This window comes from Gossypium hirsutum, chromosome A08 (genome assembly GCF_007990345.1).
Source record: "Gossypium hirsutum isolate 1008001.06 chromosome A08, Gossypium_hirsutum_v2.1, whole genome shotgun sequence".
NCBI lineage: Eukaryota > Viridiplantae > Streptophyta > Magnoliopsida > Malvales > Malvaceae > Gossypium > Gossypium hirsutum.
Window position 1 is genome coordinate 114743353 of NC_053431.1, and position 71061 is coordinate 114814413.

At 33.1% G+C, this 71061-nt stretch overlaps 6 protein-coding genes across 7 annotated transcripts; 4 read left to right on the plus strand and 2 right to left on the minus strand.

The window, feature by feature from the left end:
• Nucleotides 1-15610: 15610 nt before the first annotated feature.
• LOC107934060 (transcription factor WER) lies at nt 15611-16496 on the plus strand. Its single transcript, XM_016866407.2, has 2 exons — nt 15611-15897; nt 15976-16496. Exons 1-2 carry the CDS (start codon nt 15666-15668, stop codon nt 16434-16436), a joined length of 693 nt encoding a protein of 230 aa, XP_016721896.2. The 5' UTR covers nt 15611-15665; the 3' UTR covers nt 16437-16496.
• A 140-nt stretch (nt 16497-16636) lies between these two features.
• Nucleotides 16637-19722, minus strand: LOC107934080 (probable glycosyltransferase At5g03795). The gene is made up of 5 exons (XM_041074847.1): nt 19112-19722; nt 18596-19026; nt 18370-18509; nt 17936-18284; nt 16637-17709 (listed from the first exon to the last, which is right to left on the minus strand). The coding sequence occupies exons 1-5, from the start codon at nt 19176-19178 to the stop codon at nt 17023-17025; spliced, it is 1674 nt and encodes a 557-aa protein (XP_040930781.1). The 5' UTR covers nt 19179-19722; the 3' UTR covers nt 16637-17022.
• A 6548-nt stretch (nt 19723-26270) lies between these two features.
• On the plus strand, nt 26271-33336 carry LOC107934090 (E3 ubiquitin ligase PQT3-like). Its single transcript, XM_016866439.2, has 15 exons — nt 26271-27187; nt 27683-27779; nt 27980-28061; nt 28212-28378; nt 28475-28551; nt 29035-29091; nt 29165-29321; nt 29401-29549; nt 29653-29817; nt 29909-30205; nt 30618-30659; nt 30766-31015; nt 31208-31327; nt 31513-31588; nt 32573-33336. Exons 1-15 carry the CDS (start codon nt 27022-27024, stop codon nt 33185-33187), a joined length of 2517 nt encoding a protein of 838 aa, XP_016721928.1. The 5' UTR covers nt 26271-27021; the 3' UTR covers nt 33188-33336.
• A 10023-nt stretch (nt 33337-43359) lies between these two features.
• LOC107934091 (uncharacterized) lies at nt 43360-46814 on the plus strand. Its single transcript, XM_041074848.1, has 8 exons — nt 43360-43392; nt 43695-43747; nt 43971-44033; nt 44120-44420; nt 44821-44909; nt 45008-45232; nt 45579-45674; nt 46180-46814. Exons 3-8 carry the CDS (start codon nt 44004-44006, stop codon nt 46690-46692), a joined length of 1254 nt encoding a protein of 417 aa, XP_040930782.1. The 5' UTR covers nt 43360-43392; nt 43695-43747; nt 43971-44003; the 3' UTR covers nt 46693-46814.
• Nucleotides 46815-47458: 644 nt separating this feature from the next.
• LOC107934095 (formyltetrahydrofolate deformylase 2, mitochondrial) lies at nt 47459-50943 on the plus strand. Of its 2 annotated transcripts, XR_005899807.1 has the most exons (9): nt 47534-47847; nt 48016-48128; nt 48660-48810; nt 48881-48954; nt 49080-49239; nt 49494-49592; nt 49691-49777; nt 50043-50114; nt 50328-50461. XR_005899807.1 is itself a non-coding variant. In XM_016866444.2 (8 exons), the coding sequence occupies exons 1-8, from the start codon at nt 47707-47709 to the stop codon at nt 50472-50474; spliced, it is 972 nt and encodes a 323-aa protein (XP_016721933.1). In that variant the 5' UTR covers nt 47459-47706; the 3' UTR covers nt 50475-50943. The 2 variants fall into 2 exon arrangements, 1 of the variants encoding a protein (XP_016721933.1); XM_016866444.2 differs by lacking the exon at nt 50043-50114 and having other exon boundaries at nt 47459-47847; nt 50328-50943.
• Nucleotides 50944-51174: 231 nt separating this feature from the next.
• Nucleotides 51175-53475, minus strand: LOC107934093 (VAN3-binding protein). The gene is made up of 5 exons (XM_016866443.2): nt 52800-53475; nt 52326-52713; nt 51996-52222; nt 51843-51900; nt 51175-51545 (listed from the first exon to the last, which is right to left on the minus strand). Exons 1-5 carry the CDS (start codon nt 53061-53063, stop codon nt 51307-51309), a joined length of 1176 nt encoding a protein of 391 aa, XP_016721932.1. The 5' UTR covers nt 53064-53475; the 3' UTR covers nt 51175-51306.
• Nucleotides 53476-71061: the final 17586 nt, after the last annotated feature.

Consider the following 71061-nt stretch of genomic DNA (forward strand, 5'->3'; position numbering starts at 1 on the left):
AATTTAACTCCACCATTAATTACAGACTATTTAGATCGCCTACTAATACAAGTTATCTTTTTGCATTATAAATCAACCATGCAATATAATTTAGTATTAGTTAAACCGTAGATAATTAGGAACCAACATTTGTTTAATCATTTAACTTTATGTGCAAAAACTATTGAAAACAATCATACAAAGAATATTAAATTAATCAATTTTTAATTTACAATTGAGGAAATAACTACACTAATAACACAAATCCTAACAAGTGCTTGAGCAATCAAAGTAAACTATAAGTTGACGGAAGGTTTTAGTAAAATATCATTTAGCTAGCCTTGTATTGATGAGGTTGTAGGAAAAGTGATGTTGTAATTAATCTACTGTATACATATCAAATATAATTTTAGTTAGTGTTGTTAGACAATGAGCAACATCCTTTTGTAATAATTGTGGTGATAAGAGAATAAAATTGTGCCAGGTTGTTTCGCTTTTATAACTTAGTTGCAATTGTTGTGGTCTCATTAGGACAAGGCTTTGCCAAATAGTGAAAAAGGAACATGACTTGATCAAAGGCTTGAGACACAAGAGGGCCAATTAATTGATTAATAATGTTGCTTATTTGCTTTTGGAAATTTCTCAAAAGATATTATTCTAGGAATAATGTGAAATATGTTCTTTGTATATTTCCAAAAGTTTTTTTTTTTAACTCAAATTTTCCTTTGAGGAATGAATGAGTTAAAAGGTTGATTTAGTTCCCAAAGTTGTGCTATTTTATCACTTTAATATTTGAAGTTATTTCACTTTAATATTGAAGTTTTTTTTTTTAATTTGAAGTTGTGCCCACGCAAAATATTTTTTATGTAGAATAAATTTTAAATAAAAGTGGGAAATTTAAATAAAAAAATCTAAATTGGAAAAATAGAATCTTTTTACAAATTATAAAAAAAATTAGAAATTATAACGATGTACTTTTCTTTTTAAAGATACATAAAAAAGTCAAAATTAAAAATTTTAAGAAAATTTTTAATATTTTTAATTATTTTTAATTATTTTTAAAATACATGAAACATGACCTATTGCTAAATTAAAAGAATTCTTATAGTTTTTAGGGTTAAAATTATTTAAAAAATAATATAATTTTATAAATACATAAAATTAAAAAAAATTCACAAAAGTACTAGTTTGGACTTTAAGAAATCTATATTCGGTGTTTGTAGTTGTCTCTCATAACGATGTTATTTCCAATGTTCAAATATGTAATCTCTCTTAAAAATATAATATGTATTACTATTATACCAAACATTTATTGGTAATTTTAATTCATTTTAACATTTGCTTCATAAAATAGCCATTCTTTTTTATTAAACTTCATAAAAGTATTCTTTATTCTATATATATTTTGGAGTAGTAGATGGAGGTCACAAGGTTTGAACCAATACCAATTATGTGTCTGATAAGAGTTTTAACTATTACTCCATACAAGTCAAGACAATATTCTTATTTTATGGATAATGATACCAACAAATTTCTATGTTATTAAACTCATATATTCTCGGCTGAAACAACAAAATGGTACCTACACTATACTAGTTTTTCCAAATTGGTACCTAAACTTTTTTTTTGTCAGAACTGATACCTAAACTATTCAATTGTTACCCGTTTTACTCCAACTGTTAGTTCCATTAGAAAAAATAATTTTCGCCAATTACAACTTACCACATAGACTTCTATTTATTTTACCCTAACTGTTAATATAATAGTGTTGATTTTACCATATTTTCTTATATTTTCTTCTCATCAAACAATTTTTACCAAATTTTCTTACATTTTCTCATCAACCAAACAAACACACACATACACACACACACACACACAAAAAAAAAAATCGATTGCTTCCTTGTACAAAGCTTCCACCATTTTATCATCTTCAAGCTTCAACTGCTTCTACCATCTTCAAGCTTCCAGTCTTCTTCTTTCTTCACCCATTTCTTTCCTTATACAATGATGTGGAAAACCCAAAAAGATCTTTAATCAAAGAGAATGCATTAAAAAAAGAGTCAAATCTTCACTTTCATACAATGATAGAGAGATTCTTAAATCACAAAAAAACAAAGTATTTTTTGAAGAATGAAAAAGTAATTGAGATTAGTTTGCAGATTTGTTCAATTGAAATTTTTTAGCTCATTTTCTTTTGTTCTCTTTTTTATTTGCTTGAGCGCTAAAAGCATTGTTGTTTCTTTTGAATTAATTGTTTGTTGTTTTAAATCAATTATTTGCTTATTTGAATTGATTATTTTGTTGATTGACTCGATTCTTTATGTTGTTTGAATCAATTCTTTGTTGTTTAACTCGATCCAAATGCCAACACCATTTTAGTATCTGACCTTTTTAATTCCATTAACTTTTAGTAACAAAAATAACTTACAAAATGGAAACACCCTGATCTGCCACAAATCGATGTTTGACATTGAGAACTTTCAGTAACAGTGTTTAACATGGAAAAGTTTGATGGTGTCACAAATTTCAATCTGTGGCAAGTTTAGATGATGGCAATTCTAGTTTAGACCGACCTGAAAAAGATCGTTACCACGAAAAACCCTTAAAATCTAGATTAGACAGAATAGGAAGAGTTTGATGAAAAGGCTCAATCTGCAATCTAGTTATGTCTCGAATAGGGTATTGCAAGAGGTATTAATGGAGAAAACATCATTCGCCTTGTAGAAAAGGTTAGAAACTCTTTATGCGACTAAGTCTCTAGCTAACCGTTTAGTGTTAAAACAACGTCTATTTATGTTTCGCATGAACGAATGTGAGCTTCTTAGAGATCACATTAGTCAATTTATTACTGTTTTGAATGATTTAAAAAAAGTTAAGGTTAAGATTGACGATGAAGATCAAGTTATACTATTATTATGCTCTTTACCTTCTTCATACAAGTCTTTTAGAGAGACCCTGATTTATGATAAAGATAAATCCTCGTTCAAGGATGTGAAGGATCATTTGTTGAGTAAAGACAAACTTGACAATGAGTTTGGTTCGTATAGCAAGGCGGATGGCAAGCTTTTGCTTTGGTAGCATCAAAGAAGCAAGGCAAAAGGTGCCACTATTATAAGAAGTTAGATCACGTCAAAGCAGATTGTTATAAACTGCGAAATAAAAGGGTTGCTGAGAGTAACGAGGAAGATGTAGCTGGTGCTAATTTGGCCAACGAAAGTGATGGTGATTTCTTTTTAGTGTCAATGAGCGATAACTTTGAGCTTACGTTTGAGTGGATCCTAGATTCAAGGTGTTCTTTCCACATGTGCTCCAACAGAGAATAGTTCTCCACATACAATTTGGTTGAAGGTGGAGTTGTGCGCATGAGAAACGATTCATCTAGTAAGGTAATCGGTGTTGGTACTGTTAAAACTAGAATACACGATGGGACGATTAGGACACTCTCAGATGTCAAATATGTACCTAATTTACGAAAGAACCTCATCTCTTTGAGTATTTTAGACTCGAAAGGTTACAGAATCAACATCGAGTTGAGCAACATTAAGGTGTCTCATGGGGCTTTCATTTTATTAAAAAGTAAAAAGACCGACAGTCTTTATATTCTGGAATGTTCTATAGTAATCGGTAAAACCAGACGTCCCTAATTCATTAGGGAGTCGAAGTTAACTCGTTTGGAGCGAAGGTAACTTAGTCATAGGAGGGAAAAAGGTATGACCGTGATGGACATCGAAACTACCAAAAATAATTCCTACTAAAATAACTCTAAATAGTAGTAAAGAGTGGCAGTTGGGTAGAGTCCATAGGGATTAGATGTCATAATCAATTTTCGTGTTCACTCATGAACAGAATATTCATCGTGTCAAGGGTCGTGGCAAGAATCGTGCCCACAACTCCAAACGTACCTGCAAAAATAAACAAGTAAATCGGGGAGGTTTGAGAATGTTTAAGAAAGTAAATAATCTAATCAACTTAAATAAACAATTGATTAATATTGAAAATAAATGTAAATTAGAAATAAATTCAAAATTTTGCAAACAAAAAAAAAATAAGCCTTAGCCTTAAACTCGGTAAATTCCATGTTAAGAATCAATCCTCGAAAAATTAATCTTCTCCTCCAAACGATAAGTTGGTTATAGCAGTTAAGAACGTCCTAACCACCAATTCTTCCTCTCGTAGCTGGTCTCGGTACAACCTGCAAACCAACTCTTACCGATTATCTAACTGAGATACACATGTTCCCAATTCAAGATTCCGGCAACCTTACATTCTGAAGAACCCAACTCGAATTAACGGCTTCAACCACGTGGGTCGTTTATACCCGATCACTTCTTCCTTAATTTGTTCTTGAAAATTAGAATACAACACGGCTGACTCATTTTTCCAACTGTCAGCAAACACAACTTCAACCCAACGTGCACTTTTTGCTTGAAATCGAGTTAACCTTAAAGGATGAGTTGTCAATCCTGATACTTAGGAAAAATATGAATATCGATTGGAAGGATTTTTAGCACGAATACTTATCTCACGATTCCCGACCAGAAAGAACACCGGCCTAAAACTAAGATGGAATTTAGTAAAGTATGGAAGTGTTCATGATTTGTAAATTTTGGAATATGGGTAGATGAATATGGTAAAGAAAGGAAAAGAAAATTACTTGGAAAGCAATTGAACCAAATTTGGAAAGGCAATAAAAAATGCAAAGGAAAGTAGTAGAATCTCACGCCAATTTGAAAAAAAAAATAGAATAGTTCTATTCCAAATTGAAGTAAGAGTACAAAATTAATTGATTGTTTTCCAAAGAACACTAAGACCTTCTTTATATACATAAAATTTACTACTTTTGGCCTTAACTAATTTAATATAAAATCAAAATAAAATAAAAAATAAATAAAAATAAAATAGAAATTTCAATTTTTGGCTTTTTACAAAGTCAAAAATTCTAATGAGTCCTTGGCTTTCTCCATATTTTTTATTCGGCCTTATTTTGTTGATTTTGTTTTAATTTGGTCCTTTTCTACTCATTTTTGTCTCTTAGCATCCCAATTATATTCCTGACAAGATTAAAACATAAAAAGTACTAATTAGCAGGGATCAAGTCAGAAATATACCAAATTAAACACAAAATAACATGCAAATTAATATGTTATTATATCACCCCTCCTTAGCTCATACTTGTCCTCAAGCATATTACTGCTTCAAACACTAGAAATTATTCTACAATTTATTACAAATCGAGCCTTTTTTCCACATCCATAATCAATGCAAAAAACATAGGTAAAAATAAACAAATGCTCAGAATATATAGTTTAATCAACAAGTGTCATAAAATTGAAATATGTAAACTAAATAATTTCACTAAATTGAGTTTGAATCCAAAATTTGCAAGGCGTTATTAATTAAAAAAATTAGACATGGTCAAACCTTTTTATGCGAACTAGGATGATAACCGAAACACCCTATCCCGGTTACACAGTTCAAACAGTCTTTTTTTTAAAGGCTCGATTAGCAGAATGTTTGCAAGTTATCAAATTGTCACTTGAACCTTTTTACGCGAGATAAAATGGCAACCCATGCACCTTATCTCGGTTACTCAATTCAATCACGTTTTCGAATCTTTCACTCATAACTTGAGCCTTTATTTATTTATTCATTTTATTCATTTATTTATGTACAAGCAAATATTTTTTTCAAGCAATCAATTTATATGAAAAGTCTAGTTACATATATCAACCTTAAAACACAAATGTCGACTAATCTAGATACTTTGAACACTTTAATTCAAAATTTGCCCAATTGTCCAAATTGACTACGTAATGATATTATAGACTTAATGTCGAAATAAACTATCGAATAATTCTAGCATAAGATTGAACATATGCAAAAGAGAGACATGCAACCAAAATCATGCATACTTACTATTTCAACCCCTCCACTTAAACGATGCTTGTCCTCAAGCATGTGTCATATGAAATAAAAGTCAGTAGTCTAAAAAAGCGACAAGAAAATTTAAGAATACTCCTTATGTATCTTTTAACTATGTTGTTGGTATTTGGGGTAACGGCTTTGTAGGACATCAAGGATTGTGGAGTCTTGGTTTTCCATTGTTCCAAGTCAAGCTTCGATCCTACTTAAATGTGCCTCCTCAAATAGAGGTTGCTCCTCTTGCTTCCTAGCATTGTTGTGTGGACGTTGGTGAAAAACCATATTTCCACGAGTAGTCCGTGTACCTGGAGGAACAAAATAACACGTAGTAGGGGTACAGACAAGCAAACCCATAGAATCCAAGCAATATTTATCTAAGTTGTCCATTCTATATGCACATGTTAAAGATAAGAAATCAATTTCAGAGGGAAAAAATCGAGAGGTTAAATTCGTAATATATGAACCAAGTATTAGTGGACGATTACATCACAAAACGATATGAAAATTTCATGCAAACCAATATCCTAAATTAACTTTAAATCCAAAATGTATACACCACAAAAAAAATAGTTCAGTCTTAGCTAGAACAGATGACGAGTCATTTCTTCCTTAAAAAAATAGGTTCAAGCACCAATAAGTCTTTTGTGGTCTTCAGATTATAAAACTAATTAGAATAAGTTAAAACACAATAAACATCTTGAGCATCAAAGTTACTTGGAATATCTAACAGAGCAGTATGATAGGAATCGGATTGAACATTGTCAGGGTCGACGAAACCCATAGCAATGTTAAACTCAGCAAGTGACATCCGAAAGTCCTTACCAAGCAAACGAAAACAGATAATGCTATGTGTTTCAACAGTGCGTAAGGCATTAATATTGAAGCTAAATGTAGAGTAGAATTCATAAATCAACTCATAATATGCATTACAAGAAATATTAGCAAATGAATTCCAACCAATAGCATTAAAGTAGCCAATCATAGCATCGCGAATATTTAACATATCAAGAGTAGAGAGATTGATTTGCTTATAAATCGGGAGCAGACGTTGTCAGATGTTGTCATATCTTGCGCGATGATCCGAGGTTGAAAAGTCTAAAAATCCTCATAATTGACCTTCGGTAGGAATAGTGTTTGCACGACCTCGTCTATTGCGTTGACTGTCTCGTGATGGTCGAACATATTCGTCAGGTGAGTCGGGTAGACTTGAATTTCTAGCAGCTTCAGTACTGCTGTTTAGGGGTGTCGCTAACTCGCGAGTCAGTAGTCGACGGGCTCGAGTGGTAGACGATCGTGTTCGACGTTGGGAAACACACTCGTTCGCATTTGAGGGACATTCGACATTGTCGTTAGAAGTCCCGACTTCTTCCGAACAACCTGCATCAATGTTAGTAAAGGTTAATCAGGATGAGGGTTGAGAATCAACCTTTCGGGGGTAGCGGGGCTGCTGTTCGAGTGTTCTGTTTTGACCGGAGTCCGGCTTCGTCAATGATGAGTTCTCGCTGGGGCAGTTCTTTGGCGTAGAGGAGGTAGAGAAGGCTCAGAGTCGTCGTCAAGTATATCGACGACTGGAGGCGTCGAAAATCAGTGTCAATTTCGACTAAGTGAAGTCAGAATATTGTCGGCCATTTGGTTATGAGTTCGAACTATTGTTTCCGTGCAGACGTTATGAACAATCGGTTTTGCTCACTACGGTGGCGGCGATGACACAATTTGGGCTTATTTTTTAAAGAGTGACGCTGGAGATTTCAATTTCGGTGTCGATTAAGGTGGTGAGAGGGTGGTTTGAGTATTTTGTGATGGAGAAAATAAAGATAAAGAAATAAATGAGATGGGAGAGGAGGCATGGTGCCATGAAAATAAAGGTTTCGATAGGCTAAAGTGCAGCGCAAGGGTGAGGGACACCAACTGCAGTTGCTCGACGGTGAAGAAGGCCGACAAAAGGTGGTTTCAAGTGGAGGAAAGAGAAATAGAATAGTGGGTGGTTTACTCGTCGACGATGCTGGAGGTAGGACGACGACTGGTAGGGTGGCGACGGCACGGTAATGAAATGGTGACGTAAACAAAAAGCGGGGACGGGGACGGGGGCGTGGATTGGTTGTGGGGGTTAGGGTTTTGTTTTGAAGAAGAAAAAGATGAAGATGAAAAAAAATGGGTTTAAGGATTTTGGGGTTTATTGTTTGGACCTTACCCATTTCTTCTTTTATTTTTTTTTCATTTTGGGCCAACTCAACCGACCCAATTTTCATCATCATTTTTTCCATTCTTTCTTGGGGCCTCTTAGGCCATACGGCCTGATTCTCTCATTTCCCTTTTCCCTCTTTTTTTGTTTTTTTTTCTTTGGGCTTGTTTGGGCTTGAAGGGGTTTTAGGTATTGGATTTATTATGTGGGTATTTTGGTATTTGGGTAGGTGGATTTGGGTTGGGTAATAGGTATTGGATTTGGGTTTTGGGGTTTTATGAATGTTAGAGATATTGGTTTTTTTATTTGTAGGTAAATATTTGTCACCAATTAGCATGTCGTGCCGACGCCACCACCATTATCCGACTTTCAAAAAAAATTCCTAACCTCTATTACATTCTTGAAAACATCAAATTAAATGAATTTAATAAAAATTTATTTATTTATATCCTAAATCTTACTAAAACTCAAAATTAAATAAATGAAAATAAATTTGGGTTTCCTCCCAAAAAGCACTTTTGTTTAACATCGTTAGCTCGACAACCATAAATGTTATTTGTTTGGCTCATTGAGAATTGATTTTTCCATCTCGTGCACTTGGATGTTCTTGTAGAAAAGTTTCAACCTTTGCCCACTATCCTTGAAGCCTTTCCCAGATTCCCCTTTCATTAGTGGATTGATGTGTCTTTGAGCTTCTCCGTTCAAGTTTGCATTTTTCTCTGTTGGAATCCTTGTACATTTTGGAAAAGGTTTCAGATCTAATTTCGAAGCTTTCATGACAGCTTCACGTATCGGTTTTTAGATCATCAATAATTCCTCTTACTTAACATCAAGATCTACATTCCTGCAAGGTACAATTTGTAACTTATCATTGGGATGTCCCATATCCTCATAAACATTAAACCTAACCACTTCACCGTCAAATTTCATGGTGAATTTTCCACTCCAAACATCAATTTTCGTTCGCACCGTACTCAAGAATAGTCTCCAAAGAAGTATCTCAAACGAATTGGTTAAGTTATCATCCTCCATGTCGATAATGTAAAAGTTTGCGGGAAATATTAGCTCGTTTACCTTACAAGAACGTCCTCCAGCACTCCTTCCGGATGCACTACAGATCTATCTACAAGCTGAATAATTACACATGTTTCCTTCAAAGAACCCGCATTAAGTAGTTTATATATTGACAAAGGCATAACATTAATTGATACGCCTAAGTTACACATGACTTTTTTAATACCGACACTACCTATTTTGCAAGATATGGAAAACATACCTTGGTCTTTACATTTAGGTGGTATTTTTCTTTGTAAAACCTCGGAGACATTTTCTTCGACACTCATATTTTCATTGCCCAGGAGCTTCCTCTTATTTGTGCATAATTCTTTTAAAACTTTTGCATACCGTGGACTTTGTTTAATCGCATCAAGAAGAGGTATGTTGATTTCTACCTTTCGAAAGTTGTCGAGGATCTCCTTCTTTTCTCCCTCCTTCTTGCATTGGACTAGTCTTCCAGGAAACAGAAGTGGTACTGCAAATGATTTTTGTGGTATTGACTCTAGTAGAACCTTTGTGTCAAGTTTCTTTTTATCTCGACTAGCGTCGTAGGCACGACCCGTGCCAAGTACAGGCTCCAAAACCTTCCTACTCATCAACATCATAGCACTTACATTATGTTGAGGATTAGGCCCAATTTGGGACAGTAGCTTACCTTGAGACTCCAAACGACTAACCGTGAGCGCGAGCTTACTCACCTGCTTATCCAACTCTTGAAAATACATGCCAGTTTTCTGTTGAAATTTCTTAGTATTATTGGCTAGCCTTTTAACTATGGCTTCCAAAGATAACTTTAGGGGTGGTAACTGTTGATTCTGTAACGACCCGAACTTTAAAATTATAGGAAAAGTGTATTTTCGGGTCTCTGTTTCTAAAAAATAGATTAGAAAATATTTATTAAAAATAATTATGAAGTTAATTGAGTAATTAACTAGGCTTTAATTAAGTGAATCTAGCTTAATTAAGAGGAATTAGGAAAAATGACTAAATTGAATAAAAGATGAAAGTTGAATTGTAGATTAAAAGAAAGTAAATAAAAGAATAGAAAAGAGAATAGAAGGAGACGAAACAAAGAGCATGGGAAAGAAAGAAAGAAAAAGAGAAAAGAAAGATGAAAAGGGAAAATTGAAGTTTTAATAGCTAACGTTGTCTCGGGAAATCTCGGCTAAGCAAGGAAAAATGGCAAAGACAACGGGAGTTAGCTCGAGAAAATACGGTTTGTCTTTCTATAATCCGAACTTAATATTTAAAATGTTGGATTTATTATTTAATATATATGTAGTAGGTGTTTTGAGATGATTATTTGCATTGGATTGAATATTGATTATATTGAATTGATTTATGAATATATGTGAATGTTTGAATTGAAATGAATATTGATGTGGAAATTGAATAATAAATATTTGTTATATTGGAAAATATATGTAGTTGAAAGTGTGATGAAATTGATAGAAAAATGTGATTATTGTGAAATTGAATATTTATTACTGAAAAGTGAATGGAATTATATTAAATTGAAAATATATAGTTAATTAATTAAGATATGAATTAATTGAAAATTGAAAAGTGAATTAAATACCCTATTAACTAGTCGGGCTAGTCGGATATAGTTGGCATGCCATAGGATATGGAAGAGTACGGGTTTTGTCAGTTTACTGATCAGGAACTTATGTCCCGACTATTGTTACTGTTACTGTTACCGTTACTGTTACCAATTCGGCACTTTGTGTGTCGAATATTGTTCTGTTATTGTTTCGGATTTGTTCCGATGAGGCACTCTGTGTACCTTACTGTTACTGTTACTGTTCTAGATTTATTCTGATGAAGTACTCTGTGTATCGTACTGTTACTGTTATTGTTACTGCTACTGTTCTGGCTTCGGTCGATGAGGCAATATGTGCCATACTTGTGTGTTGGTTCGATCCGTGTATCCGTCTAGGTCCGAGTCATGTTAATAGGGGTAAATAAAGGAACTGGAAAGATCGACTGTTACTGAATAATTTAATTGTTACTATATATCTGATTTTTATTGAATAATTGACTGTTACTGGATAACCAATCAATTGATTGATACTGAATAACTGATTATTATTGAATAATTTATTGTTACTGAATAACTGACTATTACTAAATAAATAATTGTTCTGATTGACTGATCGTTAATAAATATTACTGATTGATTAATTGCTATTGAAAAATAATAAATGATTTTGAATTTAAAGTAGACCAAAACATTGGTTGGAAAGTGAATGTTTGAATGCTTATTGAGTTTGAAAAGTTCAATATATATAAATTAATATGTTTTATAATTGTTTAAGTGTTCAGATGATAGAAATACCACTGAGTATACCTATACTCAGCGTACGGTTTGTTTTCGTGCATAGGTTAAGTAAAGATAGAATGTTGAATCAGCATCTCAGGCCAATCCCGAATTCAATAAGGTAAAGTGTGTGAATTATTGGTAAAGGCATGTACCTAGGGTGTCTTATGTATGTGTCATTTTGAATTTTAAATGTAAGGATGAAATAAATAGATTTAGGTTTGGTTATGATATATAATAGAATTTGGTTAATTTGGTATGAAATTGATTTATTTGATGAAATTTGATATTTGAATAAAATTAAATATTGAATAATATGTAAATGTTTAAATTTGGAAAATTATGAGTGTATCTGGTTTTGTTGGTATTTATGTGTATATTAATTGTAAATGTCCGATAGGTCCAGTAATGCTCTGTAACTCTGTTCCGGGGACGGTTTAGTTACAGATTCGGAGACGGCTTTTGTTGTCACGGTTGATTGAACCGAGGATTCGGCCTATAATTTAAATTCAGGTGATCTTTCCACCCCACATTATACTAGTTCGAGTAGGGGTCATATCGTCTTTGGAGCGGTCCTGGAAAGTTTCCGACGACATTTGCTTGTTCTGTTGAATCCTCATGTAAAATCAAACATAAGTCCGTCGGATAGTCTGGCTTAGAGCAAATTTCGCACAACTGTGCTGGGCCCGTTTTATCTGCAAGAAAAGTTTGAACAACGTTAGTCAACTTATTAATTTTATCTTTTAGAGATAGAGAACTTAACCCATGAACCTGTCTCATAGGTTCCTTGGCCGGTCAGAATTGTTGAGAGTTAGCAGTCATTGTTGAAATTAACTCTCTTGCTCTTTGAGGCGTCATATTAACAAGTGCCCCTCACTTGCAGCATCTATCATTTTCATTTCCATCGGGAGCAAACCCTCATAAAAATACTACAAGAGTGATTGTTCAGTCAGTCCATGTTGTGGGCAACTTGCACACAACTTTTTATATTGCTCTCAGTAATCGTAAAGCGGTTCAATCTCATTCTGACAGACTCCTACGATGTCCTTCCTTAGTTCTGCTGCTTAAGCTGTAGGGAAGAACCTGTCAAGAAACAAAAAAGACATGTCAAACCATGTGTTGACAGATCTCGGAGGTAAATAAAATAGCCACTCTTTAGCAGAGTTAGCTAGTGAGAAAGGAAAAGCATGAAGTTTGATTTGGTTTTCAGTTACACCCTGAGGCTTCATGCTTGTGCACACCGTATGGAACTCTTTAAGGTGGGTGTGTGGATTTTCGTTCTGTAATCTATTGAAAGTGGGTAGTAAATAGATCAAACCCGACTTTAACTCGAACGGCGTTCCTCCTGCCGGATAGGTTATACATAAGGGTTGATGTTCATCCGGTGCCGCCGCAAGTTGGCATATCATCTGTTCAGCCATCTTGTTTGGTTCTTCGAACGAGAAAATTTCCTCAATGTATGATATGGTTTCGAATCTGGGATGTAGCCGTTTACCACGTAGTATAGCTTCTCTTCGCAATTGTCGGGCCAATTTTTCAATTTTTGGTTCAAACTGTAGAGTTCCCGGTTCTAATCTGGTCATAAGGTAAACAAACAAAAATTAGAATAATATCTCCAACCCCCGATAACAGCGCCAAAATTTTATGGGTGTCAAAACCACCAAAAATAATTCCTACTAAAATAACTCTAAAAAGTAGTAAATAGTGGTAGTAGGGTCGAGTCCACAAGGATTGGATGTCATAATCAACTTATGTGTTCACTTATGAACAAAATATTCGTCGTTTCAAGGGTAGTGCCAAGAGTCGTGCCCACGACTCCAAACGTACCTACAAAAATAAACAAGTAAATCGGGGAGGTTTGAGAATGTTTAAGAAAGTAAATAATCTAATCAGCTTAAATAAACAATTGATTAATATTGAAAATAAATGTAAATTGGAAATAAATTCAGAATTTTGCAAACAAAAATAATAAACCTTAGCCTTAGACTTGGTAAAGTTCGTGTTAAGAATCGATCCTCGAAAAATTAATCTTCTCCTCCAAACGATAAGCTGGTTATAGCAGTTAAGAACGTCCTAACCATCAATTCTTCCTCTTGTAGCTGGTCCCGGTATGACCTGCAAACCAACCATTACCAATTATCTAACCGAGATATACGTGTTTCTCGATTCAAGATTCCGGCAGCCTTGCGCTCTGAAGAACCCAACTTGAATTAACGGCCTTAACTGCATGGGTCGTTTAAACCTGATCACTTCTTCCTTGATTTGTACTTGGAGATCCGAATACAGCACGGCCGACTCGTTTCTCCAACTGTCAGCAAACACGACTTCAACCCAACATGCATTTTTTAACTTGAAATCGAGTTAACCTTAAGGGATGAGTTGTCAATCCCGATAATTAGGAAAAATATGAATACCGATTGGAATGATTTTTAGTACGAATACTTATCTCATGATTCCTGACCGGAAAGAACACCGGCCTAAAACTAAGATGGAATTTAGTAAAGCATGAAAGTGTACTTGGAGAGTAATCGAACCAAATTTGGAAAGGCAAGAAAAAATCAAAGGAAAGTAGCAAAATCTCACGCCAATTTGAAAAATAAAATATATAGTTCTATTCCAAATTGAAGTAGGAGTACAGAATTAATTGATTGTTTTCCAAAGAACACTAAGGCCCTATTTATATACATAGAATTTACTAGTTTTGGCTTTAACTAATTTAATATAAAATCAAAATAAAATAAAAAATAAAATAGAAATTTCTATTTTGGCTTTTTACAAAGTCAAAAATTCTAATGAGTCATTGGCTTTTTTCATATTTTTGATTCGGCATCATTTTGTTGATTTTGTTTTAATTTGGTCCTCTTCTGCTCATGCTCATTTCTATTTTTGGCTTTTTACAAAGTCAAAAATTCTAATGAGTCCTTGGCTTTCTCCATATTTTTTATTCGGCATCATTTTGTTGATTTTGTTTTAATTTGGTCCTTTTCTGCTCATTTTTATCTCTTAGCGTCCCAATTGCATTCCTGACAGGATTAAAACATAAAAAGTACTAATTAGTAGGGATCAAGTCAAAAATATACCGAATTAAACACAAAATAACATGCAAATTAATATGTTATCAGACCATTTCGTTGAAGAAATGTTCTCTTTTAAATACAAGTTTTGAAAAGTTAGGGCACTATGTTCGTGAAAATCAAACTCGAGTTAGTTTTGATTTGGCAGTGCACAAGTCGACTTGTTAATTCCCTGCACAGATTCGACTTGGTTAATTTCCTGCATAGTTCAAGATAGGCCTGTGGTGGACTTTAACAAAGATGGCATTGTAGAAATATGAGTCAATGTGGATATTTGTTAAGTATGTCTCATATTTCAATTAAATTTGAGAGATATTCTCCTAGTTAAACTCTGTTTATTTATTTCAATCGAACTCTAATTAATTTAGATTATTTTATTATTTAACCTATGAATTTAGCCTATAAATAGGCTCCTTTACAACCTTAGAAAAACCCATTAAAATATTAGAACTCATAACACATTTGGAGAATTTTGTATTTACGTTTTGAGGGTTCTTTATTTTCGAGTTTCGTGATTTAGTTTTTATCTCCATCTTTTGTACTCTTTGTTCGTTTGTCATTATAGTAAAATTATCTTTGCCAGTGGTTTTTTATCCTCTTTAGAGGGTTTTTTCACGTTAAATTTGTATATTTAATTTCTTAATTTCTTCCGTTATTTTTTTTTACTTGCTCGTTACTTAATCAAGTCAATCCCCAACAAATATTTTATTTATTTTTTAATAATAAAACAGCTTTTGAGCCGGCTGGGTCTAAAACGGGCCTGAACTTTAAAAAAATTGAAACTAAGCTTTAGCCCGGCCCAACCTATTAATTTTAACCAAAATTGTATTTGCATGTAGTTGTTGAGAATTGGGTTTTGGTCCGGCCTGTCCAAAACTGAAACATCGGTCAGCTTTACCAAGTGAATCCAACTTATTTTACCATAACTCTTTTTGTTTTCTTTTTCAGAATGAATCAGAGAATAAAACAAACTAAAAATTCCACAAGGGTTGGTACTGCCACGTTGACAAAGTCCAAACAGAACTGGTAGTTGAGAGCGTATATGTTAGGCTTGCCAAGAAGGGTAGATATCTAGGACTCACTCACTGACCATTCAATTCTCTGCTTCATTAACCGCCAAACTCTCTCCATGTTTTTATACTCATTCACTTCCCTTCCCTTGTTTCTCACTAATCATCTCTGTCTTCCCTTCTCACTCTTTGCCTCTTCTCACTGTTGGCTAATAATGGCTCCAAAGAAGGATGGAGTGAGCAAAAGGGTTTTTAACAAAGGTTCTTGGACAGCTGAGGAAGATAGAAGATTGGCTAAATATATTGAGATTCATGGCGCAAAGAGATGGAAAACAATCGCCATTAAATCAGGTAATTTACTTTCTGTTGAAGAGAAACTCCATTTTTTGGAGCATTGGAATTAACGGGTTATTTTGTTTTGATGTATAGGTTTGAATCGATGCGGCAAGAGTTGCAGGTTGAGATGGTTGAACTACTTGAGACCTAACATTAAGAGAGGCAACATATCAGATGAAGAAGAGGACTTAATTATTAGGCTTCATAAACTGCTGGGGAACAGGTGGTCTTTGATTGCTGGGAGACTTCCAGGGCGAACAGACAATGAAATTAAGAACTACTGGAATTCCCATTTGAGCAAGAAAATAATAAACCATGATGTCAGAACAGAACAAACTTCCTCCTCGGAACAAATTGTGCCTCACAAAGCATGGGAAACTGTCCAGATGGAAGAAGAAGAGGTAGTAAAAGGAAGTGATGAAATTGAAAACTCTGAATTCAGCATTGATGTGGACGAATTCTTTGACTTCACAACGGAAGGTTGCTTTAGTTTGGATTGGGTGAATAAGTTCCTTGAACTTGATGATCAACAGGATCCATTAGCAATGGTATAATAAGTTTGTAATTAACATGTTTCCTTGGATAAATAAATAAAGAGATGTTCTGAGTCTAAATTTCTAGGCTATAACCAAATGTTTCTTGGCCTAACTTTTGAAGCGAAGAAAAAAACAACAATTATTGGTGAGTAGATTTCTTGAATCAATTTTCAGTTGATTTGCTCCAAGAATTTTGAGACCAAAAGGGTTTTAAAAGGTCAACGTCAAATATAATTGGTCGAGGTACTTAGCTACTGAAATTCACATATTTATGTGGTGTTTGAACTTTATTTATGTCATGATTGAGTCGAAGATATTTCTATTTATACAGTTATTGATAATTTGTGTTTTACAAATTTTAACATGTTGGTATATTCATATCATGTCATATACACTCTGTATCAACAATACACATTCTGGCATAGCATCTGCCTTACTGTATCCAGCTCCAAACACTGATATCTGAACATGGGTGATGGGACCAGCTCCTTAGGCAATAAAAGCCTTCAAATAGTGTCAGCTGATGCCTTCTGCTTAGTCACTAGTTTTGGCCCTTTGGAGCTATCCATCTTTGTTGCAAAATGTTCCAATTTATCAAAGCTAGCTAGGACTGAGGAATTTGGATTTGGTTCAGCCTGTTATACCATATAGAATGGAGTATCATGTGGAACAGATCATATCTCATTGGATTTGGATTCCATAGAAAATGCTTCTGCACCATCTTCACATTCATTAACATTTGCAGGTACCTTTTCAATGGAATAGCCAAGAGAATTTCCTTTAGTTTCGGAATATCGATTTCAGCCACAGTCACAGAAAATGCATTCCACTCTAGGACTTCACTTAAAGGTAGGACAAAGTTGTCTGCAATAATCACTGGCACGCACTCGTAATATATAGCCTCCACAATCCGAGGGCTGTTCACTTCATATCCCATAGGGCATATACAATATTTACTCGATTTCATATGCCGAACATAACTCATGCTTTTAGAAACTCGACGCGATAAAGGACCATAGATTCTCATGTCTGCATCTTTGTTTAGCCAATGCTTGAGAAGTTTGGGACGGACCCTTCCATGCATTTTTCCAGCAAAGAAAGGAAGGATCGGGCGCTGCGAAACTCGGATCCCACCACCGATATTTCTAAGAGGTTTACTGGCAATTCTTATGGCAGTTTCTGGTAAAGAAACATCCTTTCCAGCAACGAAATTCTCTTTCAGGTCAGCATTGCATAGAGCTTTTATGGCGTTATCTTTTAGTTCCACATGCTCCGTGGTTATGAAAGGACCCTGCTAATGGTTAAGATGCAGGTTAGAGGAGATTTTGAAGTTCCACATGCATGTACATATATAAAAATGATCTGTTTGTTGAGGTCCAGTAAAGGTGGTCACTGTCTGCAAAACAAAGAACGGAGCACCACAGCTGGGGCTCGGTTCTTTGTTTTGCAGGCGCTCCGACTGCCCAAACAATGACCATGTTCAGTAGATGATTGAAGAAGAAAGCAGACAACTGTACCCAATCATGGCAAGCAACAAGAAAATGATCAGATCCATGTGTACGGTTCCAAAAGGGATACTTTGAGGCTATCATGTTCACATAGTCCCTTAGGAACTTTGAAAGTGGTCTGAGATTATGCGAGTTCCGGACATAAAGTGCCAACTCTAGCTGGCGTGAACTATATGGCAGATAAAATAAATGAGCCCTTTCTGGTTCTTTTGTAACAAATTCCCTGTTTGCCTCCATTAACTTCATAAACCATCCTTCAGAAGCATAAATACCATTTAAACGAGGTTGATGAAAAATGGGCTTCTTTCCATCACGGTAAATATAGACTTTAAGTATCATCTCCATCAACTCGTAGCTCCTAATAGTTTAAGACAAGAAATTTGAATTTCTATACATTATTACCATAAGAACACAGTTGCTGTTATGAAATGAATGTACCATACCTTTTGAAAATCGAAATATTTCGAAATACCGGAGCGTACAGATAAGAGTCATTGCCTACGTTCCCGACTAATGGTGCATGCTCGATTTCCCTTTTAGCATAAAGAAGAGCCTCATGAGATGATAATGACTGAAGGTATCTCTGAATCAGAAGTCATGACACTATAGTTTAGATTATCAATACCATCTGTTGATCATACTTTTATAAAACAGCTCTAAGATCTTCACCTGTAAGTGACGGGGCACCGATCTACGAGGGGGAGGATGTACAACCTTTAGTACATCAATCGTTTTCCTCCTGTTTTGCCTCATACGAAGAACTCTAGCGCTTTCTTTAGCTTCGATAGATGAATTCAGTGAAACAAAGGGAGCACTTGTAACCAGCTGAGATTTATCCAACCTTGCCTCTGTCAAGTTCTTGCTAAAATGCATGGTACCATTCGGAGATTCGGACCGGCTGTTCCGGTGATAAGCAAGTAAAAAGGTTGGGAGTATTATCCCAGCTATTGACATAACTGCACCGGCAAGAAACAACTTTCTCCAGTCGATTTTGCGCCATGCGAAACGCCGGATTAGTTCTTTAAACAGAGCTAGGGAAACATGCTTCAATTGTTTCCTTAGTTCATTGTATATGATGATTTCTTCAAACTTGCCTTGGCCTTAACAAAAACAGATCCCTCAAGATTGGTAATTTCAGCCATTTGGTTCCATGAGAAACATATACACTTGAATATTACAGCATACCTGAGTTTTGGATCAAAGCTGGACTTTGTTCCTGTCCCGTCGGATGCCTTTGATTTTCCGGCATCATCTAGGCTATCTTGTTAATGATACAGTCACCAACAAGAGGCAGCTAAAAGATAATATGAAGTATCAACGGTTCTAAGAAAAGCTTTTGAGAGGTAAATACAGTAGAAATGAATTTGTTGTTATAAACTGCATAAGAAAGTCTTACTTTTTACGTGGGGTTATAAAAACTTAACTGGAAGTTTATTTGTAAAAGCAACCTGAAATCTTAAAACAGGGGAAGAAAGATATACGTAGAAGAAAGAAAGGGAGAGAAGGAGAGATTGAGAGATTATGTACCTGAAAGAAGATATAAAGATTCTGGGAATTGAAGGAATGTGAACAAAGAAGAGAAAATATGGGAAAAAGTGTTTGCAAGAGAAAGAAATAAGTGAAAAAGACAGAGATTTTAATGCAGGGGAACAGCGAGAGAGACGGTAACTGTCTTGGTAGTTTGCTTATGCTATATATAGATATGGCTGACTTTCGTTTTAACTGTATGTTCTTTTTATTGTTTATCTTGTTTGGATTCCGATTATCTCTATCAACTTAGTGTCAGTTAATCGCAAATTAATTTTGTTGGAGAAATTATTAAAATATATTTTTAATAGAATTAATTAAAAAACTCAAAACATCTACTTTACCATTTTAGAGAAAATTTTATTTTAATTTTCATATAATTTTTACTATTTTTCAAAAAAAAATTCACTCAAGTTGTTATACCTTTACAAATTTTTTAGCCCCTAATTAAGCAAATGTCACAAGTTAAATGCTAATTGGGTTGGAGAAATAATTAATAGATAAAATAAATTATAATATTTTAATGTGTCATAGAAAAATCACAATATAAGCTTGAAAGTAATTAGACTATATTTACTATCTTCAATCAGATGTATTTCTATTTAAAATTTGTATTTAATATTTTATTTTAATTTCATATATATTACATATATGTTGTTATTATTAACTTAAAAACGCACGTTCCATTATTTAAGAAATGTTATTTTGATTATGTATAGATGTGAATTTAACATGTATATATTTGTAATAGAATTTATTGGATGAAATAAATACATGTATCAAATATTATTTTTATTGGATGAAATATATAGTTAGGACATTAGATTTTGGCCAGTTATAAGTAGAAGCCTTTTCACTGATTTCATGTTGATACATTTTAAATAAAGAGTTTTCTGTTGAAAAAAAGCAAGACAATGGTGGTAAATGCTTTTTTCACTCCGCTTTTGTCTGGACTTTTATAGTTATTATTTTACCTTTTATCATATTGTAGGTATCATTTTGTTATATATTTACACTAAAATTATAGATATTAGAAATTTATCGAATGCATATGCATGTAAAAATTATGTATTTAGAATATAAAAATGTGTTTAAAAATAAAATACAATTCCCACTACAATGGTGTTAAAAAAAGGTAAAATAACTCTTTTAGCCCTCTTTATTTACAATTTTGTGTCAATTTGGTCCTTACTCTTTAAAAGTACATAAATAATTTAAAAAATTATTTTTATATTTTCAATAAAATATAAAATTTGTGAAAAATTAGAAACTCTTTAAATTAAAAATATCCAAAATTTTAAAAAATTATATATTATTTTCTTAAACTTATCTATGCCAAGCCGTGGCCAAAGTCCAAAAAGAATTTCGAACCTGGACTCGTTTTCAGCCATATCCACCCAAAAGGTCCATTTCACTATTCAAAATTTAAATATATATATAATATATTTTATATTAATAATTTATGTATTTTATAATTAAATTCAATTTTAAAACTATTTTAATTATTTAAATTGAATTTGACCCGGCTCAGGACATAAACTTTCTCCAAGCCCAACCCAAATCGGATCAAGGTTGCCCAATCATGGACATGCCTATTAATTTACTCTATGAATTGTAATAATGCCTCTCTAAACTTTTAATTATTCGTTCGATCCATATTAGATAAAAGTAAATTAAGCTTTTTTTTTATTTCAATCATATTAATTATTATCAATAATATATTCCTGTAAATTTAATTATAAATTATATAAAATATTAGAATAAAATAATTATTAAATAATGATAAAAACTATGAATATGTTCAAACTAAATTTAATACAAATTTTTATATTCAAAATATACTATATTAAAAGAATTTTAAATAAAAAATCTTATTTTGGTAAAATACAAATGCAATAAATTAAATCTTGAAATTTTCATATAGTGTATTTTTAACAAAAATTTTATACAATATATTTAAATTTAATTCAAATAGATAATTTGTATTATTATTTAATTCAAATTCTTTTATATATAAAAATAATTAAAATTTATTTATTTATAATTCATGAAGTAAATAAATTTTAAATAATCTGAATAGATTCAGAGTTTGTATCATCAATGTAAAATTATTTTATACTAATATTTTATATACTTAATATTTTTGATATATAATTAATTTGATTAAAAAATAAAATAAAATAAAAACATTTAAGTTTGATTTAATATGGATTAAACAAATAGCTCAAATTTTGGAGAAACCTTATTACCATTCATAGAGTAAATTAATAAATTCGTCGATGCGCCCAATAGCCCGCCCGACCCGACCAAACTTAGGTCGAGTTTAGAAAAGGTTTGTTATGTTTCGGGCCAAACCAACCCGAATTCAATTTAAATAACAAAAATATTTTTAAATTTAAATTTAATTGTAAACCATATAATTAATATAAGGGTAAACTACATCCAATATCACTAAATTATTAGTAAGTTTAGCTTTGGCCACTTAACTTCGAAATGTTACAAAATGGTTATTAAGCTATTTGAAAGTTTTCTTTTAAGTCAGCAGGTTATTTAAAATCATTGTTGTATAGCTTTCTCTGTTTCACATTGCTTGCACCAATAGAAAGCTCTCATTTCTCTTCTTTTTTATAGTTCAATTTTTTTCATGAAGTGTCTTTGAATGTCATAAATTTGCAAATCAAAATCAAATAGCTTTCTTCTCAGATCTCTTACACTAACCTTTAAATCGACTTAGATCTAAGGTATGTTCTTCTATTCATCAATGGATACTGATCCATTGTACTAATCATTGAATTATTGATTGGAGCTTGCTAGCCAAACTTTTAAAAAAAAAAAAAAGTTATAGCCCAGTGACTTTGTAACAGCCTAATTTAGACCCTAATCGGAACGGTGGTTTCGGGACCATGAATCCGAGTTAGAAAAATATTTTAAAATTATTTTCTATGCTTACCATGTGTGAATTTATATATGTGAAACTTTCGTGTTTTAATTTTGTTGTTTGAGTGGCCGATTTAATAAAAGGGCTTAATTGCATAAAATGTAAAATTTGCATGCTAATTGTTAAAGTGCCTAATTGCTTTGTTCTTTTAATGTGGAGTACTTATAATGCAATTATACCATTGAAATTGGCATGGACACATTCGGTCACTAGTTAGTGGGTGGAAAAAATATTATAATAATATTAAAGTTATAATATAAGTAATAATATGTATATATTATAACATAAATTAAAAACAACCATGCATGTTCTTTATTATTGCCGAAACTAAAGAAAATAAGAAAGAAAAGAAAGCTTTAAGGGTTCGGCAACTTATTAAGCTCAATCAAGGTATGTAATTAGCTCGGTTTTTGATAATTTTTACGTTTTTGAGATCGTTGTTAAGTTATCTACAAGACCCATGCTAGAAATTCTGATTTTGATGAATGTTTTAAGTTATGCCATTGATGAATATTTGTGTTTTGAGATGTTTGATGATGAGATATTAAAAATATGTTTTAGATTATCATGTTTTGTATTGGAGTTTTTAATGATTTTGAGTAATTAGGACTAAATTGTGAAAATAATAAATTGAGGGACTAAAATGTGAAATAAATGAAATAAATGGACTAGTATGAGAATAAGGAATATTCGGCCTAACAATGTTGTTGTGAGATTTTGCATATTTTGTGTTTTATGTAATAGGGACTCAATTGTGAAAAATGTGAAATATCAGGGGTAAAATTGAAATTTGCCCATTTGTGTGTTTTTGGATGAATTTGGTTGAATATTTGATTTGATAAATTTAATTTATATTAATTTAGATCAAGAAAAGAGAAAATCGGATTTAGATCGGGGAAAAAGTAAAGTTGTTGACTAGCCGATCCGTACCGATTTTTCATAGTCCGAGGTAAGTCTTTAAGCAATTAAATATCATTTTTTTTATAACTTAGTTTAATATGCTGTTTGGAATCTATTGATTCATAAAAGAGCTAGTCGAATGTGTTTGAGCATAGAAATATTATATTTGAGTTTAATTCGACAGAGTTATATCATTTAAAAGTTTGTATGATCTATATGGAATATATGGAGTTTTTGTTATATGAATTGTGTCCGAGACAGCATTATAATAGGGATATTCGGGCTTTCAGCCTAGCAAGCTTTATGTTGGTGAATGTAATCGGGCTTTATGCCTAGCAGGTTATTGCCGGTGAATAATATCAGACTTTGAGTCTAGCAGGCCTTGTGCCGGTGTGTGATTCAGGCTTATGCCTAGCAGGTTTTATACCGGTGATTTATTTTCAAGCCTATGCTTATAAGATTACGAGTTGATGTGGAAATTGATCAAGTAAATTGAGCTAAATGATCTTGTATTTATTCGGCCACATAGGTATGTACATATGTGACGTTATATTGAATCTTGAATATTTGACCATGAAGGTATGCACAAAAGTGATATTATATTTGAATTTGTATATTCAGCCATATGAGTAAGTACTTAGGTGATGTTAAATTTGATCTTGCATATTTGGCCATATAGGTATGCACATTTGTGATATTATCTTTGATTCTCTATAATCGACTAAATGAGTGATGTTGGCTTATAAAGTTGAGTTTGATTCACGAGTATATATATATATATATATTTGAATGTAAACATATTTGAGATAATGTTATTTTGAGAATGAAAAGTTGAATAACATTATGCTAAATGTGAATTGTTGGCATTCGGCCAAGGTAACCCTTTTGTGTAAAAGTATAAGTTAGAAATAAATAAAAGAGATGATATGATCGAGATAATGTACAACATCAATGTTTTAATTTGGTTAATTTTTAATGTTTGATTATTATTTTTAATGTTAAAATTGCTTATGACTTATTAAGCTAAGTTAGCTTACTCTGTGTGTGTCTTTGTTATTCTGTTTTATAGATTTTGTTGTAAGTTACGAGCTCGGGGATCATCAGAAAAGTCATCCACGCTATCGCCAACCTTCGGTACTTTTAAAAGTCTATTTTCAAACTTATGGCATGTATAGGCTAATATGTATTTTGTTCGACCTTGAATATGTATAACTTTAGCCATGCGAAAATGGCTTAATTTTCATGATAGATTCGTTCATAATTGGATATGGTTTGAGCTTACTTTTAGTTGATGTGTTATAAATTATATGTGAATGAAGTATGTGATATATGTGGTATGTTTTAAAATGGTTAATTGATGTTAGTAAATTTGAAAGTGGATTGATGTAATGATCACTATATATATATAGATTTCATGATATAATTATTTGTTCGGTTTAGGTTTTTAGTTTGAGTAAAATATATTTGAATAATGAGTTTAGAAAATGTAATTTATATGATGTTTATACATGTTTTCATATGTGAATATATATTTGTTAATGAAAATGTGATTATTCGAAAGGTATAGATTCGGTTGAATTTTGAGGTATGATTTGTAAATGCAATATGATAAATAAAGTATGTTTATTATTTAATTAGTTATATGCTTAATATAATTATGAGTATGACTTATATGAATAAGTGAATGTTTGGAATTTTTTTTTTGTTCAGTAACGCCTCGTGACCCTAGTCCGGCGACGGGTACGGGTTAGGGGTGTTACAGACTTAAATAAAAACTTTCGAATAGTTCAATGATCATTTTGTAACTTTTTGAAGTTTAGTGATCAAAACATAAATTTACTAATAGTTTAGTGACATTAAGTGTAATTTACCATTTTTATAATATTTATTAATTTTTAAACAATGAAATAGGCTTATTGGATGAATTGGGTCGTGTAAAAAATGGGCTTGAGCTTGAAAATTTGTTTGGACCCAGGCCATGACTTGACTTGACCTAACTCATAGATAAGTCTTTTTTTTAATTTTTTTAATTTTTTTATATATTTTAAATTATTTTATTTTTAAGTTTTAATGAGTTTTTATTTTTTTACATTTTATTGAAAATACAAAAAAATAAATTTTAAAATTTTATGAAACCGTAAATATATTAAATATTTTAAATAATAAATAATATTTTTTAAACCGTAAATATGAATTGTATTAAAATTTAATCTTATTTGATTCTTTTAATAATATAAAAATTAATTAATTAATTAATTAAATTTATTTAATATTATTTGATTCTTTCAATAATTAATTCTTATATTATTAAACATACATATTTAGTTATTTATATTTAATAAAATAAATAAATAAGTATTAATTTAATAAATTATTTAATTTAATATTTTTATTTTAATAATAACAATGACAATTTTAAATTAAGCAATATTATTACTATATTATTGAAAAGTATTTGTACTAATATTTCAATAATAATTATATATTACAATTTATAAATATTTAAATGCTTTATAATATATAAAATATGAATATTTTAATTATATAAATTAAATTTTATTTAGATATTATTTATTATTAAATTTATATAAGATATTGATTATAAAATAAATTTTAATTGTTAAAATGAAATGCTAATATAATATTTTTAACAAATATATTTATATAATGTTTGCTTAATTAAAAATAACTTTTAAAAAATAATTTTAAGAAAATTTGTTAAAATAAAAAATAGAATCACCTACTTACTAGAAAATCAATCCATTTTCCTAAATCATTTTCCAAAAGCTATTTCCAATGAAATATATGTGGCCTAAATTAGAATAGAGGAATTAAATCCACACCAAGCACTAAGAACAGGGACTATTGGAAGAATTTCACCAAAATTATATTCAGACCAGCGGCTCGGGAGCACGTGCGGGGTTTATGGCGGCCCATCAAGCTGATTAGATAAATAAATATTTTAGAGGGTCCAGATTTTATGTGGAGCCTCGGACCAAATTCCCATTGCTTTATCTATCTTTGAAACCCTCCCCAAACCCAATCTCAATCCCAAACCCTAGAGCTGCATGATGATCGCTAATCCTTTCCGTCTCTCCAGTCTTTGATTGAGCTTCTCCAACATTTTTAATATTCCCTATTCGATTTTGGCTTTTCTGAATCTCAACCTTCGACGCTGCCGTGTTTTTCTTTGAAGATCGATCGGTGGTGGGATTGTCCGTCGAAGATTACTTTTGGGTCGAGTTTTAGAAGATCTGGATCAGCGGAGAATTGATTGTTTCGGACCCATTTTTCTAATAAAACAATCGAAGAGCTCGTGTGAATTTGACGAATGGCTATGGCCAAGTGGATTTTTAATAATTCCTTGTGATTTGCCCTGATATTTTTGGGAACTTCTGGATTCGCTTACAAATTCGAAAAAAGATAGGCGGTTTTTTGATAAAATTCTGGAGAAACTGTAAGGATAGATTTCTTGAAGAGAGAGCTTCGGATTTTGCATCGGCGAGGAATCACAAGTTTGGTTTGATTTCTTTTAGAATTAAGAAAAAAAAATAAAGAATTTTTGTACTGTTCAATTTGGTTTTTTCTTATTTCTTTTTTGAATATCAGGCCTATATAAATATTTTTTGGAAGGCCAATAAATAAGCTAATTACATTGTTTTTTATTAATTTAATTTTTGTTCATCATCATCATCATCATTATTACTATTAAGAGGAAAAGAAAGGAAAAATGGCTGTTTATTACAAGTTTAAGAGTGCAAGAGACTTTGATTCAATTGCCATGGATGGTCTATTTATAAGCGTTGGTACTTTGAAAGAAAAAATATTTGAATCAAAGCACTTGGGCAGGGGTACAGACTTCGACCTCGTTGTCACTAATGCCCAAACTAACGAAGGTTGGTCGTTGCTCTTTGGCAGCTTTGTTCAATTAAATGTTAATCTGTTTTAAGTAATTTTTTGGGAGCAAAGATGGCATTTAGTACTATGTTCTTAAGTACTTAGTGGTTTCTCGTCAGTGGTTAAGCTTTCAAATTTGGTTGTTATGTATCTTCGACTGGGTTTCCTCAATTTCAAGTAGAGTTTCTCTTGTGTAGATGGTTTTAACCATGACTAGCTTTCTGTATTTTTAGTGCGTGGAGGTGGGTTCTAAATTCAAAAGTCGGGTAGCAAACTGGTTACTTGAACCAAGTCAATAGAAAGAATTGTTTGTTTCCTGGAGGGAGTTTTGATTTTTGAAAAAATTTAGCATAGAAATGTCAATTTGGAGTTTAGCCAAATATATCTTTATGTTGGCCCACTTTGTTTCTTGAATGGATATTTAGTAATTGTTTGTCCGCCATGGATTAGTCTGTTTCTAGTGTTTTATAGACTTGTTCTCTTTTCAATTTCAGAATATCTTGATGAAGCAATGTTAATCCCAAAAAATACTTCTGTTTTAATTCGCCGGGTTCCTGGAAGGCCTCGCATGCCTATTGTTGCTGCTCAAGAGTATTATCTCAATCCCTTAGATACCTAACCAGTCAAATATTTAACTTTATTGTACTTGTTAAAAAAGCAAGTGTAAAAGATTCAATTTACTGCATGAACTGATATGTTGTGTGCTTAGATTTGTTCTGGCATGTACTGCCTGCTATTGTTAGACGAAATTCGATTATAGTTTTGAGTTTGGGCTATGTTATGTTTCTCAGGCCTAAGGTGGAAAATCAGACTAAAAATGCTCAACCTGAAAAGATAAACTTTCTGGATGCCGAGTCATCTGTCCCAAAATATGTAAGCTTTTTAATCCCAAAATATTCCTTGCAGAAGATTGGTTCGTCTTCACACTACTTGTGTTAACTGTTGTGTATTTGAGGAATGTTGTATTTATCAGCAGGAAAAAACAATAGAAACCTAATATCAACCTTCATTTTTTACATATAGACTGAAGACACTGAATGGGATGAATTTGGAAATGACTTATATTCAATCCCTGAAACGCTGCCAGTGCAGTCTAGCAATCCAGTTCATAATGCTCCCCCTTCTAATAAAGCTGATGAAGACAACAAGATTAAGGCTTTAATTGATACTCCTGCCTTGGACTGGCAGCGGTGAGATGATTTCGAATCTCTTTTTCTTTTCATTTCTTGTTTCTTAGTTTGATGTAATTTCCATTGGTTACAATTTTAATTTTTTTCGATCAACAGCCAAGGTGCAGATGGTTTTGGACCTGGAAGAGGCTTTGGAAGGGGTATGGGTGGAAGGATGGGTGGGCGTGGTTTTGGTGATTATCTTATTTCCTTTTTGTTTTTTTGCAGCATTTATCATGGTGGGTGGGTGTGTGAGTTTGTACATAGGATATTCTTTTTATGTTAATCTCTAGATAATTGACATTTGATATTTTTCTGTTCCTTAGTATTGTGGCATTAATGGGCCTCCGAGCTTTGTATGTGATATTAGTATTGTGATTTCTTATGATTTTGTGTCTATATATGTTGCATGTGAGTGTGGCGGCTTGTCCATAGTTCCGTAGGTGCGAGGTTCTTAGTGGTTTTTGCCCTTGTAAATTTATTGAAGTTTGCACCATCACTTTTTTGTTGCTCTTAACATATAATGATTTTTGTATAACATTCATTTTTGAAAGAACAGTGGCCCTTTATTCTCATTTTAGATAAGTGGGGTTTGTGGGACATTTCATTCATGTAATTGTACTTCTGAAATTGTATATGGAGTTGAAATTTTTTTTTGTTTCTATTGGTTCAACTAGGATTGGAACGCAAAACACCTCCTCCAGGTTATGTTTGTCACCGCTGTAAGGTGCCAGGTATGTTGATTGATAATACTTCTTTTCCTGGACATTTTAGCAAACTTGTGCTTATTAAGGAACTTTCATGTAGGGCATTTTATTCAGCACTGCCCCACAAATGGTGATCCAAACTATGATATCAAAAGGGTAAAGCCTCCTACTGGCATTCCAAAGTCGATGCTAATGGCAACTCCAGATGGCTCTTATGCATTGCCGAGCGGAGCAGTTGCAGTTTTGAAGCCCAATGAGTAACTGTTTTGGGTTTTGTCTATGCTTGTAGCAAATTCTTGTTTTGATGCTTGAAAACTAATTTTTTGTTTCTAACAGAGCTGCTTTTGAGAGAGAAATTGAGGGCTTACCTTCCACTCGTCCTGTTGGTGACCTTCCACCTGAACTTCATTGCCCATTGTGCAAGGAAGTAATGAAAGATGCTGTTCTAACTAGCAAATGTTGTTTTACTAGTTTTTGTGATAAATGTGAGTTTCATAGCTACTTATTCCATTTGTCTTGTGGTTCTTTTTTCCTGCTGATGCTTTTGGTTATGCATGTTGAAACTCACTTTAACAAAATATAACTCAGGTATAAGAGACCACATTATCTCAAAATTAATGTGTGTATGTGGGGCTTACAACATACTGGCCGATGATCTTCTGCCAAATAAGACCCTAAGAGATACAATTAATCGCATATTGGAGTCTGGTAACAGCAGTGCCGATAATGCTGGAAGCACTTTTCAAGTTCAAGGTTTGTAAGTCATCAACATTATGAAATGAATTTTTCAATGAGTTCTATCATGTAAGAATCATTATTGATTTGTCCTGTCTTTCAAATTTAGATATGGAATCTGCTCGATGTCCACAGCCAAAAATTCCATCTCCTACTGCATCTGCTGCATCAAAGGGAGAGCAGAAGCCAGTGTCTGCTAAGGAAGAATGTCCTGATGTGTACGACAAGGCTAATGAGGTTAAGGTAGCTATTCCTCAGCAGGTCTTGGAGAAAGTTAAGGTTGTTAAGGCTGCTGATGCATCTGAGGCTACACTGGAATCAATGAGTGTGAAGGAACCTGCATCACAAGGGAGTGCCCCACTTGCAGAGGAAGAAGTGCAACAAAAGGTGGCTTCTGGAGACGCAGGTAATTGTTATTTGTTTCTTAATTTTTTGATTATATTGGTTTGATCAGTTTGAAAGATAATCGTTATGAATATTGGTACTGATCCTCCCTAGAAAGTGGAGAGGTTTAAGATTCAAACCTGTGTTGGAAACGTTTGATGTGGGGCTATTCTGCTCCATTTATGCCTTAGTACCATCTCTCCTCTTGAAAGTTGTGGCCAGGATTTGTCCTTTATGAAAAGCATTTCTGGTGGGTCTATTAACATGCATTCTTCAGGCTGTAAATGTTTATGTGATCTTCTTTCATGTTTCATCTTGCACAAGTAGTTGGATGGATGTTTGTGTGTATCATAGAGAACATAGTATTCCTTCTCTTGTGGGAATCAGGAAATAAATAGATTTGAGTTTTAATTTTTGATGCTTTGCTTCTCCAGGGAAGAAAAAGAAAAAGAAGAAGGTCCGTTTGCTAGGAAATGGTAGGTCTACAGCCCCTTTTTTGTATTTGGTGATGTTGGAAGCTGCATTGAGTTTCATAAAATCATTAGGAATATTTAACCTGAATCTTATTCTTTTGTCCTCTAGAGTTGCAATGGAAAACCCCTCAGGATCTTGCAGCTGAGAACTATATGATGTCTATGGGTCCTTCAGCCTATAACCCTTACTGGTCTGGTATGCAGCCAGGAATGGATGGGTTTATGTGTCCTTATGCTGGTGCGATGCCTTATATGGGGGGCTATGGACTAGGTCCATTGGACATGCCATTTGGAGGTGTAATGCCTCCAGATCCTTTTGGCGCTCAAGGGTACATGTTTCCTCCTGTCCCACCTCAGAGGTACGAATAACTTTTGTTAAATAGCCTATATGGTATGTTTATACCAGTTGCAGTTTTCTTGCTTGATTGTATGCACAGCATTTTTCTCTGTTATGAAAGTACTATTGGGTTCAATATCAATGACCTTTATATGCAACTTGATACTATTTGGACATCCATGGTCTCAGTAGCGTTGTTTTAAATGCATTGTAGAGATCTTGCCGACTTCGGAATGGGTATGAATGTTGCCCCACCAATCAGGAGCAGAGAGGAATTCCAGGCTCGGCAAGCTGATTTGCGGAGGAGGCGTGAAAATGAGAGAGGAGGTGAAAGGTACTGAACATACTCTTAAGCTTACTAGGTACACTAATTGTTCACTTCAACTAACTTGGGAATAATTCCCTTCTCATTTTCTATTCCTGGTTTCATAGTGCATTTAAGTCTTGATACCTTGAAATGTGCTAGGTATAGGTTTAAATTCATAGGTTTCTTACCATTCATGGATTACCATGTTTCAGGGCTTTCTCCAGAGATCGGGAATTTGGTAGAGAAATGAGCAGCAGTGGTGAATTTTCTTCATTGAAACCAAAATCTGTATGTCTTCATTATTTCCCTAGCTTTTTGTTTTGTTTTGTTTTGTTTTTTTTCTGGTTATGCACATATGGTTCCACTTATTGACATGGGGAAGTCAATAGAAGAGCATAAAAATTGAAGCTTTTTGACAGTCATTTTCACTCTTGAGCTGTCTTAAAGTTTTGACATTTCTACTGGTACTTGTCTGTTTTCTTTCTCGCAAAGTTCTATGGTGGTTTACATTGAAAAAGGATAAGCGTATGGAGTTGCTCACTGTTTAAGCATTGTATTAGTGTCATTTTGCAGCCTTCTGATATTATGTTATCTATATTCTGTACTACTAAATATATGCTCTATGGTCTGCTGCTTATTTTGTTTTCTCCTGTTTGTATTATTGAGTTGAAAAATGGAAATAACCAATTCATTCACATATACTTGGGGACATAAACTAGTCCTATTAAGTTACTAATTGAAGTGTTAGTGGTGCAAATCTTATTGGGATTTGAAATAAATCGCCGACCCATTTGCATACAGTAAGACGTAAACTTGTCTTATGAAGTTTCTAATTGAAGTTCTTTTCTAGTTCATCCTGTTTGTCCGGGTTTTTTTCCTTGCTAGTCTTCAAGTATTCTAAAACTACAATTTCTAATCATTCTGTGCTTGCCATCTGGTCTTCCCAAGCTTTTCTAGTTTTTTCATCTACCAATTGCTCGTGTTTCCCTTTTCTGTTTTTATCATTAAAATGAACATAAGAGAGATATATGCTTATAGCGGCAATTCATAAAATTCTACTAGATGTTTCTCTGTTTTTACTACTCTCTTTCATGGTGAGGGCCAGAAGAGTACGATGGCCTTTTGATGAGGGCCAGATAGCAATTCATAAGAATTCAGAGGAACAAACAAAATAAATTGGCAATATGGGATAAAATTTTTATAAAGGAGAGATCCATATTTAGGGTGAGTACTTTAAGTTGCTAAAGGTTGTTTTATGTCTGTTTGTTGCAGAAGCCTACCCCACAAATGTTAGGTGGTGACCATCGCCATGAACACGCACGGCTCCAATCAGAGAGGACCTCTCATGAACACCCCATGCGGGACCATGAAGCACCTCCCCGACCTACAAAGAGAAACCCCGACCAGCATCATGAGCGTGATCGTGACCATGACCTTGATCGCCATCATCACCATCGACCTGAGTCTTCCAAGCTTGCCCCTGAAACAGTCACCAAAGCCACTTCCACGACTGCTACTGCAGCAATGGATAAGAGTCAAAAGACAAGTGTGTTTTCTCGCATTAGCTTTCCGGAAGAACACAGCAAGAAACGCAGACTATCTTCGGATGCACCTGCGTCTTCTGGCCATCACAAGTCAACTTCCAATGGATACTATGATGACTACAAGACTAGTTCAGCAGCCCCAAAGGCAATTTCTGGTACTAGCGGGGGTGGTAGGAAGAGCAGTCGTAGCAATGCTGTAGATTACGAATATAGTGATGATGATAGAGATTTCAAAAGGAGGCCGTCGAGGTATTCACGGTCACCATCAGCTGAGTGGATAGAACCACGGCACTCCAGAGGATCCAAGGAACGCGAGCGTAGCAGCTATAATAAGCATAGATAAAAGAGTAAATAATAATATTAGAGTTTGTAACGCTGCGAGTGCTGTGAAGGAGCAATCGCAATCTCATACTTTTGGACTAATACGTTTAATGATTATATGACATAAAAGCTTTTTGCTTGCTTTGCAATCTAAAATCCGTAATTATGATTTGTGGTGGTTCTATTTCAGTATTCTCTCTTCTAAAATCCGTTATGCATTTTATTTTCTGTAGTAAATATTAAATGGTATTTTCACTTGTCATAAATTTAAGATTTTCGGTATGGTTTAATTTTTATTAAAATAAAGACTCAAATATCTTTGAATAATATTAATTTATTTTAATTATAGAATGTCATTTTTGTAATATCCTTAACCGGATTGAGTTAAAATAAAAAGATTAAAATGTATTAGAATAATATTATTTTTTGTTAAAATTAAATGACTTTTTTATTCAAAAAAATCATTACACTTTTAATAATTTCTCAGATTGAGTTAATATTTAATTGACTCATGATAACAATTAAATTAAGAGTTTAAATAATAATATAGATAATTATTATATTTAATGAAATAAAATAATTTATATAATTTATAAATTTACAAACCATTTCATATTTATATAAAAGAAAGGTCTTAGGCCTTCCTTACATGACACCTGTCCAATATAAGTGTTAACTGTTTTTTCTTTCATTTCCCCAGTGTCAGTTGATTTTTCTTACATGAGAAGCTAATGGCCAAATATCAGTTCTAATCCCTCTGCATTTTACATGACACCTGTCCAATACTCCAATGTCAATCGTTTTCCTTTTTTCTTTTTCATTTTTTTTTTGACATGATAAGCTAATGGCCAAATATAAATTCTAATCCCTCTACCTTTTTTTTGAGATTATATAAGAATGGTTAAATTCTAGATTTATTCTTTCTATTTTGCTCAAATATAAAATTTAATCTTTATACTTCAATTTTGATATAATTTGGTATCTCGACTTTTCTAATGTCATTAGTTTGCCTAAATACTTTACTCTAATTAAAATGTTGATGTGAATTTTAAAAATTTTAAACATTGTTAAGATTCTCTATTAAATTCAAGTTCATTACAATATCATTTTTTTTGTTATATAGATACCAAGTGAATTTCTTTTTCAATTTCAAAATGTCACACCAACAAATTTAATAGAAGCATTTTAATAGACCTAAATTTTAAGATTTGGAAAGTAGAAGGACTAAATCTTAAAAATAAAATATAAAGATTAAATTCCATATATATAAAGAAGTACAAGAATTTTGAACATTCTACAACTTTTAAATTTTTACTCTATATTTTAATCAAAAATAAATAATTACAATGTCCATTACAAGAATTTTAAAATTTTTTATTAAATTCAAGTCCATTACGATGTCATTTTTTGTGTTACATGGATATTGAGTGAGTTTTTTTTAAAATTTAAAAATGTCATACCAACAAATTTAATAAAATAATTTTAACAGTGTTAACAAATGAACCTAAATTTTTAGATTTGAAAAGTAGAGGAGCTAAATCCCTAAAAATAAACTATAAAAATTAAATTCAAAATATACAAAGAAATTTTTAATCAAAATATAAATAATTATTGTGAAAAGAAAGAATCACTTTCTTATAAATTAATTTCACTATTTACATCCCTAATGTTTAATCAAAATTAATTTCGAAAAATTGTCCACCAACTTACATAATATTCACTTCCTATACCCCCATTTTATCAATCACTACATTGATAATTTAATGAATTTAGCGACTTTCCATGTCTCGTGTGTTTTGCACAAAATTCTCCTACAATTTTAAATATCAAAATAAGTAAGAGACTCATTTGTATATTTCTCAATTTTGGTCAACAGATGATTATCCATTTTTCCTAAAAATTCTCTTTCCTTTTTTAACAGTTCAAATACCATCCTCAATTTTCTTATTTTTATTATCCACCTTTATTCTCTTTAATTCTACTTTTGGTCAGCCCAGCATTCATCATTTCAAGACCATTATTTTTAGGCCTAATCATGTATAAAGCCCTCAAATTTTAAAAAAAAAAATTTAAGTTCCCTTTTTTTTTAATCAATTGAGCACTTGAATTTTTAAAATACATAAGAAAGGCCCTTAAATTTTTTCAAAAAAAAACATTAAGCCCTTTTTTTTTCTTTTTTTTCTCACTCAATTGAGCACTTAAACTTCTTTAAAAAAAGTAATTAATCCCCTGCATTTTTTCACTTAATTGGGTACTTAAACTTTCAAAATGCATCAAAAAGATCCTCAATTTTTTTTAAAAAAAAAGTAATAAAGCCCTTGCTTTTATTAAAAATTTTAAAAATTAGAAAAAAATTATAAATTTTATAAAAGTTATTAAATTTTAATAAAAATATAAAATATATTAAAAAATATATATTTTTTTATAAAAATTGTAAAAACTAAAAAAATTGTAAAATTTTATAAAAACCATAAAAAATAACAACCCCTAGTTTTTTTAATTAAAGTCATCACGTGTCGCAACACAACGTGACATGTGGCGAAAAATAAATAAAAATCAATAAAAGTTATAAAAAATTTATAAAACACTTCTTTTGGTACGATAATTTTTATAAAAAAAATTTATGAAATTTATTTTTCTTTACATTTTGTATAATTTTCTTGCGTTTTTATAACATTTTATATTTTTTTTTCTAATTTTTAATCAAAGCAGGAGTTTAGTTGCTTCTTTTTTTTTTTGAAAAAAGTTTAAAGGTCTTTTTGATGCATTTTAAAAGTTCAAGTACCCAATTGAGTACAAAAAATAAAAGAGCTTAATTGCTTTTTTTTAAAAGGTTTAAGGGCTTTTTTAATGTATTTGGAAAGTTTAAGTAAGTTGAAAAAAAAATTAATTATTTTTTATAAAAAATTTGAAGGCTTTATTTTGATTATATAAGGATTGAATCATGATTGCATATTAATTAAGGAAGGCCATGAATTATGAGCTGTCTATTATCTCCATGATAGAAGTTCAACATCTGCTCTGTTATCTTGCATGCTTGATCATGCTTATATTCCACTTTTATTCCAACATTGGTTGAAGATTGAAGTGAGAAAACTAGTTTTGAAAATTTTAGTTTAAACTAACTAATTAATTTGTAAATAACAACCAATTTTCACTTTTTTCTATTATACCCATAAAACTTTTTTGAGGATATTAATGAAAAATTTCAAATATTTGAAGGTGCTCCTTAATAAATATATAAATAAATAAATAAATAAAAAGACAATGATATTTCTAACCTTTTAACTTTATGAAATAAACTATTTTGGGTTTTCATAAAATTTTCAGTTTATTTTTTCCCTCAATTTACTTCTTTTGTTAAAAATATCCGAAATAGATGAAAATTTTAATGGATAGTTAAGTTGGTGCAAAAATTCATTAAAAAAGACTCAAATAAAAAAAATTTTCATTTAAAATTTCAAAAAATTATAACAATTATTTAAACATTCAAAAAAATATTATAATTTTTTAAAAAATAAAAAATATTATAAGTTTTCTATAAAAATACTAAAAATTATAATTTTTAATTGTTTTATTCTTTTCCATGATTTATTGTTCTTTTAAATATTAAAAATGTTAGACAATAGCTCGGCCCAAGCAGAAGCAATAGCAAAACTATAAATTTTCATTCATTTTCTATCAATCAAAACTTGCAATTTGAAGGGAAAAAAAATACAATGGATCCCAAACCTTAAAATTTAAAAACAAAATTGCTCATTCCAAAGGTACATCAACATCGCCATCATCATATTATTTATGATATCTTTTCTTCTTTTTTTTTTTTCAAACACAGATGTGGATTTTCACATGTTTAATCAATCCGACATTTGGTACGCCAATTCAACAACTGAACGGACTGTTAAATTTTTCATGAATGACATAAATTTAAAGATGAAAATAGACAATTTTTTTATAGAAGATTAAATTAAATTTTTTATAAAATTAAAAAGGTTTAAAAATATTATTATATTTAAAAAATTTGGAGAATTCTAGTCCACTTGCTGTCCTGCTCTTTAAGTGAAGGTGAAAAAGATGAGTTTGGGAAATTATATCCAATTGATAAAGCGCTATAGCTGAAGCGCAACCATGCCGAAGAAGAAAAGTAAAAGCGCGACAATCAAAATGCGGGAGAAAAAGTAATTTTCAAACTTTAACTTTAATTTTTTTATTTAATCACGAAATTATTTGATATTTGATATTTTGATTATATTCTGTTAAATCATTAATGAAATATTAATATAATTATTTTGGTATAATAATAAAATTAATTTTTTAATATTTTTAAATTTAATCAATTTAATTTTAATTTTAAAAATTAATAAATTTAATCTTTTAACATTATACATTATATTAATTTAGTCTTAAACTTTTTTAAAAAATTAAATTAATTTTAAAAACATATAAATTTATTTAAAAATTCATTTTGATAAAAAATATATTTTATGATTTTTATATATTTTATTGAAAAATTAAATGTTAAGTAATTTTTTTATTTTATTTTTTGAATCAGAACTACATGGATGGAACTAAATTTATTATTTTATCCCTTAAAAAAAGTTATGTCAACATTTCATTAATAATTTAATAAATGAATAATTAAAATATAAAATGTTGATAAAATTAATGACTAAATTAAAAATCTTGGGGTTAGAAGCTAATAATTAGATATTACTTATGTAATTTAACCTTAAAATAAATTTTTAAAAATTTTAATTTAATAAACTTAATTGCCCCACCTCAATTCTTTTTATTGATAAACGATAGCAAAGGTCAAGGGATGCTGCTATCGCCTACGAGCATCAAAGCGCTACTCGTAAAGCGCAACAATCTTAGCGGTCAAAAAAGATTACGCCTTTTCTTTTTTATAAGAGTTAGATTAAAAAAAAAAGTAATTTAAATCAACAATCACTCAACTTTAAGATTAAGATAGCTAACAAAACAGTAATCTAGGTTTCATTTCAGTCACTCAACTTTCAAAAGGTTATAAAACAGTCACTAATGTCGAAACCATTTTTTTAAAAACGGGAATCGACTTTGTTTAAAGGCGAAAATCAAAACAGGAGTCGCCACCGATCTTTATTTGGTGTGATCGGATCACCTTTGTTTTTATAAAACGTTTTGGTTTACTAAAACGATATTTTTTTTAGTTTACGAAACTCGAGAGAATGGACTCGGGAGTCGGTTACGTGCGAGAAAGGATTAGCACCCCCGACAAGCCCAAAAATTGGTACCGAATTGATTAGTTAGTGTCTTAATGTCGAAAATTGAAAATCGAGAATGGGTTTGAAATACGATCTTTTCTATTAATATCGATTTTAAAATTCTTGAATTAACTCAAAATGATTGTTTAAAGATTTCCTTATCTCGAGATATCAGAGTATCACATCCCGTAAGTTATGACACAATACAATGAATTCTCGAGCGCAAGGTCGTCTTTTAATTTAAATAAGAATTTCATGTGTTTCAAAACTCAAAAAAGATATTTGACTATTTAGAAACAACGATAAAATCGAAACCCTGTAATTAGAGCACAATTCCTCGATATTCTAAAATGCAAAAAATTGCCTTATTTAGAAAATTTCGTTTTTTGAATAGTAGCGAATACAATATTTAAACGACGTATATTATTTATTTAGGTTAAAATAAAGCGATTTGTTGGATAAATATATTGGGGTCTAATTTGAGGCAATGATATAAAATATAATATAATAGTGAATATGAGCGATAATACATGACTAACATCACGTAAATGTATGACGATAATGTGAAAATATAAGCGAGCGTATTGTGGTACATGCAATGACGATAATGATTCAACATACATTATTTACATGCTAGCATTAGCTATGGAAGAACAATAAGAACATATATAACAATCTAAAAAGGTATGGAACCAATCAAAATAAATAAAACGTATGAACCATTTGAAAAAAGATAGCAAATAAGCTTAAAAATAAATAATAGTAAATAAATGAATTTTTGAAATCAATAATGCATAAAACGATTTAAAAAAATTATATATACATAAATTTTATAACAAATAATATAGACATAAGTACATAAAGTTTAAAAATGGGTAATACAAAAACTTATAATAAATAATACATAGAATACTTAAAATAAATAAATAGAATTTTGAAAAAATACAAAAAAAAACAGTTTAAGATAATGAAATAATTTTAAATAAATAGTACATGAAACGATTTAAAATAGAAAATGGTACTTTAGAGTAAAAACGTAGCAATTTATAATAACTAATACGAATAAGGTTCTTAATGTCAGGCAAAATAGTATAAATTATCCAAAACAGATCAATAAAAGGTTTAAAACATCATGTGAAAAATTTAAAAATGAATATGCAAAATAATGGAATATAAAAAGAACAAATAGTCTAATAAAAAATGAAAATAAAATATGTAATATATGTATGCATTAAAATAATTGATATGTAAAAACTTAAAATAAACAAATATAAAACAGTTTTTTTAAATAAAAAAAAAACCAAAGACAAATACACAAATATTGTATAGAGTTTGAAACTAAATAAAATAATATCTAAATAAATTGTAAATGGGACATATAATAAAATATAATGAAACAGTTTGAAACCAAAGGGGGAGTGATAAAATTAAAATCAAAGTAAAAATTGGGGTATAAATCATAAATAACAGAAAGTTGCCAAGGACTAAATCAAAGCGCGCTGGAATTTGTGAGGGCGAAATAGGACATTATCCCAAGCCCAATGCGCAGCGTTTTATTAGTTCAGTCCAGTGATCAAATCAGAAACAGAATAAAATAATTGGGCGAGATTTGAAAGAAAAAAAGGGAGCAAATCAGGACTAAATAAAAGATCAGCAAAGGGGGAGGGACCATAGTGGGTAATTTCCCATTTAAGGGAAACGCGTAGACCCCCCTGAAGCGGGTCGGGTCGCGCACGGGCACCCCCAAAACGGTGCTGTTTCGGCCCTTAGACCACCTCCTCAAAACGCTGTCGTTTCATAACTGTATAAAGGCCCAAAATTTTTTTGTTATTTCATTTTAACCCTAGTGTTTTAAAAAAACAAACAGAGAGCCTCCCTTTACTCTCTCTCCCTCTTTCTTTTCTTCTCTTAACCTCCCCCATGGCCGACTATGGGTTCATCGGAGGGTGCATCTATGCCCACGAACGGCGGTTGGCGCCATGCAAGGCGGGCTCTTTCGGCCCTCTCTTGGATAGGCTTGACGACTGAACCTCGCAACTGGCAGCAACGTAAGAAAAGAGAGGGACCATTCGGTTCTTCGCCCTCCACCGCGACCAATGGCCGAATCCCTGGGGTTCAGTGGCCTCCAAATCGGCCAGGGAACGCCGGAGTCTCCCCCCAAACAGCGAATCGGAGGTACGCTTTGTTATTTTTCTTTTATTTTTGTTTTGTAAACGAAAAATAAAAAGAAACAAAATAAAATACAGAGAAAATCGGAGACTGAAACACCAACAAAATATTCACCTTTCGAAAATTTTATTCCTTTTTTATTAATCTTCTTTGCAAAGTGTTCGTAAAAAATTACAAGGGGATCGAGAATGGCTTTTATAGCCGAATACACACTCGTTCTATTTCTATTCTCTGTTTGTTTCTTCTTTGTTTTTTGCTTTTTGTTTTCTGCTTCTTTTTTGTTTTTCCTAATTTTGTTTTCTTGTATTTTGCGTGTTTTGATTTGTTTTGCAGGTGTCAGACGCGGGTGGATGGGGGTTGGCTCGCGAGGAGGTGAGGGGCAGAGGAGGCATGCGGCAGCTGAAGCTTAAAGAGGCCAGTTAAATTGCCACGTTGGATGTCTACAGTAGAAATTGAAAAAAAAATCCTTAATAATAAGAAGAAGGAGAAGAAAGAAAGAAAAAAGGAGAAGAGAAAGTGCTCTCGTGGAAACCCAATCGGATTCCACCCAAGAATCGATTTCGATATCGTCCAATAGCAAAACTTTGTCCGTAACAACCGCCATAAAACTCTCTTTTGCTTCACCAGAACTCCCCATGCCGCTTACTCAACCATTTCAACAACATGGAGTGCCGTCTCCCCATTTGAATCATGCAAGATAGCCAATTCTAGATTGTGCTGAATTAATCATAGAGCTACGTCTAAGTAGAAAGGAGAATTTGATCAGCTATTTTATAAATAGAAAATAAAGACATAAAGTATGGACTCAATGGCTTTAACCATTACTAAACATCTAATAGACTTCACTTCATAGTTCACACCAAATAAATCAGTAGTGATGGTTGTTATAAGTAACCCAATATAACCCTCCTAATTAAGATGCTCAGCAGTGGTCACATTGTAAAGATACCAAACCATATCTCGGTGGCCTTTTTGTGTAGCAATGCAGAGTGGTGTCACCCCCTAGTTCCCCCTTAACTCTGGCAAAAGTTTGTTCTTTTTCACCATTACCTCCGCAATCCTAATAATACCCGAAGCAACGAAAACGAAAAGAACAGTGTTACTGGATTTGTCCCTTTGTTCCAAGTCTGATACACTCATCAACTTGACTACCTCCTCCACAAATCCAATGTGTCCGACCCTTACAACAATGTGAAGAGCTGTTTCCAATTGGTTGGTTATCCTAACATTTGCAGCACCTGGATGAATATTTAGGAACTCTTTAGCTTTTCCCCAATCACCTTTCATTGCGGCTTGATGTAAAGGTGCATACAAGGTAAGCCGTATAGAAGTCTTATTACTCCCTGCCACCCATTATATTGATCGAATGTCAGAATTTCGAGTTGTTCTTAGACAAAAGCCTGTCCAAAAACTAGATGCGCTAGCTTCACCTGCTGGTCTGTCTTTGACTGTATGATCGCTGATTTGATCCAAATCTTTTTCTGGCATCAAACAACTTACCTTCAATATCAATGATTTTTACCCAATGAAAGGTACCTCCTCAATTAAAACGGTACCTTCAATATATTACACAGATGTAAAGTTTTTGTTGGGGAAGATAATGTATCAAGATTTGCAGAGTAGGTAAGAAAATTTCATCAGAAGTGTTTTTTTTTTTTGAAAAAAATGTAGGATTGGATTTCAGCGGCTTTGTGCGGATGACATAATTTGTCTGCAGTTTCAGTGGCAGCAATGAGAGACCATAAGTCTAGTAGTTGATTTGGGAATCACTAGAGGCATCTCTATTTTTTTCTCCTCCTCCTTCTTCCCCTCTTCTTCTTTTTCTCTTTTTAAACCCTAAAATGGTGCTAGTAGGGCTGTTAAAGTGCGAGTAATCGGTCAGCTGGACGGTTTTTTCACACCAAGGATGCCGTCACTTGCCATGTCACTTTTCCTTGATGTCTGTGACTGAATACGACAAAAAGAACTGTTTTGTAACTTTTCAAAAGTTGAGTAATTAAAATGAAACCTAAGTGACTGTTTTGTCAGCTACCAAAATTAGGTGATTGTTAGTGTAATTTATTCAAAAAAAAATTGTAAGTAATAGACATCATTTACAATTAAATATTGCACACAAATGAAACAAATATTGGGCTTTGATTCAGGAAAATTTGCGTTTAATCAGTTTTCACTTTTCATCAATAGTGATAAACTGCTTAAAGTTCACCCAATTATAATCAAAATTTATTTTTATTGCTTAATTATAAAATAATTTAAATTAATCATCTAATTTACCAAGTTCATTTTTTTGTCATTTCTCCATCACTTACGATTAAGACTTAGATGATAGAAGGCGTATAAGTTTAAAAATAATATAATAATATATTTAGTCCTTAATAATTACATATTTTATTAATTTGATTATGATTATAAAAAATTTACCGAATTCATTTTTTTGTCATTTTTCCATCACTTACGATTAAGACTTAGATGATAGAAGGCGTATAAGTTTAAAAATGATATAATAATATATTTAGTCCTTAATAATTACATATTTTATTAATTTGATTATGATTATAAAATAATTAACTCTCAAACATTTATAAATTATCTCAGTTTAATCATGATTATAAAAAAAATTATTTTTTAATAATATACACCAGATAGATTAATTATTAAATTACGTGTTAAGAAAAAAAACCGAGACCGGGTTATCTGAAGTTGACTTTTTAGATTTTACCAGTAGCGCAACAATTCTATTATAAATTCAACACAATCACAATTCATAAGTGGCAGTAAACAAGACAGCTTTCGAGCGGAAACACTCTCTGCAACTGTAAGTAATTACAACCTTCGTAGCTCATCCTCATTTTGCTTATATAGAATCGAATCTTGTTTGTTTTTCTTCAGATTTCTGCTCATCCATCATTTTAATAAAGAACCCTTTCCTAGTTTGTATCGTATAGTTTGTTATTGTTTTTCAGTTGGTTTCTTTATACGCATCTATACTTGTATCATTAGCTTCTTCAATTACTTGACTGGTGAAGATCTTTTTCCCCATGAATTTACTTTCTTTTCTGGGAAAATTTGAGTTTTTGGCTTTGTTGACTTGCTTGTTTGCCTGGGTTTGAATCACAGGCGTGTTATTTGCTGCGGTGTGTGTTGGCAAGGATTTACTCCGGTTGTCAGTGGTATGTGATGATTTTTTTTTTGTCGGCAGGGTGTGTGTTGTCTTTTTAAGCTGCGAAGTACCGGCGCATATTTTAGGCTTAGCATCAAACAACAGCGGGGGATTATACTAAAATGAATAAACACCAAATCAGTCGTGCGAAAGGAAAGGTTATCTATTCCGCAGGAGTTAGTTCTTCATTTTGGTTATAATGGTTCAATGTTTTCATTGATTTTCATATGTAGATATGCAAGGCACGAGTGGCAGAGTTGGTACATATGACACTGGATGATGGAAGTTATCTAAAAGTAACACTTCTAGTCTCCTACTCTTTTCTTCCTCCTTTTACCATATTTTTTTCTTGTTATTAGTAAGTTCCTCACTTAATCCGCAGGGTAACTGGGACAAAAGGATCGAGTTACTAGATAAAGTGATAAAGAAACTCAAAGACCCACAATTCCTGCTGGAACGGTTGACATTGTTGCAACAGTTAAGTAATACAGCTCTGAGCCAATACTCTGTAAACGAGATTCACAAGGGACATCTGAACTCCAACCAACTCGATCAGAATGAAGTTCTACATTTGGACTCCAACCAATCCAGTCGGAAGGAAGTTCTATTTCTCGACGACCACATCTTCTTTCAGATATTAGCTCTAGATAGATTGATATGGGTGTTATATCGACATCTCAAAGGTACAAGTTTTGAGGGGTTATTGAGTGCTGATTGTAGTGAATGGTTCTTCTTCTGTTTTTTTTAGAACCAAAGACACTTATCAAAATACTGAAGTCATCTTGAGAGAGCAGAAGCTCTTTACGACGACACAAACGAGAGCTAATCATCTTTGAGTGCTTCTTAGCAGCTAGTAAAGTCCCTCTTTCATTGCCACAGCTTCTGCAACTAAGACACCACCAGCAACCTCTTTCCTAATACAGTCTTTGCTTCATTAAGTACCAAGGGATAGAAAAATTGATGGATGTTGAATTGTGCTTCATTTATGATTTATAACATTATATACTTATAGTCATCAAATATTAATGTATCTAGTGTTTTAATATTTCTTTGTTAATTTTTAATGTGACACAATCATCGTAGGTAATTTTTTAAACCACGCTAAAGATCTGTTTGCGAGCATCCGAAGGTACGAGGAGAGTTACCGATCCAGGAAGGAAGAACTTGAGCAGGCAATACCAATTATCTTTCTATTCCCTCTCTGTATTTTCTTTTTAGTTTTAAATTTTTGTTAGGATAATTAGATTGACTTTCTATTGTGCAAATACAGGATCAGGAGTTTCTAAAGCAGGCGGTTCAATCAATGAAGTATAGGGCTGATCCTCTTTTAAATCTCAAAAAGATGATGGAACTGATTACTACTATCGTAGCAGTTGTGAACCTAGAGAGCTATGATCAGGTTGGAGGATACTTTGTAGTTAACTTATGTACTTTTGAAAGAAAGGCGAGGCAGTTAATACTCGGCCTTCCTCCAGCCCCACTTCACAGCCAAGCGGTAAGAATTTTGAGCGGGAGAATCATTTTCAAGAATAATGCAAAAATAAACTAATTTCAATCATGGTGCATTTAGATTTTTTTTGAACCTCACTATGACATATCTTTCAAATTTCAATCAACAAATAGATTTTAATTTCTAATTTAATGCTTTGCTTTATTGATCATAGCATTAGCCGCATGCTGGATGCAGATAAAATGGTTAGTGTTGATTAAAATTAAAAAGTGCAGTAAACTGTCTTTTATCTTTGGTTTGTTGAATTCACAGATATTGTTGAAAACCAGTCAACATAAAGTAATTCGTTTTCACGGTTTGTAATCTTTACGCCTTTATGTTTCTAATGTAGATCATCTGTCAAGAGGGACAACCAGATGAAATGTCTTTAATCATAAATTTACTGGCAGAGAGAGTAGAAAATTTAAAGCTGCCCAGCCAAGAGATGGTAAGAACTGAATTTTTGAATTTTATCAAGCAAGTGATGACCTGAATCAATCATGTTCACCGCTTTCTATCCACATATCATTTAAGGAATGATGCAAAACTTTTGATTTAATCTTTCGTTATTCAACCCAATTAAATTATAACTCATCTCACTCACTCCTTCCAGCATATTTTTATTTTCATTTTTCAAAAATTATTTTTAAACATTTCAATCAAACACGGTTTTTAAGAAATGGAATATAAAAATTGTCTTTATTTCTTGAAACCAACCAGAACCTAAATTTGTTGTATAAGATCAAATAAGAAATAAGCAAATATGAGGCAGAGAGACATACAGGCACAATGAAGACTATCGATTTTCATGTGCAATGCTATTAATCTTGTCTTAGATTCAAATAATGATGGTCCAATAAGTTTAGGTTTTTGTTGCAAAGTTAATTGTGTGATATGCTTATTTTTGGACTATTTTCTGATTTCTCTTTTCCTTGTAATTGCTTGCTACACAGTCGTATCCTCTCCTAATAGAACAAGATCTTGATTTTGACATTCCTATGGAAGACTTTATGGATGATACCTGTATCATCCACAGCTACAAGGTCTTTAAGCGTAATGGCGACGTGCTGAATGAGATATTTGAAAACTACCCTAATATTGCAGACAATTTTAGAATTACCCACCCAGATTCTCAAAGCTTCTTTATGAACTCGCTAGCAGAATTGTATCAAAAGATAAAAAGTGAGGAAGAGATGCTCCAGCAAAACGATATCACAAATATGTTGTCAATGATCCAAGACGAGGAGCTACAAGATATCGCAGATATGGAGTCAAAACTCCAAGACTTGGAACTCAGTGGTTTGCAGCTTTCAGGGCTAAAAGAAAGGTTGAAAGAGGTCCGTGAAAGTAAACGCTTGCTACAACAGATCAACGGTAGGAAAGCTATCGAAAACAAAGCCAGGCGGGAGAGAGAAGAAGCCGAGCAGCAGCTGCTGGCCAAGTTACAGAAGAAACGAAGATTTTAGTAATCATTATTAGTATTTTTTTCCTTTTTTACCATAGTGATTCGATGATTAGATCACTTATAGATGCAGTAGTGTGTTGTAATGAGACATCCATTATATATATAAATTGTGAATTGAAGTTCTCTTTCGTTTTTTTATACAACTTACATATCAATGCCTCAAAAGTTCTTAAGAGTTTCATGTGTCCTACATATGTACTCATGAAACCTAGCTATGGTGAGGACCAAGTAGTCTCCCAGCAAGGTTGTAGGGGCCGAGATACTTATTAATTAGTTGAGATTTAAAGGGTTTTGTAATTATATAAAAAGCACTACTACTAAATGACTTGTTTATACATACATGGAATTATAAAACTATTGAAAAAGATTATTACAAGAAAAATGTTTATAAATATATTTAATACTATAACAATTAACAAGTAGACCTAATCACGAGTCAAGCTAGATCAATGTAATAGTAAGAAAATTAAAAATAAAATAAGAGTTATATAATATCTAAATAATAACAATATAATAGCAAAATTACATCAAAATGATAGCAAAATTACATCAAAATGGTAGCAAACAACAACAAAACAACAATGGAAAAATGATTTGGCAAATTCAAGTCAGGAAAAAAAAATTACCTAATACCCGAAAATAGACCTTATTTTTTATTCGAACTTTTATATTTTTATTCAAATTTTCTATTTTTTAAGTGAAATTTAAGTATCAACCACTAACCCAACCGAGTTAAAATCAGGCAGCATAAAAACATATGCTGCCGTTCATGCATTAGCCTCATTAATCATTTTATACGATTTTGAAGATAAGGGATGAAAATGTAAATTTTGACTTGAGTTTACCTTAAATAATTTTACACTTAAATCGTATAATTGCTATATTTGATTGGTAGGGAGTCTCAATTCTTTATCCAACGCTGTCGTATCATCTTCTATTTGCGGGCTTCAACAGCCGTAGGGAGAAGGCCGCTAACGCAAATGCCAAGTTTTGGTTGGTAAGCAGAGGTGAAGAAATGGCACTCACAAGACGAGTCTCATCAAGCATTCCCCATTTTTTTGGATTTGCAGAGAGGTCTTTCAAATCTTACAAATTACCCGGAGGTCCCTCTTCTTCTTCCTCTCTAACCCATGGCATCCACGTCTTCCACTGCCCCGTATGTCCCCTATCTCTTTCTTCTTTACCCATTTCCAGATTCCCATCGTTGAATTGGATTTGCCACTTAAGTTTTTTATTCTTGGCGGAAACAAAAATTCCATTAAAATTGATGATTTTGTTAATTTTTTTAATTGAATATGGTGCTCTTGTTTTTTTTTTTTGGTAGGACCAAGTTGGGATAGTTGCAAAGCTATCAGAATGCATAGCTTCAAGAGGAGGAAACATACTTGGGGCCGATATTTTTGTCCCTGAAAAAAAGAACGTCTTTTATTCCAGAAAGTAAGGTTACTTTTAATGGTCTAAAATTTTACAATTCAATGCTAATTGTCTTTGATTGATTAATGCAAGAGATAAACTTGATTCTTGGGTAGCCCTCAATTTTTTCCAAGTTTTATAGACTTAGCTTATCCTAATGAAACATGATCCTCCAGAATCAATGAAGCAAGTGATTGCTGAAATAAAGAATTATTGTACAATTGTGTTGTTGCTGTTGGATGTTTGTTTTTTCGGCTCAAGTTCGACCTACAAAACTCAGCTCAGTACATTGGTTTCATTATGAAAGAGAATTACTGGAATCAAGAAGAGTAGTATTATCTTAACTTTTTTCTAAGTTGCTTTTTTGTTAATCTGTATCAGCATCGGTAAGAAGTAGGTTTGGTTTTGGGTCAGTTTTCTGTGTTTCTCAATGTCGTAGAATGATGTTCGGTCTGGACAAACAGTTAGATGTCCAATGGTGACTGTATTATGTTGCTGCAAGGTGATTGAGTGAACCATAACTAGACCTGGAAGTTGTTATGTGCAAAATTGCAGTGAGTTTCTTTTTGACCCTGTCAAATGGCCTCGGGAGCAAATGGATGAAGACTTCCTAAATCTTTCAAAACTGTTCAGCGCTACGAGATCAGTTGTCAGGGTCCCTGATCTTGATCCCAAGTTTAAAATTGGTATCCTTGCTTCAAAACAGGTATAACTTATTCTTCTTCTCTTAATGTTGATTTATCTTCTGCACGATTGAACTGTTTATCTTGCTCCAGGACCATTGCCTGGTAGATTTGCTACACCGATGGCAGGAGGGAAGACTTCCAGTTGAAATTACTTGTGTGATAAGGTGATGTTTAAACTTTCATCCCTTTTGATGATTTTTGCCATTGTCCTTTTTTCTTCGAAACTCTTGTAGTCCAGTTTGCATTTTGTTTCAAAATTCTGATTTTGGTTTTTTACTTTGTATGGCAGTAATCATGAAAGAGGCCCAAACACTCATGTGATACGCTTTCTTGAAAGGAATAATATCCCATATCATTTTTTGAACACTACAAAAGAGAACAAAAGAGAAGGGGAGATCTTAGAGTTAGTTCTAGATACTGATTTTCTGGTACTTGCCAGGTATATGCAGGTAAATCTGATTATAGATAACCACAATTTTGTTTAAGAAGAATAGACATAACTTTTCTCTTTCTCAAATAACTCTAGATAGTGTTTATCTATATTGAACATTTAACAAAACCATTTAATGTCTGTTCTTGTTGGTATTGTCATTTTGTTTAGCTAAACAATTGTATATCTTATAAGGAGATCAGGTGTATGGGAATCTGTTGAATTAACTAGTACCATGTTTCAGTGCTGGAAAATAACTATTTACTTTTGCAGATTTTATCTGGTAATTTTTTGAGGACATATGGGAAGGATGTAATTAACATTCACCATGGCCTTTTGCCATCATTTAAGGGTGGGAATCCATCCAAACAGGTGAATAGTCTTTCTTATCTATTAGTAATTGAAATGAACACTTCATGCTTCCTTCCTAACTCTAGATGCATGTTAAATTTTCTAGATTATGTTGGCAGGCTTTTGATGCGGGTGTGAAATTAATTGGTGCGACAAGTCACTTTGTGACTGAAGAACTTGATTCGGGGCCTATTATTGAACAAATGGTATTATATTATTTGTTTAGTGCTGCTCTAAACAGCGTTACTACTTTCCTCCTTGCAATGATTACATGATGGTGACTATTCTATTATTTTCCATTCAAAGAAGTAATCAGCTTGAACTACCTTTAGCACAGTTTCTTGAACTTTAAGTAATAGCTGAGGATTCAGTTTTTGCTGTTGGACCATGCATATTGTTATTCTTTAAACTTTCTTGTTGCCAGACAGCTAGTTTGATGGTTGATTCCAGTGTTATGATCAAATTTCTCAGGAAACCGGGGCAAGTTAATTTGATCTGTGAAACTTCCTTAATCGGAGAATGTGCTGAAACAGAGTTTATAAAGTAGTAATCTTTAAGCGACAACTTCTTTCAAGTTTGACTAAATTTGGGTGCTTATTATCTTCTTCTTTTTTTTTCACATATTTTTAACTGTTGTCAAATGATGTTTGTTGCATTTGTATTTGATGCTGCATAACCAATAAATAAATTCGATATTTATACTTTGTTGTTTTATGGCTGCCCTTATTGTTCTGCCCTCGATGTATGCTTTGCCAGGTTGAAAGAGTTTCTCACAGAGACAATTTGGAGAGTTTTGTGCAAAAATCAGAGAACCTTGAGAGGCAATGCCTTGCAAAAGCTATGAGATCATACTGTGAACTGCGAGTGTTGCCATATGAGGAAAACAGGACTGTTGTATTTTAAGAGCAAAAATCAGAAGATAAAGCAGTGTAAAAGGAGGAGGTTAGGGTGTTATGCACCTTCAGTGAGTCATTTAGATTGTCTAGCAAAAGTAATTTCACTCCATACATCTCTAGGTGCATATGCCAGCTCTTAAAAGTCCTCCAAATAGCTGGTTTTTGTCAATGTGGGGAATCTTGTTCATCTTCCTTTGGCTTTGTCTAAAGAAGAGGAGGAAAATTTGGTGCAGTTAACTTCCTAATAGAGGATTATTTGCTTAGAGAGCTTTGCCTGGTTTGTGTGCCATATCAAATATCAAGCTAACCAAGTGGTTGAGCAAGCTCTGGGGACTACATTACTGTAATTGCAGATTTTTCATAGTGATTGGTGAGTTTCTTTTGATAAATAAATGAAAACTAACATTGTGAATGATTGATGTAAGTTAGGGTGCAATGATTGTGATAGTATGGGAGTGGTATGCCATATTTTTGTTTGTTTTTCTTGCACAACCTGTCTTCCACTTGCACAATTTCAATCTTGTCGTTTCTTTTCCCTAGTCTATCCCCTTATCCGACAACCAGGAAAAACTGGAATCTTCCTTTTTTTCTCTTCCGTTTAAGATTATGATTTTTTTTCTCTTTGTGTGTGAATAACTGTGATCGTTGCTATTAGTTTTACATGTTTGCAAGCATGAACATGGTGCAAGTATCTCAAAAAAACTGTGTAAAAATCTCCCTTCAGATACAATGGAAGAACTTGTTGCATAGCTTATACATGGAAATATAGATTCTGTATGAAATTCTTAATGTCACAAAAACCATATTCTGTATATATGCTGCACAAACTATACCATTTCCTATATGGTGTTGTCGATACTCAAAGGTTCGAGAGAAAGCTCAGCTGCTTGGGTATAGCTGACTTGCCGGAGAAGATTTTGAATCCCATCGACCCATTTCTGCTTATGAATCTTGCTTTTACACTTGAATTCTAGAAGACCTTGTCCTGTTTTGAGACCGAAATAGAGTTCCTCACAGGTTTCCCTCTCTTTTCTGTATGGCCATGCAGAGGTCTCATCACAAACTCCATAAACAATGCCTGGTATAATGATAGGAGATTTAATTATACAGAGAAAATGAAAAGATAGTAAGTAATGGTAATCGAGTGTTGCATGTATAGCTACGTGTCTGATATGAATATGTTTTATATATTTTAAAGTTACAGGTAACGTGGGTGGCGGTAGTGTTTTTGTGTCAAAAAGTTGCTTTTTGCTAAAGCTCTATCAGTCAAAGTAAAAGAAAGAAACTACATGAAAAAGGAAGTGCAAAGGGATTAATTAGATGAGAAGTCATTAGATTAATGCGAAATTAGAGGGTAGAGTAATGCAATACTTACATTTATTGTTCTTAGAAAATGCCCCTCCAACGTGTTTGCTTTTTAGCTTAATCATGACCTGACAATAGAGCGTCTGTAAGAGCTTGTAAAGTGAAAACTTACAACTGAATATGTTTTCTCGCATTTTTACCATCTTGTTTGTTTGTTTGTTACCTGAGATTTCTTGTTGATGTAGACATTGACTCGTTTCCATCTAAGTACACCTTTTCGTGTGTGTTGCAATAGTTCGCCCTCACAAGGAGGATTTGGCTCCTTCGTTTGAGTAAGAAAATCAGGAGACCAATAAGCTTCCGTCATGGTCCTCTCGTAAGGACTTATGGCTGCGTTTTTCTTTGCTTCTTTTGGCAATCTGGCTCTCACAGCTGCTTCTCCTCTCAAAGCTGGTTTTGGAGATAAATGATTCAGATTCATAAAAATTGGCATTTGAGTGACAACAATTTAAGATGAACAAAAATGGTACTGGTTTTGAGTGTCCTCAAATACCTGTTGCAGCTGCTGCTGTGAGAGTCATCAGATCACCAGCAGTTTGAATATCAACGGCTGATTTAACAACAGAACCAACACGATCATTATCAGCCCCGGCTAGTTCAGCTAATTCAATGCAATGTGATGCCAAAAGTTGAGTTGCAGATGCCAATGCCGTGCTCATCTTTGAGCCTGTGGTTGTCCCATTGGACTTTCCAGCTGCGGCTAAAGCTGCCAAACCTGCAGCTAGTCCAGCAACCGAAACAGCAGAGTGCACCCGAGCATTTTCCGCACGTATCTTATCTTTCTTCTTCACTGTGTTGGTGCCTAATTCCTTGTGGTGTTGAAACCATTTCCCAATCGATCCACTTTTTCGAGCATGAATCGAATTCAAGACTTTCCCAGCCTAAGTAAACAGAATAGAGAAAACTAGAACATCAGAAACGAAGAAAGGATCAAAAATTAAAAAAAGGGTATAAGATCATTACTCACAATTTGAGGTGCAACAATGGTGTCTGGAAATGAACTTGGATTATGATTGAACTCGAACTGTTTCTGTTTCTGAGAAAGGGCTTTGGAAAGTTCAGATGCAGATAAGGACCATGATCTAGACAAGAACTCCATAGGCTCCTTTGGTGTTTGTGGCTGACGGATAGCTGGTAAAGACGATGCTGCTTTAAGCACTCCATCCTCTTCTAAATTCTCTAACCCGAACAAACAACCAGTCTTCCAATCTGAATAAAACCCAGTTCCCATATCTATCTTGGGATTCTTTCAGCTGATGACAAGGAAACACTTTTAAGGCTTTTGTGTTCGAATTTCAAAAGCTATACTGTAATCTCCTGTAGTTTTGGTATCTATGGGCTTTGATTAAATGAAAGAAAACAAGTCTTAAAGAGGAACTACAAGATTGAGAAGAAGAAAAAGAAGGAAGGAAAATGATTGCCTTTTGAAACCAGAAAGGTGGTGGATTAAGAACAAAACTCAGGGTCTTGTCTGAGCAAAGTTATAATAATTATATGGAGTGGACAATGTTAAAAGGGTCCCTCCATTGAAACAGTGAGTGACAGAATAATTAAACAGGAGCAGATATCAAAATCTAGTGTTTTGAACCCCCCCATGAATTCATTCAACTTTTGTTTACTAAAGGAGACTGGGATTAGTAGTCAAAACAGAAGTTAGAAAACCCATGAATTCATATATAATAATATAATCGTAGTATAGATTAAGGAGCATAAAGAACAGCATTTGTCCTGGATAAAGGGGGACTGTTTCTTAAGACAGGTGCAATTAAGCGCATGTGACCATGATCAAAAGTTGTCGTTGAAGAGTATCTTTCATATTTTCAGCCATAAGAAAAGAATAATCTTTTTCTTTAAAGGGTTTAATATCATTGTCCGATCTCATATTCCAACTGCTAAATTTCATATTTGTAAAAATAATCGAATAGAATGAAAATGAAATAATATATTCAGTCATATATCACTTTCGGTTGTTGGAAAGATTTTTCAAAGTAATTGAACAGAACATTAGTAGCCAATGGTCTTGCATGAAGCTTTGGACTGGTCGGTCGGTTTCGTTTAGTTTTTTATGCTTCCATGGATATCTGCCCCATTTTTTTTTCTCTTCTTTACTTGGATGGGTTAACAACAGTTGCAATTTTCTATGTTTAATAACCAGATATAAAGATTTTATTTTGGGTTAAATATGCTTTGGGCCACTGTAATTTTTAGACTTCTAAATTTTAGGTCTTTTTCTTGTTTGATTTGAAAATTGTGGTCCCTTTTATATTGCTATTAATGAATTTTTATTAAATTTAAATGTATAACATTTTAATATTGTTGATACTAGATATCAGTAAGGGAGAAAATAAGAGGAGAATGGGGTGGTGCAAAGGAGATTGATTCATCTAGATAAGTGGAGAGTCGAAAAATGAGACAAGAGAGGACTAAGCAAGCAAGGGAAAATGATTGCTGAGTACGAGCTTAGGGTTGCTAAGAAGGCCAAAAGGATCCTTTCTTCATCATTTGGAGGATATTTATGGGAGAGAGGCCCTCCATGCTCAATAATGCCACATCACCGACAATACAAGTGGTGGCTTGCTTGTTTGATTGGTCAAGTGGTAGGTCAGTTGTCCTCATGTTTAGTACTGTCTTGACATTCTCCTTGTTGAGGTGATATGAGGTTGTTACATTTCGTCTTCCAAGTCACCCACTTTTAACGAGAACACACTAACCTCCAAGAGAATGTTAGGACAATACTAAAAACATAAGGACAACCGGCCTGCCACTTGGTCGACCACACGAACAGGGCACCACTTATACTGTCGGTGACGTGGCACTGTCGAGCATAGGCCTCTCTCCTATAAATACCCTCCAAGATGATTAAGAAAGTATCCTTTTGACCTTCTCAGCAACCCTAAACTCCTACTCAAAACTCAACCCTTCCTTACTCATCCGTTACTTCGCTTCTTTTCCAACTCTTTGTCCATCTAGGTGAATTAGTCTCCTTTGCACCACTACATTTTCTTTTTGTTTCCTTCCTTCTTGATGCTAGGTATCAACAAATATCTAAAGTTTTGATTTAAAAATTAAAGGATTAATGCACTATTTGGGGCCTGAACTTGCAATTATTCCCATATTGGAGCTTGAACTTTTTTTAGTCTAAATTAGCCTTTGAATTTAACAATTGTTCCCACATTGGGACATAATTTTTTTTTGTCCAAGTTAATCCTTAAACTTGACAATCCTTCCCTACCTTTAAATTTTTAAAATTATATTTATCAAAGTTAGGTTTACTTATATTTATGTGTTGTTGAGAAGCTTAGGTTTTGTAGCTAATTAATATCAAGGTTTTTTTTTTCTCTCAGAACAACTTAATTAGGGACAATTATGTGTTTAAATTTTTCTACTTAACATTTGTTGTTGTTATGGACTCTTTCTGTGAAAACTCGGTGATTGGAGATTGCTCTGTGAAAGGCTTAATACCTAAGAAGGTCCATTCTAAGGACAAAGATGAGAGTGTGAATATAGATTTTCTGGTAGATCAGGACGTGCAACCAACAATTTCTTGGAAAGACAAATTAGTTGACCTTTCATCCAGCACTGTTGGGAAAAATCTAGAGATGAAGGAAGATTTTGATGTGCTGGAAGGAGACATTCAAAAGTCCATTATTAATGGTATTCCCTCAATTCATTTTTCAGATAGTATTCAACAAATTCTTATTCAGGATTTGGATAATAATGTGATCTTGAAGCTCCTAAGACGCAACATTGGCTACTTGATTTTACAAAATAAAATTTACAACTTATGGAAGCCCTCATCGTCATTCTGCCTGATGGATATTGAAAATGGGTATTTTTTTGTCAAACTTAAGTCGGAAGGTCCATGGATTATTTTTGGTCAATATCTGACAGTACAACCATGGTTGGTATCCTTTGACCCAACACAAACTTTTCCAGGTGATGTCATGGATTAGATTCCTGGGTTTAGCAGGCTACATGTATAAGCGTAAAATATTGGTGGAAATAGGGGGTATGGTAGGCAAGATTGTCAAATTGGATATGAATACAGATAACAGAGCAAAAGGTAGATTTGCACGTATGGTTGTGTATGTTAATTTGGACAGGTATTTAGTGTCTCAAATTTTAATCAATAGTAAAATCTAGATAATTGAGTATGAATTTTTACCGACGATTTGTTTCCACTGGGGAAGATATGGCCACATGAAGGATGTTGGCCCTTTTAGGGTCTCTGCACCCTACTCTAGAAAGAATCCAACATCGTCTGAATTATTGTCGGAAGGTGGAAATATGACTAGTGATGGAAAGGGTGAGAATAGCGGAACATACGGGCCATGGATGCTTGTTGAGAAGAAATCATGGAGGAAATTGAGAGATCTATCATAGATAGACACTAAAATCAAGATGAAGAAAAATAAGGGGTCTCGATTTAGGGCTCTTACAGAAATGGAAATATCGTTGGAATTAAAGCTAGTGATAAAGTTGAGAATCTGGTTTTTGAGGAATCTTGAAAATTTTGATTTCCTGCAGTCACTGGAAATGAAAATAACATTCGGGCTGATGATGGTGTTTCTTTAAGATCAGGTTCAAATTTCTCTAACGATGGCAACAATGGATTTTCTGAATCTTGGTTTCGTTCGAAGGTAACGTCGAAAGGAGTTGTAGATGTTACAGAAGCCGAGATGAATAACTGTCTTAATCCACGCAAGCATATAATGATCAACTTCAAAGAGTTTAAAGACTTTAGCTCAGGCATTTCGATGGAGGGGGCACCACTCCGGTTTTGGGGAAAGGTAAAAAAAAGACAGTGGAGGGAAATTTGGGGGAGAAAGTAGGGAGAGCTAGGATTTCAAAGAAACTTAATAAAACTATCCAAGTTAGGGAAAGCAAATTTAAGACTAATAACAATTTAAAAATTCTATTGCGCGACTCCATGGCCCACTTGGTTGAGGCTATTTCGACACAGTATATAGAGAAGAGTGGCTCAGGTGGCCTAGATAAAATTGAAGGATATCAGGCCTGAAGTGGTTTTCCAGTGCAGTAAGGCTTTGATTTTTCATTTTTATTTTTTATGTATTTAAATTTGAATTTTTTTGTGGAATTGTCAAGGCTGTGCTAATAGTAAATTTCTACGTGTTTTCTGTGAGTACAATATTGAGCATAGTCTGGATATCGTGTGTCTGTTGGAACCGAGAATAAGTGGTAAAAAAGTAAATTTAATCATTGATAAATTGGGTTTTGATTACTTTCACCGTGTTAAAGCTATTAGTTTTTTAAGAGGAATTTGGGTGGGTTGGAATCAATCTGTACAGATTAAAATTATTCAAAACCATCCTCAGTTCATTCTCCTTTGCATTTTCGGTAACGTGACCTCTAATTCTATTTTTATCTTCTTTGTTTATGGTAGCCCGGACATGAAAAAAAGAAGGCCACTTTGGGACAATTTGAAATCTGCCTTACCTTTAGATTCCTTTCTGTGACACCCCTAATTTGACCCTAGTCGGGAAGTGGTTTCGGGACCACAAAAACTGAGTCACAAAAATAATTGATTGTTATATTCTGTGCTTATTATTTATGAATAAGTATGTGTGAAAATTTCATGCTTTAAATGTTGTCATATGGATGTAAAATAAATAAAAAGGGGCTTATGTGAGAAATCTTGAAAATGTCATAGGTTAATTGGAAGTGGCTAAAAATTGCATGGTTTGAAGCATGAGGGACTTGCATGTCAAACATTCCTTTTTCTTGGTAGTGGACGGCAAGGATGGGCATGAATGACACATTTTGGCATTTTGTGCTTTGTATGTTAGTAAATAATGTTAATAATATATTTGTTTATATTAAAGAAAATGGTTTCATAAAATAGAAATAATAAAAGTTAATGAAATAAATGAAAAAACATGTTTGAGGTGAAAATAACAAGGCCATTTTCTTCTTCTTCTTGCCGTGAGTTGAGAAAAAAAATAGAAACCTTTGAGCTTAGGGCATTCGACAAAAGAAGGCTTCAAATAAGGTAAGGTTCATGTTATTTTCTTTGAAAAGTTGTGAATTTTGGTTGGTTTTGAAGCTTGCAACAAGACCCATGTGAAAATTTTTGTGTTCATGAAGCATGTAGCAATCAGTCATGAGCTTAATGGGGTATATTTTGTATGTTTGATGATTTTGGAAGGATAATTGATTCTAGTTGAGTATGAACAAACTAAATGTGCTTGATGGCTCAAATGAGCTTGGAAAGTTGGCCAATGTTGTTTAAGTTCATGAATTAGGGCATAATTTCATTCGGCCATGGAAATTGAGCATGGAAAAAAAAATCTGGTGTGGGATATATGAAGCTGAAAATTTAGTTTGAAGTGTGGTAATTGTGTTAAAGATGAACATTAAACCTTAAAGCATGATTTAGTTTAACCAAGGGAGAACTTGTATATTTGTAGGAGGGCATGTTTGAACGTGTATTGATAATTGATTTTGAAGGTTCGGCTTTATGCCTTGATAGTTGGTTTTGAAGTATATGATGCCTTGGTATAAATATATGTGCATTCGGTTACCTTCATAACATGCATTTAAAGTGTCCTTTGGATGCAATTGCTTATGCACTTGAGGGGATATGAGTTAATTTTCTTTATGGCAAATTTGGATAAGAAGCTAACTAATAATATGCTAAGGTAGTCATGTGGATAATCGACTTTGTGAATATTATTAAAGGTGTAATTAGTTATATGCATAGGTCATCGGGAAAATTGACCACATAACTAGTATATGTATATAAGGCGACATGGTGATACCTAGGTAAATGTATTTGGGATGGTTTTTATGAAATACCGAATGTGTGCAGATGTATCGAGGTGTTGCCTTATGTATGAGTTTCATTGAGAAGATTTACCTTGTTGTTTTTAATGATATAACAAGGTGATTAAAATAGTTTAAATTTTGTTAATTAAGCTCAAGAGCATAGAGGGGCAATTTTGGATAAAGAGAAAGTAAACGAATAGCCGTGGATATCTAGTCGTCGACCACTTCCGAGGTAAGTTTTAAGTGATTAAACGTTGAGTAAATTCAATCATAATAGGACATGATGAGTTGATTTAATAAGATATGATGTGGCCATGATATGTTCTAAGCTCAAATGGTAAGTTCTTAAGTGTTTGAGCTTGGGAATTTAAGTGTAAATTGAAATAGTCTGCTTAGGACAGTAGCAGTAACATGACTTTAGAAAATCACCATAAATTTATGGACTTGAATTAGAGGCTGAATGAAACATGAAATTAAAGCTTAATGAGTCTAGTTTCTTATAAAAGAAACCGTGTAAGCAAAGGAATTTCCGATAATGAGATATTTAAAGTTGTGTGAGACAGTGCAGAATGACACTGTAATCCTCTGTTCTGTTTTTAGATAATCATTATAAATTGTACAAAAATTTTTAAAAGACAAAATTTATATTCTAGATGCCTTAGTGAGTCTAGTTTCAAATGAAATAAACTAGAACATATTTTGAATTTTGTACAATGAGAAATTTGATTCGTAGTGAAGAGTGGTCAGCATAGTCAAATGGTGAAATAGGGGAAACTTTAAGAAAAATCTGGAATTGATTGGACAAACCAAAAATTCTGAAAATTTGTTGGATAAAATATGTATGAGTCTATTTTCAGGGAAAATTAACGGCACTTCATTTGGAGTTTCGTAGCTCCATTTACGAATAATTTAATAACTGTTGCTCAGGAAAAACAGCTTGTGCTGAATTTGTGATTATGTTGTAAACCTTAATAAAACTATTTGAGTTGCTTATAAGCTATCGATTAAATATTGGTAATCAAAGTACCAAATCCGTATTAAAGTGAAGCTGTAAGCCGTAAATGACTAGTATACCTAGTCAATTTTGTTATGATGAAATTGATGTACAAGATATGTATATGTGATAAAGCCGAATGGCCAATATGATGAATGTGAAAGTGTATATATGTGATAAGGCCGAATGGCCAATGTGATGAATGTGAAAGTGTATATATGTGATAAGGCCGGGTGGCCAACGTGATGAATGTGAAAGTGTGTATATGTGATAAGGCCTAATGGCCAATGTGATGAATGTGAAAGTGTATATATTTGATAAGGCCGAATGGCCAATGTGATGAATGTGAAAGTGTATATATGAGATAAGACCTAATGGCTAATGTGATGGATGTGAAAGTGTATAAATGTGATAAGTCCCGAAGGGCATTTGTGTCCGTACTATATCCGGGTTAAAACCCCGCAGGCTTTATGCGAGAATATTATCCTGATTAATGTCCGTAGGCTTCGTGCTCGTACTATATCCGAGCTTTAAAGACCTGACAGCTAAATGCTAGGATTCAAGTAAGACTTTGATATTGAGTATCTGCAATGAGTTACCATCAAATAAGTATTATGTATTTAAGATGTTCAGGTACGTATTACTTACTCATCGGTGGAGTGATTTCGAGGTGAATTATCAGTATCAAAGAGGTAGGTAAATGTGATTAATATTATAACTCCAAATAGGAGAATGATCTAATTGGTAATGGTATGCTTGTATAATGAAGTATGCGATGAAATATTCTTATGTATTAGTGCATATTCTGCCCAAAAGCTTTATGATTTGAGTATGGGTTGGGTTCAGCTAGATGTGCCAGTACAAGGTAAAGATTATGTTTTGTAAGCTTACGTATATGTGATAAAGAATATGTTTGGTTCTTTATGTGCCTACGGTAATTTAGTACTTGTCATGTTGAAATACTTAAAAATATGGATGTGATTATGAACAAGTGGAAAGGATTATTGAAAGTTGAAAATTGATGAAGAATGTGCTTTGGAAATATTTGACCATCTAGGTCATTATTATTCAAAAGTATATATGTGACAGCCAAGTGATGCGTTTATTGATATTATAGTTCGAGATGAAGCTCTAGATTAACTTCATCGAACAGTTGAAATGAATGACCAATAATAGTGAATGAGAACACTTTGTTTTGCTTAAAACTTACTAAGCTTACAAAAGCTTACTCTGTTCGATCATGTTTTGGTTTATAGGTTGTGGATTCTGACTACCAGTTCGGGGATCATCAGCACTTCGTCACACTATCTACCATTACGGCAACTATGTAATTAGACTTAGCTTATGGCATGTATAGGATAGACAATATGGTAGAATGATATTTTGACTATTGTATATAAGCCATATGAAAATGGCATCTTTTGAATGTTTACTTATAGAAGTTTACATTTTATCCCTGGCTGTGTTTAGTGTTTATCCAAATGAATGATATAAAAAAAAGTTTTACCGTTCTGTCATGAGTTACAAGTCCGGTAATGCCCCTTACTTATTCCGGCGACGGTTACAGGATAGGGGTGTTACACTTTTCGTGTTTGATAATGGTGATTTTAATGTCATTCGCTTTCCTGATGATAAAAAAACAATTGTGCCACTATGGCGAGATGCAATCTTTTTGGAAATTTTGTTGGTTCTTGTAATTTACAGAATTTAGGGTTTACTAGGCCATCTTTTACATGGTAGGGAGATGGCACGTTCGTGAAGCTTGACCGGGATCTAGTTAATGGCACACGAGTTTTATATTTCCTGTAATGTTGTATTTTTCATTTCCCATATATTAAATCTGATCACAAGCACATCCCTTTGAAGACTAATCTGGAAATTAGCTTGCCTAATGGGAGACCCTTTTGATTTCTTGCAGTGCGGACGAATCATGCTAAATTTCCCACTTTGGTCAAAGATAAGTGGAACTATTCAGGTAATATGGTTGACTCTCTTTCTGCATTTACTTTTCATGTTAAAGAATGGAACATGTCAGTTAATGGATTTATATGTACTTGCAAAAGGCATCTTATGAAATCGCTTTCGAGTACTCAAAAGGCGTTGGATCATTGGACCTCTAATCAGTTAGTTAAACTGGAAATGGATGTTCGTGATGAATTGGAAAATCTGTTTAGTCATGAAGAGCTACTTCAAAGGTAAAAGGCTAGATGTGATTGGCTGTAGCTTAAGGATCGTAACACTAAATTTTTTCATGACCGTACAATTCAAATAAGGAAATTCAATTGTATCATAGCTTTACGTATTGCTAATGGAGAATAATGTTTAGATAAGAATATACTTAAAGATGAGGTAATTGGTTTTTTTGAAAGGCTTTATGATGAACTTTTGGATCCAATGAGAGGTCTCCCTTCCAATATCTTTCTACGGATCAACTTCTAGGACATTGCTTTTTTGGAGAAATCGATTTCGAATAAAGAGATTAAGAGGGCCTTATTCGACATGGCTCCACTGAAGGCTTCGAGTAGTGATGGTTTTCATGCGCACTTTTTCCAGAGTCAGTGGGATATAGTTGGTAATGCTATTTGTGAATGGGTTCAAGAAATTTTTGCTAGTAACAATATTTGTAACAACTCGATTTTTTAGTAGTGTAAAAAACAATGGTTTTGAGGCCACTAAATCTGGTGAGTAAGTTCGTAAATATTATTATTTAATATTTACGAGTCAAATATGATTTTGAAAAGGTTGTTGAATTGGTAATTTATATTTTATAATGATTTATTAAGTTCGAGTAGTAAGATTTTAGGTCAAGTGGTTTTAGAAAGTGAGGTATAAGGACCTTGTTTCTATAAACCGAGTCATAAATATTTTTATAAATATTTATAGAGTGTCATTAAGGTGGTATTAAACTTTCATTGAAAAATTTTAACGTTTCGATAGTTAATTAATTAAAAAGGACTAAATTGAAAAAGGTACAAAACTTACTAATATAATATTTAAGTGATTAAATGGCTTGATTAATAAATTAGGGATGACTTAATAAATATACCTAAAATAAGATAGCGGGGCGGCATATGAAGATAAAATAGTAAAATAAAGTGAAAGAATGACAAAATTGTAATTTACATGAAATTAAAATAAAACAAATTGGAATTGGAAAGTTTTTTAGGCATTTATTCTTCAATTTTCGACCTAAACCGACATGAGGAGGGAGCTTTAAACTGGTTTTTAATATTTTTTCTTCATGTGAATTCAATTTTTACCAGTTTCTTGTAATTTTTATGTTTTTGAAATTGTTGCAATTAGGTCCAACTAAACCGTACATTCGTTTTTTATTTTATTAAAATTTTGGAAGTTTCCATTGATAAATATTAGATGTTTTTTTATGACTAACATGGATTTAGAGCTTTGATTGTGTTGTATGATGATTTTATAAAGTGATTTTGTTAAATATTGATTTTAGGATTAAATTGTGAAAATGTTAAAATATTAGAGTTTGATAGAGAATTTTGGGTTTATTATGGGATTTATGAAGGCCTAGAATATTTGGATAGATTATTGATTGAGAAAATTAGTCAATTTGATAGATTAACTAATTAAGGGATTAAATTGTAAAAATTGTAAAAGTTTAGGTAATTGCGTAAATTTGAAAAATAAAAGGGTATTACTTGTAAAAATGAATTGGAAATGAAATATATGCTATATTCTAGATTAAGATCTCGTAGATACTCGTGAAAAAAGAAAAAATAGAGAAATAGTCATTGAACTTTTGTAATTACTACAATTCAGCCCAGGAAAGTTCGTACGGTTAAAAATTTAAATTTTTTTATAAATTTTTTATTGGTATTATGTGTATATATTCTATTTTTGGAAATAATTTATTGTTTGAATTATAATATTGAATTGGATATTTGGTCTGAATTGAACACGAGATTTGAGTACATTCGTGATTTGGTGTACGATGGCATTAGAGGGAGATATCGACATTATTCCCAAGTAAACAGGGGGTTCAGCATTTGTTTCGAACTCTCGTGTTTTACTTTCTGTTTGGCGTAATTGGGTGTATCAGTTCTTACGAGCTTCTGTTTAGCTCTTACGAGCTTCTGTTCAGTTTTCGAGCTTCTATTGGTGTATTTAGGAGGACCAACTCTTATGAGCTTCTGTTGAAGATGTACTCATATTCGTAAGTCGTTCTTCGAATGGAAGAATCTCGGTACAGTAATTTATTTAATGAATTTGAAAGACATGTTATTTATTTTTGTACTAATTTTAAATACAGATGTATTTATCAATTGAAATTATGAATGACAGGAAATTGTCATGAATGATTTTTTATTATTTGAATTATTATAGTTAGTCTAGTAAGATTTTTGTTTAACCCGTCGAACTTACTTAGCTTTATTAAGCTTATTTGTATTGTTAAATGTCATTGTAGATTTTCAGAAAGTTGAACGATCGGATCAACACTTAAAACACACTATCCAGCTTATTTCGATAGTTTTTGAAACATTAAATATGATTTATATGGCATGTATAGGCTTTTTTATGGTATTGGTCAAAGTTTAACTTATGTAAATATTATGAATAATATTTTGTTTATATAATCAACCTACATATTGGTAAGAGATTAAAGTATAATTGTGATGTTAGTATAAGTGATATATGTATGTATGTATTTGAATTATAGTAAACTTTGGCAACTTGGTTAGGTAAATTAATTAGGTAAGTTTGGATATTTGGTGGACATATTTTTAAGTTGTCATTTGAGGTATCTAAGGGCATATTGGTTGTATGTGGTGATAATACATGTTTAAGACTTGATTTTAGCTTGTGTTGAATGCCTTGTTATGGCTGGTTGATGTGTAAATTGTTGAGGCTAGGTTGGTATCAATTTGCGTAAGAAATGTGGCTTAGAAAATGGTCTATTTTCGTCCACACCGGAAGAGACACGGGCGTGTGTCTCAGCCGTGTGTGACACACGGCCAAGTGACATGGCCGTGTGTCCCCTATATCTTTTTAAGAATGCAAGTCAGTATTCTCACACGGCCTAGCACACAGGCGTGTGACTTGGCCGTGTAACCCAAGTCAGAGAGCTACACAGGTACGAACACGGGCTAGACACGGCCGTGTGTCCCTATTTCAAATGCCCACACGTCCTGATACACGAGCGTGTCTCCTGATTGTGTGAGTCACACAGCCTGGCCACATAGCCGTGTGACCCCTACAACTTTAAAAAATTTAAATGTTTTCTGAAAAATTCTTTGAGTACCTGATTTAGTCCCAACTTGTTTCTAACGCGTATTTTGGGCCCCAAGGGCTCGTATAAGGGACAATATGTTTGATTTCGATTGGTTTCTAACAAGAATGTTATATTATATGAAATGCCTGTTTATTTTATCTATAAACTCCAGTAATGCTTTGTAACCATGTTTCGGTAATGAATAAGGGATAAGGGTGTTACAGTATTAATCCAGATCTTAATAATACTTTGATCTTACTTATTCCTAAGAAAGTCCATAGGATTTTAGTCAATTTTTTCCCATCAGTCTCTGCTCGATTCTGTACAAATTGGTGATGAAAGTGATTACAAATAGATTTGAATTGGTTTTTCTAACTTCATCCTGCAGGAACAAGCTGGGTTGATTATTGGTCGCAATATCTCTGATAATGCTTTTATAACGCTGGAATTCATTCATTCCATGCAAAGTAAACTAAATGGCGATCAAGTTGGACCTGAAAAATGCCTATGATAGAGTGAGCTAGGATTTTATTGGTGCTTCGTTGTAGGCTGTTGGGGTTCTTGATTTTCTTACATTTGTGATCGTGGCAGCCATATATTTTTCTTCTATGTAAATCTTCTAGAATAGAGTCCCCATTCGTAAGTTTAAGTTAGTTAGAGGGATCAGACAGGGTTGTCCACTATCGCATTATCTCTTTGTCTTTTGTATGAAATGGCTAAGCTATATTATTCGTGTGAAAATTGATGTTGAAAAGTGGTGCCCAATTTGTCTCTCAAGAACAGGGTCGACCTTATCTCACATTCTTTTTTTTTGTGGATGATTTGGTTAGTTTTTGCAAAGCGGAGTTGAAAAAAGCTGAATTATTGAGGGACATCTTGAAGCATTTTTGTGAATTTTCTGGGAACAAGATTAGTGCACAAAAAAGTAATATGTATTTTTCCAAAGGAGTTGAGGCAGGTTTATATTCTCGGATTAGTCAGTTTCTTAGGTTTTAAGAGGTTCATAATCTTGGTATTTACTTAGGTGTTCCTCTTCTTCATGATCAAGATACTAAAAGTACTATGAATTTTATTATGGAAAAGGTGAGGCATAATTTGCAAAGTTAGGAAGCTAGGAAGCTATCCATTGCTGAAAAGGTCACATTGGTCCAATCTATTCTCTTAGCTATTCCAAACTATTTTATCCAATCCATGTTGATCCAAAAAGGTGTCTGCACTGAGATCGAGCATTTAGTAAGACAGTGTATTTGGGGTGGTTCTGGTGGCCATCCAAAACTTGCTTTGGTCGGGTGGGATTCCATCTGTCAGCCAAGATCTCGTGGCGGTCTTGGATTTCGGCATCCACATGACCAAAATAATTTGTTTCTCATGAAGATTGGGTTTAATTTAGTCACCAATGAGGATGCTTTATGGGTACAAGTCCTCTGTTAAATATGGCTGGAAAAATCAACTCCCAAAATCCTTTACTAAGAGTCAATGTTTGAATTTATAGTGTTCCCTTTTTAAGACATGGTCTCTTTTTTGCGAAAAATTAGCTTGGTCAATTGGTTATGGCACAAGAATTTTTTGTTGGAAGGATTCCTGGATCCCAAGAGTCGACCCTTTATTATCGCATGTTCCTGCTCATACAAGGTTAGACTTGGATTGCATCCTAAAAGATTTGGTTATGCCTAATGGAACTTGAAATATGGATCTATTTCATATTTGGCTTCCCGAAGATGTGATTAAACCAATAATAAGTATTCCTCTTCCACATCCTACCTCGAGGCCGAATAGGGTGATTTGGGCTTATTTGATTTTAAGGTCATTTTCTATTCGTAGTGCATTCTGGACTTTGAAATAGGATTTTTGGTATCCCAAAGAAGTCTGTTGGAAGATCACTTGGAAATATCAAAGACCCCAAAGAGTTTATTTTTTCCTTTGGCTAGTTTTTAACCAGAGACTCTTAACAAATTTGGAACGCACTTGAAGAGGTCTTCGTCACATTAGTTCTCGTAATATATGTAGTGCTCTCTATGTGCTTCAAGATTGTCTGACAGCAAAGGAAGTGTGGCTGCATGTGGTCCTAATTGAACAACAACATAGGTTCTTTTCTGGTTTGGTTTTATTCTAGCCTTTGTTGTCATATGAGGTTACAGGATTGAGGAGTTACCTAGTCATTTCTGTTCGGCCTAAACGCTTGAGGAATCTGGAAGAATAGGAATTTATTTATCTTCCAGAATGTTACTTGGGCATCTTACGAAATTGCCAAACCTTTTCTCAACTGGGCACATCAATTTGATCTTAATCACAATGGATTCAAGACCAATCTTGTAACAACCAATTTTCAGTAAAATCAGAATAGTGGTTTCAGGACCACAAATCCGAGTCTGAAGAGAAAATTATTTTAATAATATGTCATAGTCTGCATTATAATTGAAATATCGTATGAAAATTCTGTAAAGACATTTTATCGGTTACATGTCTAATTAGATGGAACGGACCAAATTGCATAAAATGCAAAAGTTGAATTCTAGTAGCTATAGGTATCAAATAGCTATGGAATTCAAAATTGGAGGTCCTTATATGGCAAATAGACCATTTAGAGGAGTTAGTAGATATAGTCATCCTTGGAAAATTCAATAAAGAAAAGGACTAAATTGGAAAGAAAATAAATAAAAGATGATAAATTAATTAAATAAGAAAATATCATCATTTTCTATCATCTTTCCCAAATTAAAGACATGGAAAACCTAGCCATAAGAGCTTGAGCTCTAGCAAAGTTATTTGGCTTAATTAGGTATGTATTCTTGTCCTATTTTTAGTAATTTTATATTTTCAAGATCGTAATAGCTTAATCTAGCTATCTTAGGGATTAATTTGCAAAGTTATCAAAGTACTAGGGTTTTTCCATAAATGAGTATGCACGAATTATGAAGTTTTATGGCAGAAAATGAAAGGTTGTTGATAGATAAACAACTTTTGTAAAAGGGAATTTTGATGAAATTAAGATTTAGGGACTACATTGAAAAGATGGAAAATTCATGGAAAAATTCTAAATTTTATGAAATACATTGGCTGTTAATGTTACATGTAAAAATCAGCTAGGCTTGGAATAAGGATTAAATTGCATGAATTTTATTTTCTGAGCCTAGGGACGAAATTGTAATTAAATAAAAGTATATGAGCAAAATGGTAATTTTTCTAAAGATGTGAATTAAATATGAATTAATGTTAAATTCATTTATATAGATTTGGATAGACCAAATACGGAGTTAGAATGAGGAAAAGAGAATGTTCCGGATTAGTAGATTACAAATACACGAACAATTGTCGAGGTAAGTTTGTGTAACTAAATTGTGTATAGTTATATGTTTGAATTGAATGTTATGTATGTGAATTGTATAATTAACATGTATGAAAATCAATCACATATCCGATAATGTCTGAAAACTATTAAGCCCCGTTTGAATAAATGAGAATTGATGAATACAAGGTTCCCGAATTGGTTGTGGTCCTACATGTGTTGCAGACACACCACAACTTGAAAGAGCATCTCGTTATTAGCTCTCATGAGCTTCTCGTTATATGGTTCTTGCGAGCTTCCTGTTAATAGCTCTTCGGAGCATCCTGATTAGTTGTGATCCTACATGTGTTGTGAACACACCGCAGCTCTTATGAGCGTCCCGATATATGGCTCTTCGAAGCTTCCGATTTAAAGGCTCTTTCATGAGCTTCCTGATTAATGGCTCTCTGGAGCTTCTCGATATTGGCTCGCTTGAACCTTCTCGATATTGGCTCGTATAAGCTTTTCGTTAATAACTCTCTAGAGGTTCCCGTTATATGGCTCACATGAGCTTCCCATTATATGACTAGAAAGAGAGCTTCCCATTTATATGCTTACATGAGCATTCACGAATATGAATTGACAAATTACAGTTGTGTGCACTTTGTGTATGCTACCCGTGTATCCATCGGTATTTCAAATGGTTCAACGGACAAAGTTTTGATATAAGTTAAGATGAATTATGAATGTATCACTACCTATATATACTTGAAAACACATGGAAATTTAATATTGTTGAGCTTGCACATATTCCTTGACATTTATATGAAACACATGTCTAACATGGTTGATGAGGATATGTGCTAGGGCTTTTGGCCATCTTGCTTGAGTATGCTTTATATGCTTACCGTATATGTGAAATAATGGTGAGTTAAATTTCATGTTATACGAACTTACTAAGTATTAAATGCTTATTCTGTTTAATTTCCTTGGTTTTATAGTAATTTGGAAGCTCGTTGGGTTGGAAGCTTGGCAGAGATATCATCACACTATCCATCGGCCCATTTCGGTACATATAGAAAATTAATTTTGGATATAATGGCATGTATAGGGTAAAATTGGCCAATGTTGGCTTAAAAGTATTTTGTTGTAAATAGCCATTAAAATGGCTTGTGTGTAGCCATTTGATATGTATATATATATGTGTCTTTATCACGCTTAATATGTGTTTGAAATGGTTATATGATGGTTAAACAATAAGTATATTGAAGCATGGTTTGAGTTAGTGAAGTTGGTAAAATATGCATATGGTTAATTTGGTAAGTTTGGATATCTGAATATAAGTTATGAAATGATAAGTATAAATGCTTGGTTATGTGAGATACTATATCATGTATAAGACTTGATTTTAGCTTGGTTTAAATGTCTTGGATTGGCTTGTGAATGTGTTAAAGTGTTAATGTAGGTGTAGACCAATTGGGTGAGAAATGTGGCTTGGAAAATAGTCTATTTTGTCCACACGGGCGTGTGTCTCAGCCGTGTGTGACACATGGCCTAACACATGGGCGTGTGGTTTAGTCATGTGTCCCCTGCATCTTAAAAAGTTCAAAACAGAATGCTCAAAATTGATCACATGGCCTGGCACACGGGTGTGTAGCTTGGCCGTATTTCATACAATTAATTAAGTTCACACGACCTAGCAGATGGGCGTGTGGCTTGGCCGTGTGACCCAAGTCAGAGAGTTACACGAGTACGGACAAGGGCTGGACATGGCCGTGTGCCCTACTTTGAATGTCCACACTGCCTGAGACACGAGCGTACCTCTTGGCAGTGTGGCTCACACGGCCTGGCCACACGGGCATGTGTCCCCTGCACATTGGAAAAATTTTGAGATTTTGCGAAAAATTCTTTGAATACCCAGTTTAGTCCCGGCTTGTTTCTAATGGATGTTTTGGGCCTTGAAAGCTCTTATAAGGGACTTATGATTGATTTATGATATGATTGTATAAATGATATGAATTGTCTGTATTTAAACTGTAAATTTTGGTAATGCTCCGAAACCCTGTTCTGGTAACAGATATGGATTAGGGGTGTTACAAATCTCCTAAAAGTGGGTGATCAAACTCACTCTGAAAGAACGCGGGTTCATTTATTCATTGATGGAGCAGTGCCTAGAGACTCCAGGAATGCTTCTGCTAGCGGCGTGTTACGTGATCCAGTTGGTAACTGGGTATTGGGATTTAATCAGTATCTTGATAGATATACACCTCTTGAGGCAATTCTTTAGGGTATTTTGGACAGGCTTATCATCTTGTTAAATAAAGGTTACAAACGGGCCACAATTCAAACAGATAATTTAGAGGTGGTTAGAGCCTTGACGGTTGAGTGGTCGAAAGGTTCAGATATTACCTTGATTAGAGGGATCCAACGGGTTATGAATTTTGAAGGACAGTGAGAGATCATATATGTACCCAAGAATTGCAACTTAAGTGTGGATAGATTGGCTAAGCTTAGTTTAGCATGACAATCAAGTTTACAGATTTTTTATGTACCTCTTGATGATATGCTAGAAGCTCTTAAACAAGACTAAGTGTGTAGTGCTTTGAGCAATTGATTTGTCGTAACTTAGTTTTATTTGTGACTAAAAATTTGTTAGGAATAATTTTTTTATCCGTAATTAGGGGCAGACTGAACCTAACAGATTATTCATTGTGATCCTTATAAATAAAGCCTATGTAAATGGATCACCATAGAGATGGAATTAATGCGAGAAATCTGCTATTTTTAGGAATTAGAAATGAAAGGAAAAACGGTGTGGTAGAAAAAATAGGGTACAATTTCACTTTTAGCCCCTCTTAAATTTTACTAGTTTGACACTAATAAAAAATTTTCATTTTTAGCTTCCCCTGTTTGTGTAACAAACGGATAAAAGGTGGTCACGTGTATGT

Excerpts from the sequence above, each read along its gene's own strand:
- LOC107934060 (XM_016866407.2), top strand. The coding sequence starts at position 15,666 with ATGTTTTTATACTCATTCACTTCCCTTCCCTTGTTTCTCACTAATCAT. Across the intron at positions 15,898-15,975 it reads AACAATCGCCATTAAATCAG|GTTTGAATCGATGCGGCAAG; the intron begins GTAATTTACTTT and ends TTTGATGTATAG.
- LOC107934080 (XM_041074847.1), bottom strand. The coding sequence starts at position 19,178 with ATGATGCCGGAAAATCAAAGGCATCCGACGGGACAGGAACAAAGTCCA. Across the intron at positions 18,510-18,595 it reads CGGTGCCCCGTCACTTACAG|AGATACCTTCAGTCATTATC; the intron begins GTGAAGATCTTA and ends CTTCTGATTCAG. Across the intron at positions 18,285-18,369 it reads AATATTTCGATTTTCAAAAG|GAGCTACGAGTTGATGGAGA; the intron begins GTATGGTACATT and ends TTAAACTATTAG.
- LOC107934090 (XM_016866439.2), top strand. The coding sequence starts at position 27,022 with ATGGCTGTTTATTACAAGTTTAAGAGTGCAAGAGACTTTGATTCAATT. Across the intron at positions 29,092-29,164 it reads TCACCGCTGTAAGGTGCCAG|GGCATTTTATTCAGCACTGC; the intron begins GTATGTTGATTG and ends ACTTTCATGTAG. Across the intron at positions 29,818-29,908 it reads AAGCACTTTTCAAGTTCAAG|ATATGGAATCTGCTCGATGT; the intron begins GTTTGTAAGTCA and ends TTTCAAATTTAG.
- LOC107934091 (XM_041074848.1), top strand. The coding sequence starts at position 44,004 with ATGACACTGGATGATGGAAGTTATCTAAAA. Across the intron at positions 44,421-44,820 it reads GTTATATCGACATCTCAAAG|GTAATTTTTTAAACCACGCT; the intron begins GTACAAGTTTTG and ends CAATCATCGTAG. Across the intron at positions 45,675-46,179 it reads AGCTGCCCAGCCAAGAGATG|TCGTATCCTCTCCTAATAGA; the intron begins GTAAGAACTGAA and ends CTTGCTACACAG.
- LOC107934095 (XM_016866444.2), top strand. The coding sequence starts at position 47,707 with ATGGCACTCACAAGACGAGTCTCATCAAGCATTCCCCATTTTTTTGGA. Across the intron at positions 48,811-48,880 it reads GTATCCTTGCTTCAAAACAG|GACCATTGCCTGGTAGATTT; the intron begins GTATAACTTATT and ends ATCTTGCTCCAG. Across the intron at positions 49,593-49,690 it reads GTGGGAATCCATCCAAACAG|GCTTTTGATGCGGGTGTGAA; the intron begins GTGAATAGTCTT and ends TTATGTTGGCAG.
- LOC107934093 (XM_016866443.2), bottom strand. The coding sequence starts at position 53,063 with ATGGGAACTGGGTTTTATTCAGATTGGAAGACTGGTTGTTTGTTCGGG. Across the intron at positions 52,714-52,799 it reads CCATTGTTGCACCTCAAATT|GCTGGGAAAGTCTTGAATTC; the intron begins GTGAGTAATGAT and ends CTGTTTACTTAG. Across the intron at positions 52,223-52,325 it reads CACAGCAGCAGCTGCAACAG|CTTTGAGAGGAGAAGCAGCT; the intron begins GTATTTGAGGAC and ends CTCCAAAACCAG.